At 51.5% G+C, this 68135-nt stretch overlaps 6 protein-coding genes across 6 annotated transcripts; 3 read left to right on the top strand and 3 right to left on the bottom strand.

Annotated features, from left to right (window-relative positions):
* Nucleotides 1-9722: 9722 nt before the first annotated feature.
* Nucleotides 9723-14473, bottom strand: LOC128900270 (adenosine receptor A3-like). Its single transcript, XM_054181190.1, has 2 exons — nt 11763-14473; nt 9723-11149 (listed from the first exon to the last, which is right to left on the bottom strand). Exons 1-2 carry the CDS (start codon nt 12095-12097, stop codon nt 10534-10536), a joined length of 951 nt encoding a protein of 316 aa, XP_054037165.1. The 5' UTR covers nt 12098-14473; the 3' UTR covers nt 9723-10533.
* On the top strand, nt 14463-17754 carry ADORA3 (adenosine A3 receptor). The gene is made up of 2 exons (XM_054181193.1): nt 14463-14812; nt 15810-17754. Exons 1-2 carry the CDS (start codon nt 14463-14465, stop codon nt 16411-16413), a joined length of 954 nt encoding a protein of 317 aa, XP_054037168.1. The 3' UTR covers nt 16414-17754.
* A 7389-nt stretch (nt 17755-25143) lies between these two features.
* On the bottom strand, nt 25144-28314 carry ATP5PB (ATP synthase peripheral stalk-membrane subunit b). The gene is made up of 7 exons (XM_054181191.1): nt 28177-28314; nt 28045-28087; nt 27469-27614; nt 26804-26967; nt 26270-26395; nt 25877-26056; nt 25144-25301 (listed from the first exon to the last, which is right to left on the bottom strand). Exons 1-7 carry the CDS (start codon nt 28202-28204, stop codon nt 25230-25232), a joined length of 759 nt encoding a protein of 252 aa, XP_054037166.1. The 5' UTR covers nt 28205-28314; the 3' UTR covers nt 25144-25229.
* Nucleotides 28315-28366: 52 nt separating this feature from the next.
* WDR77 (WD repeat domain 77) lies at nt 28367-33568 on the top strand. Its single transcript, XM_054181188.1, has 10 exons — nt 28367-28554; nt 28656-28841; nt 29019-29160; nt 29233-29282; nt 29940-30010; nt 30405-30459; nt 30727-30798; nt 30896-31004; nt 31460-31528; nt 31742-33568. Exons 1-10 carry the CDS (start codon nt 28413-28415, stop codon nt 31899-31901), a joined length of 1056 nt encoding a protein of 351 aa, XP_054037163.1. The 5' UTR covers nt 28367-28412; the 3' UTR covers nt 31902-33568.
* A 4688-nt stretch (nt 33569-38256) lies between these two features.
* C21H6orf132 (chromosome 21 C6orf132 homolog) lies at nt 38257-52047 on the bottom strand. The gene is made up of 5 exons (XM_054181350.1): nt 51868-52047; nt 47175-47290; nt 42134-42209; nt 38894-41789; nt 38257-38566 (listed from the first exon to the last, which is right to left on the bottom strand). Exons 1-5 carry the CDS (start codon nt 52013-52015, stop codon nt 38461-38463), a joined length of 3342 nt encoding a protein of 1113 aa, XP_054037325.1. The 5' UTR covers nt 52016-52047; the 3' UTR covers nt 38257-38460.
* An 8930-nt stretch (nt 52048-60977) lies between these two features.
* GUCA1A (guanylate cyclase activator 1A) lies at nt 60978-64916 on the top strand. Its single transcript, XM_054181603.1, has 4 exons — nt 60978-61175; nt 63606-63755; nt 64275-64365; nt 64756-64916. The coding sequence occupies exons 1-4, from the start codon at nt 60978-60980 to the stop codon at nt 64914-64916; spliced, it is 600 nt and encodes a 199-aa protein (XP_054037578.1).
* Nucleotides 64917-68135: the final 3219 nt, after the last annotated feature.

Below are 68135 nucleotides of genomic sequence, written 5' to 3'. Positions count from 1 at the left end.
GCCCCAAGCCCACCAAGCCAGCAAGGAGGAGGAGGAGGAGGAAGAAGATGAAGAGGAGCCTCCGGCTCGCCTGGCCGCTCGCCTGGCCATGGACGAGCCTGCGGCAGGTAGAGCAGCCTCAGAGAGCCAGCACATAGGGATGGAGCAGGTCCAGTGCTCCTTCCCGAGGGCAGCGTGGTGGGACGGTGATGCAGGGCTGCGGCCATGCTCCCTGTGCGCTGGTGGCTCCGTGCTCTGCCAGGCGGGCTGGGAGGGGTGTTTTTCTTGGGCCGTGAGCAAGCAAGCGGTGCCAGCAGAAACTTCATGACCCCGAAGCAAAGCGAGCGCCGCTCCCTCAGACTCGTCTCTCCCATGGCTCGCGGAGCGGTGGCTGCTCCATCACCATCCTCGCTGGCTCTGAGCTGAGCTCCCGTGCCATCCCGGCAGCAGGCACCCTCCAGCCCCCCATCCCGGGCAGGGCAGTGAGCTCCCCCCTTACAAAGTTGTGTCCGCAGCAGGTACAATTCCAGCAAAGGCCCCCAAATGACACCTCTGAGCCCCAGCTCCCCGGGACGGCAGAGCTGTCAGGCTACAGCTCAAGGTGGCCATAAATCACCCATTTGTCAGTGGCCTTGCTATTTTGAGAACCGATTATGATGTTTGCCTTGGGTTTCCAAGGGACCTGAAATGCTGCAATTTATCCTTGTGCGGCGTTATCTGCCGTGGACCCTTGGCCGCGGGCTCGTCAGCCGGCAGTAACGGAGCTGCTCTGAAGATCCTTCCTGCCTTAATGACAGCAGAGCACGGCATGAGGCCATGGTGATGCCAGGCAGGCAAGGGGGGACAGGATTTCCTCCACTAACTAAACTCCCACGAGATAAGGAAATCAAACACTCGCCGGTGTGCAGCAAATGGTTTCGTAGAGGGGCAGCGCTTGGCGATGGGTCTGCCTGCTCCAGGCACAGCTCTTCTCCCCGCTCAGCCCAGTGTGGAGTTTTGGGGACAAGGACCAGCTGGAGAGATGTGGCAGCCGTCCCTCCTGGAGGTGGCACGTGCTCGCAGCTGGGGCTGGGACAATGCAAACCCCACGCTGCCTGGACTCCATCCTGACACCTAATAACAGCAGGTTTATATATATGTAAATCTATCCGTCCGTCCGTCCGTCCGTCCATCCGTCCATCCATCCATCCATCCATCCATCCATCCATCCATCCATATCTGTGTGTCCAGCCCAGCTCTTGGCTCAGGCCCACCCCGTGCCCTGCTGGTGTGGTCCCGGGCTCCCCCCGCTCCATCCCCACACCGAAACCTCAAAGGAGCGCGATTTGCGTTTCCCGTCTGCCAAACACGCAAAGCCCAGCTCAGCAGCGTCACCCCCCAACCTCACGCGTTTGAAGCGGAGTGGAAAGAGCGAGGAGCTGAGGAGATGGAAGCACTAACACTTTACCTCACTGTGCTTCCAGACATGCATTTCCCATATTTCTTCTTCAGCGACAAATGTACTGGTTGTGCCATCCAATCTCCCATAAAGGCAGCCATCCCATCACCTCGCAGCTCCTTCTGCGGCTCTGAGGTGCTGTAAAGCTGCACAAAATAGGCACTAAATCTTATTCTCAGGCCAGTAACAAATGTTGCGTTATTATTTAGCCATCAAAACGCTCAGTTTAAATTCCCTTCCACTGAAGAGTAAGTGCATTGCGATTCCTCCACCACTAACCTGTCTTACAGGCAAACTCCAGATACATCCTTATGAGACTCCGAAACTGTGTATTGAAGCAGGTGTTTAAGAACAACTTATTTCCCTAAAAATCTGGGCAGTGATCTCGGCAATGAGTATCATTTTTCACTACACTGGGATCTGTGTGTGTTTTGCTGCAAGCAGACAGTAAAGAAAAAGAAATCACTTTTTGTTTGGTTTTTTTTTTTCCCCCTTAAGGAACCAAATAACATCTCTGAGTTAATTGTAGAACAAAAGAGGCCTCGATTTCTGCTGTACATCATGGAAAGGGATGGATCCAAATATATATAAATTAAAAATAAAATGGTATAAACAATGCTTCCTTCCTAAAGAGCCTCCCTGGTAAGCCTGGGCCCTGACAGCCTCCCGAGCCCGGCTGCCTCCAGCGCATCTTCCTGTTTGCGGAGGCTGGTCCGGCGCAGAGCCGAGCTCCCGGGGCGTCTCCAGGCACTTGGTACCCTCTCGGGACCGCTGCCCTGGAAATAAAGACCAGAAGTTTGTCCTTCCTTCCCAGCACCTTCGGTTTCTGTCCTGGGAAGCTGCTGCTGCGTGGCTGCGCGAGATGGGCACAGCAGCCTCGAGCCGTCTCTGCCCCGAGCGGCACCGATTGGATTTACGGCAAAACAGGGTGGAATTTCCCAACTGAGCCCAGGCTGAGGGAGCAGGGAGCAGGTGCTGCTGCTGCAGGAGCCTGCGTGGGAACAGCGTGGGGGCTCGGGGACATGGGGATGCCGGGGCAGCAGGACTGTGGCGCCTCTTGGTTTGGAGCCATGGGCTCCTTACACCTTCAGAAAGGGCCCGTGGGGCTTCGTTTGTTCATTTTCATGCGAATTACTGTTCCTTGGGGGAAAGCCTCTGCTTCCACCTCCGAGAGGATTACTGCAGCCACAGGACCAAATCCCTCTGTTCATTACACCCATGTAAATCTAGAGTAAATCCTTTTAAGCCATTGGGGCCACTCTGGGCTTACCCGGACATAAATGGCCGTACTATAAATAAGACCTTGGTTTGATTAGAGAACTAAAGGCATGAAAAAAGCACTTAAAAGATATCCAGGGGAAATACAAGCTCCCCCCCCAAGTAGTTATGCTGACGATGATGAATTAGTCCATGAATGGCAGTCAGAGAGTGAGTCATGTTTCATAAATCAATTACACAAAGATACTCCCCGTCCCGGAGTACTCGCTAACCCACGGCAGGAGATTTCCACAAAACACAGCAGGTGAGAAGCCAGAGCTGGGGGAAGGCAAAGGATGGAGCAAGGCACACCCAGAGCCTTCGCCCGTGTGGCAACCAAATTCCTGCTGGTCCTGACCCGGGAATCCCCGGTTCCGGAGGTGGGCGATGTCCGACCGGGCTCCCTGCAGCTGCGCAGCGGGGGGGGCTCGGGGAGCGGCCAGGGCAATGGAGGGATGGAGAAGCTGAGAAAGGGGTAATGGGGCTCGATTCAACACCCAGCCACCCATCAGTGGCCCCTGGGGACCCCAGCAGCACCCAGCCCCGCCTGCCGTGGGGCTCGGAGGAGGCAGAGGCGGCACCAGCCCCCCAGGAGCTCGTGCCCCTGCCCGGAGGGAGCCCGAGCGCTGCACGCGTCTTGCGCTGCTGCTCCTGCGCCGCCGGTCGCGTAGCCATGAGACCCCACTGCCTTATACACGTCTTTCCCTGGGCAGAAAACAGGCATTATCAGCTCTATTTCTAGTAATAACAGAAATAACATTCTGCATACGGTAAGCACCTTTCATCCCAAGAAATGAAGGTGCTTCACAAGCTGCCGCGCCATCGTTTCTCTCAGCAGCTGCCTGGGATGAAGGTGACTGTCCCCATGCGGCCCAGGGCAGCGCCGGGCAGGTGAGGGTGGAAGGGAGGGTGAACTCCGGTCAAGGGCACACAGAGTTTGGAGAGGCTGAAAATAATTGTCTAACTTGAAAGGTAGCCAGGGCAAAGGAACCAGCAGAGCTATTCAGAATGTGTTAATGGGCTTTTAAATGACAACAAATGGCCTCGCCTTCAGCTTGATGCTGGATGGAAGAGGCTGCATCTTCAATCATTTGTCTAAATTTTGGATTTTCACTCAGGGAAAGGAAAGGCAGGCGTGTGTTGTTTGAAAGTGAGCAGGTGCTTTGCACACCCTCTGCTTAAACACCATGGTTTCTGGAGGGCTTTTCAGAGTCTCCATGTGCACCTCGGTAATATCCATCTTATCCAGGACACTTGTAGGCTGAGATGCTGCTAAACTTTCAAAACAAAGAATAAATCAGAATAAATCAGTGATCCCATATTAAGCCCATACGTGTATTGTGACTGATGTTAGAGCCACGCATTTCGGGCATGGTCAGCACAGTGCTTCTTGGAGACAAACCCATACGGAGAAACTCCTAAGTGGTATTTCCACCCCGTGTCCTCCATCCCCTGGCCCGTCCCCCGGCAGCAGCCGTCGCCGTGGAGCTGCCTGTGCCCGGCAGCATGAACCCTCCAGCGGCAGAGCCACGGCACTTCCCTCCCTCTCCCTTTTCAGAGCCAGAGCCTGCTGTTAATCGCAGTCCACTGCAGTTAAATCATTTGCTGGTGGTCAAAAATAAGAGCTGGGAAGAGCGCTCAGGCCCTCGGCTCTGGCGTTTCACCCCGTTCCGCCTCCCCCCGCCTTGCCATACTTAGATGCAAAATTATCAGCAGAAGAGTTTATAAAATGTCAAAACAGTTTCTCTCACATCGGCTAGACAATTTGTGTAAATAGTGCCTCTTTAAAGAACCTCCTGCCAGCTCAAACCTCTCTTTCATCTCCCCGTGATTTATTTTATGCTATTTTTATGGGATTTTAAAACAATCCCTAGTAAAGAGCGAGGACGGGAAGTTGTGTGCAGTGCAGGAGAGCCCTGGGCGGTGGGTGCGTGGCAGGGACCCAGCACCGGCAGGGTCCCCTGTTTGCTGCCACCCACCAGGTGCCCAATAGCAGCCACGTGGAAGCGCTTTCAGAGAGAAATGGGGAGGTAATTTCCTCTTACATGGGAGGTGAACGCTCAAAACTGCCCTCGCTCGATGGGTGATGCCCCTGTATCGCTGTGCAACAAGTTGGAGAAGCACCTCTGGGAACAAAATACTCCAAAAAGCTGCGTTTCCCAAGTATTGCTAAGCCCTTGAAAGAGCAGAAGAAACCATCTCAGTCCTGTTTGTTCTGCAAAATAAACAGGCAAAGTAAACAGCACCGTGCCAGGTAGACCGTGTAAGGGTTCTGGCTGCTGCACGAATGGGGGTCAGCTGTTGGCAGTGGCCCCCAAATCCCTCTGGCCCATAAGGAATGGGTCAGCAGGAAAAAGACAGTACAGTTCATTCACGGCCCCAGGTACCTCGAGGGAAAGGAACAGCCTTGGGCAGGGAGAGCGCGGTAACGGGGGGGATCGCTGCGCCCATGGGCTGGGGAAGGTCACTGCCGTGCGGGTGAGCGCATTTGGCATCAAATGGGGTCCTGGCTGTGGCTGCGGCTTCACCCACTCCGTAGCTGCACCTGAAGAAAACCATAAAAAACTCCAATTATAATGCAATTCATTTTGAAATGCACAAAAATATCATTCGTCCAAGCCCCTGTCCCTGCATTCCTGCCCTGTTTGTACTTGGAGTTCCAGGGGGTGACACTCAGGAGCCGTTTCAAAGCCGCAGCAGCCCCGTCCCTGCTGTCTGGCGGGCAAACCCACCGAGCCGTACTGGTTTGACAGCCCGGGCTCCCTCCTACACAGGCGCTGCGCTCCCGAACGAGCCGAGCAAGAAGAGCAAAGAGATACACTCACTCCCAGGTTTCGGGAGGCTTAAAAATCCAAAGCCACATAATCCAGCTGAGCAAAACCGCACAGAGAGCGTAAGTATCGCCCCAGTTCTTGCTGTTGTCTGAGGACACGTTTCACTTCTGCAGCAGCATCTCCCCCGGCCCAGGCGCAGGGCAGCGAGTCCCCGGCCCCCCCGGACATGAAAGGGGCGAAACTCTGCCTGCAGCGGGGCGAAGGCTGGCAGCGGCTCGGGGAGGCACAAACCCACTTGGCAGGAAACATCTCGGGACATCCTCCCTGCTCACCCAGCCAGAGCCTGGGGCTGTGTTTCGGCCGGTCCTCGGCGTGCGCTCGTCCCTGCTGCGGAGCCCTGGGAGCCATGCCGGCTGCTCCACTCCCACTCGCAGTGTCCAACGGTGGGGAGGAGGGACGGGCTGTCCCTGCAGGAGGTGCCCAGGTCCCCACGCGTGCTTCTTGAGAAATGGGGCAAAGCCACAGATTGCTGTCTCCCAGGAATTAAAATAGCGAGAGAAGCCAGCGATGCAGGTTATCCCAGCATGGCCATGGTCCTTGCGGCACTGACACTCTTTATTACCACCCCAGTCTCTCCTGTTGTCAGAGCCGGGGCTCAGGCTGCCCGGAGGACCACGGTGACACATGCTGTGGGCTGTATGTGCCATGGGCTCCGTGTGCCAGCGCCGGCGGCACCAAGCGGCGATGCAGAGGGCCAGGGGTCAGCGGGGGCTGAGGCCAGAGGGCTCCCACGCTGCTGCGCAGCCAGGCACCGGCTGCTGCGGGCACTGCAGCATCTCACTGCATCGTCTGCCGGCTCCAGCCAGTGCTGTGCTCACTGAGTCCGGCGTTATACACACCCTCTAGCTCTGCTTTAAATAACACCCAGGACCAGCCGACACTGAGACTACGCTCTGCTGTTGCGCTGGAGAGCAGTCAGCAGCAGACACACATTTACAGCCTTTTCTGGCTGTTCAAAACACCGCGAGTGAGTCACCAGGAGAATTCCCCCATTTCCAGCACAGCGCAAGCTCAGGGAATGGGATGTGGAGGGGAAGAAGAGCTTTCCAGATCTGATTCTCCACTGACAATTTGCTTTTGACAGTGGTTGAAATCATCTTTGGAACAAAATCTGGGTTCTAAGGACAGTGAACTTCGTCTTTCAGCAAAGCCGTATGCGTACCAGGGAGAAGGAAACGCAAAGGACCCTGCTCCTGTCCTGCCCTTCCCAGCTCACAGAGCACTCTGTCAAGACCAGATTGACCCTCCTCTTTCCACAGACGGGAACTGAGGCACAGAGCAGTGACACGACATCGGTCACCGACGCCAGGCTCCAGACTCTCCTTCTGGCTTGTTCTTCACCAGACCACAATCACTCTCTGTTAAACCAGATGTGACCCTGCTTCACATTCACATCCTCTCTCTCTCTGCTTTCGCTTCCTTTCAAGGCAGGGAAGAGCCAGGACCGCACTCGCTGCTCACCACCTCTTGGTTTATGAGCTACAGCTTTTTTTTTTTCCTTTAAGGTAAACATTAAATGTTAAAGTCTCAGAACAAAGCCCTCCTCCACGCCTCCTGGCACGAGAGCAGCAGCTGCCGGAAGGTGAAGAGGACCGAGAGCGCGGTACGTTGGTGCCTCAAAGCGCGGGGGCCCGGCTGTGCGAGTGCCGGCTCCGAGGGGCAGCCGGGAGCCCCGGGGCAAGCGGGAGCGTGGGCAGGGCTGTGGCGAGGGGGCTGCCTTCTGCCTGCAAGTGTTTTACAGCCCCGCCAGGACGAAGGCGGCTGCCGCTGCTGTTGACTCACACGATAAGATCACTGTTGCAGGAATTGGGTTTTTTCTGCATCTGTGTGTCACTAAGAAATATGTTTTTTTTTCTAGAAAATCTGTTGTCCTCCCCTCCACTCCCAACGTGAGAAGGGAGTCTATGCTCAAAGCTGCAGCTGAGGTTGCAGATAGACCTTCCCTTCCTGATCCTTATCTCACCAGGATGTAGGAGGATCCTCGGGGAATAGCTGGAAGCCTTTCGCTGGAGCCATCCAAGAAGCAACAAGCTACAGCCTTTAAATGGCAAATCCATCAAGTGCTCAGGGACCAGGATCCAAAACACTGTTTAACCCCATCAGACTACGACATTCCTGGGCTCTGCCGCATGGGAGCCGCCCCGGGCTCCTCCTTGAGCCACCTTCTCCGCAGAGCTCCGCGGGCACCGCCGCGTCAGCTAAACAACATGATCTAAAAATACACCTTCCAATCCTAATCTAAACCAAAGCCTTAAATTGCTGGCTCACAAACTTATTCCAGTTGTGACCTGCTCACAGGCGGGTAGTTTTGTGTGGCAGCAAATCCACGGCTGGGGTTCTCCTGGGCTGCGGGAGCTCTGGGGTGGCCCCAGCTCCAAGCGCCCAGTCCCTCCTGCTGCCAGCTTTATTGGCCTGCACAAGGTGTCCTGCTTCAGATCGCAACTGTTTGTATGAAAAAATATTACTGTGCATGGCAGCAAAGGCATACAAATACTCCAACCGCACCAAGGCTACTATCAGAAGGAAGATATATTATGGCAGCACGTATCTATATGTGCACACACGCGCACACACGGAGTACGGCCATCAGCAGCGGCAAGCGGAGGGTTGTTAGCACCGATGCACGGAGCTCTGCTGAGCTCTGCCATATGTTTCCCTAAGCCTCCTGGCGGGAGCACAGCACATGCTTACGGGAGAGCAATTTAGGAGAAAAGTAGCGGAAGGAGCCCTTGGGTCGGGATGCGGGGCTGGATGCTGTAAGCAGTGAGAAGGGGAGGGCAGAGCTGGTTTCCACACCAAAACCCTCCCTGATCCCATGCTCCGTCCCCATTTGGCTCCTCTGTGCAGGGAGTGTTTAATCACTTTGCAAGCCATAAAAACCTCCAGCCCAGTGTTTCCTGATGCGGAGGCTGAAGGAGGGCGGTGGGAGAGGAGCAGAATGCCCACGGAAGGAGGATGCGGGGCTGCGAGGAGGGATGCAGCCCCCGCAACCCCGCCAGGGCAGCCCGGGCTGGGGGCGAAGCCGCGTTCGTGCGGGGCAGAGACAGCAGAAGGGCACAGGCTCGTCCTCTGCTGGGGACAGAGGAGTGGCAGCAGCCCGGCAACCCAGTTCTTTCATATTTGGGACAGGAAACAGATGCTGCCTGGCGGAGGAAACATCTGAGGAAAATAAGTGCACCTTGTGCCTCCCGGCAGGAACCTGGTGGGAACAGGGGGCGCGGGGCGGAAACGCCCCGATTTGGCCCCAGCCGGGGCAGGTGCAGCTCAGCCAGGCCCGACGGCATCACCCTCGGCTGTTCCAGTGGGGATGGGGGCCCAAAGGGCTTCTCTCCTTCAGCTCTTTTATTTCTCCTTAGAAGCACGGGGAGCAGAGGCAGCAAAAGCACGGGTTAGTTACGTACCTGTCGGGAATGCCATCGTCCCCTCCTCTCGCAGCAGCCTCTTGTGTGGTCTGGCCTGAGGGTCATGAAATGAGCTGATGAAGCATCTCTCATTTCACCTACAGCCCAGGAAACGTGTGCTCAGCGTACCGCGCAGCCTGGGGACGGGGCAAGACCCCTTCCCGCTGCTCAGCCGCAGGTTTCCAGTCCCAGGTCACCCACCTACGCAGGCACGTGGACACAGGTTTACTGAAGACGGGCGTTTTTCTGAACTCATCTCCAGTCCACAGCTGCTAAAAAAGGACAGGCAAAAAGAAACCCAACAGCCTGTGCCCTGGTAGGACCAGCAGTGTTGTGGGCATCTTTTAGGCAGAGGCGGTGTCCCCAAGGGAAAGCCTTCTAAGAAAAAGCTACGGGATGATATAACGCTATTAAGTTTTATGGGCTGGTGCAAACAGAACCTTGCGCAAAGGCTGCTCGTTTAATACGAGCAGAAATAGTTGGGCCAGCCCAAGAGAAAGGGCCGGGCCTTGGGAAATGGGTCCCCCGGAGGGTGAGGGAGACCCGCGTCGTGTGAGGAGCCGCGGCCGCGGGGAGCCGCTGCCACCTCCCGGCAGCGCCCCATGGAGCGCAACGGTGCTGCTGGTATGGTTTGAGGAACCCACAGTTTATTGTCCTTTAGACAATCATTCTCTCACCTGATGACCCCTCCGCGCCCGGGAGGGGGAATTGAGAAAAATGAGGAAAACTGAGGGTTGAAAGATAAACGGATTTAATACAGTAAGACTAAATAACTAACATTAATAATTCTGAAGAACCAACATTGATCCCGATACCAGTATAAAATATACTCAGCCCATTCCATCAGCAGAAGCCGTGCACTCCCGCAGGGACAGCCAGCGTGGGACCCCGCGAGTGCTGCGGCTGCGAGAGGAAGGGAAGGGCTCAGGGTCCGGCACCGGGGCGAGGAGTTCTCAGGATGGCAGCCATCAAGGGAGAGAGAGCACTACACAGCAAACTTTCTAATTTCTATGGAATGTGCCATTCATGGTATGAAATAATCCTGTTGGCAGCTTGGGTCAAGTGCTCGGGTCTCGCTCCTCCTCATCCCCGCACCTGGAGAGCTCGAAAACACTCAGATCTTGAAACCCGCACCCCAGAGCTGGCTATAAAGCAAATATTTTCACAAATTCAGACACTAGAGTCTCCTAAAAGTGCAGTTTTCCCAAGCGTTATTAGAAGAGCCCTTACTGAAAAGTAAAATTAGTAAAAGAGAAATTAATGCTGTGTCGCACAAACCAGCACAGCTTTTTATGAACAGAGCAAAACACCCATAACATGAGCAACGCTAATTGTCCCCCGCACCCAGCACTCCCCCGACGAGCTGCCACTCTGTTCCAAACCTCTCACACCTTTTGCTTCGGAAATGCAAAGTTTCTTTGTTCTGGCAGTCAGCTGGGAACCTGTGCTCGGCATTGCACTGCCCAGAGCTGTCACCTCTCTGAACACGGGCACACACACACAACTGTTGCTCCAGAATGCACGATCTGAGACATGTGTCCTGGTGTCTGTGCCGTTTTCACCCCGCTCCTGTTGCTTCCACGCTGTTTCAGTCGTCGTATCCAGCCCAGACAGGCTGAGGAGCTCAGACGGTGCTCGCTTCCAGCTCCGCTGCGTGCTCTGCCCTAGAAATAACTGACTCCGACTTCTGGAGCAGGATGTAAGTCCTCAGAATGAAAACGTAGGTTTCTTTGAACTTCTGTAGTTTGAAGGCATAGACGACGGGGTTCATGGCTGAGTTGGCATGAGACAGCAGGATGCCCAGGTACATGAGGGGCTGCGGGATGGCGCAGGAGGGGCAGAAGTACGAAATACAGTTCAGGATGCCCAGAGGCAGCCAAGACATCGCAAACAAGAAGAGGATGAGGGCCAGATATTTGGCCATTTTGTATTCCTTCCCACAAACTGTTCCTCCTCCCAGAGGCCTTGCTGAGCTGAGGCTTCGTTTGATCCACATGATGTAGAAAATCTCGGTGTAGAGGGCACACATGATGAGCAAGGGAAGGAGGATCCAGGTGAAGAAGCTGAAATACACCACGTAATCCATTCTCATCACAGCCAAATAGTGACACTCGATGTAGCTGGAGCTGCCCATGTGCTGGTGCCACCCCAGCATGGGGACCAGCCCCACCAGCACAGACACAAGCCAGCAGAGTCCCAGGATCACACAAATCCTTTTCTTTGTGACGGCTGCCCTGTACCTGGGTGGGCAGGAAGCACCAGCCACATTAGATGCAATTCTCCAGAAAAAAGAACTACAATATTCAGGAACTTGTGCTTCTAAGCACTCGTTTCTGGTTGCTCTAATTTGAGTTAAGCACAGTTCTCTGCGGTTGGTCCTTAGCAGCTTCTGATATTTAAGATGTATTTTGAAACTACAGGGCAACCTCCAAAAAGTCACCAGTCCCTTTTAAATGAGAACCCACAGATGCAGGTTCAGACCCTTTCCTCAGAAAATTTCCTCCCAAAATACTGGTTCATTTTGACTCGCATCAGTGGAGCAGTATGGTTGTCTCCCAGGGGAAAACCTAAAGACCGCCACCTTACCCAGACTTCAGGCACATACACGTTCAGGAGCAACCCTTCCCTGACTCTCTGCAGCTTACGATTCAGGCATGGCTGAAATTTCCAGGAGTGACCGGTCTGCTGGTGCTCCATTGCCTACAGTTTGGGAACATCTCCTGTATGAGTTTCTCTTAGAGAAACAACGATGCCCAGGAGGCCCTATGATGCTGCAAGTAAGGGAGAAGGAAAACACAAGGGAGGAGAGAAATGGGGAAAAGATGATAAAATGGGACCTTCGCCCAGTCTCACCTGATTAGCAGCTTCACGCGCAGGTGCCTGTCGACTGCGATGGCCAGGAGAGTGAGGATGGAGGCATGAGAAAAGATCATCATCAGGCAGCACATGAAGAGGCAGGAGTAGAAATGGATGGGGACCCCCAGGCTCACCAAGACAGCCAGTGGCGTGACAAGGATCCCCATGGCTAAGTCAGTGAGCGCCAGGGAAACGATGTACAAGAAGGTGGTCTTCTGAAGAGCTGGGCTCAGCTTCACTGCCCAGATCACCAAGGCATTGCCCATCACTGCAAGTATCCCAATAACCGAGTCCATCACGATATAGATCACATCCAAGCTGCCTACTGACATTCTGAGGCTGTTTACATCCAAAATTACAAAATGCTGCACTGAATTCTTTTTTTAACTGCAACAGCCAGGTCAGAAGCCAGCTCCTCCCCCACCTGCTTTAAATTAAGTCCCTCATTCAGAGTTTTGCACGCTTGCCAATCTGCATACACAACTCGCTCTTCAAAGGTGCGCAGAGCAAATTGTTCATGAAGATCCCCTTATCAGACCTTCTATAGCAAACCCTCTAACAGCTTTCTTCCTGTCTCCTTGAGGTTTCAGCACGTTGTTGTCTGCTTTTGTCCGAGAGTCAGTGTGACACAGTGGCAGCATCACACTGTGAACAAACCACAGGGGCTACCTGTTGCACACGATAATTTTGCTGGTCTGTTTTACTGCAAATGCACCATCTCCTCCCCAGCTGGGTGCTCTGCGCCGCCTAGCAGAGTGAATTAGCCAACGCACAGCTCTACGGCACTGCAGTTAGGCTGCTCCGTCTCGGAGCTTCTTTAAAGGCCGCTCAGTCTGCACTACACACAGGTGCAGCATCAGAGAAAACAGGGCCAAGGGACCCTGAATGATCTAGTCTGCTCCCCTGCCACAAAGAAGAGGTGGGGATGACAAATGTGAAGACATTCAGCTGGATTTGGGGTGAGCAAAAGGAGGGAGAAACACTTTCTTTTGACTCCGTTAGTCAAGCTGCTCCCCTAAGGTGCCAGGCAGCTGGAGCAGGAGCGTGGGCCCTGTTAAAGCCTCCATAACTCAGGTTCGCAGCAACTGTCTCCGCGGGAGATCTGGCTGCAGCCCTGGCAGCAGATGAGAGAAAAAGGAAGCTGGCAGCTACGGCCACACGAGGAGATGCACAGCGAGCGCAGGAAGCGGGGACCACTCTCACCCAAGCACGGCCGGCAGCCTGGAGGACACGGAGGTTTCCCGTGTCTGCTCAGAGCTGCAAAGTGCCGGCTGCCCGCTCCTTCCCAGGTACCGCCCAGGGAAGGAACTCTTTCCGCTTGCAAAAGCCCCGCATTCCTCCCAGCTGTGACCTTCACGTGCCTCTCCTGGGATTTATCTCCTGCACCCACAGACACCCTGTGTCAGATTTGATTAGAAAACCAGCACAGACAAGTTCAGCTGCAGGCTGGGACTGTCTATAGAGAGCTCACCGTTTTCCCAGCAGTAGTTCTACCAAAACGCCCTCCATCAGGGAGCGAGAAGCACTTACGCTGATATCAAGGAAGCGGATTTTGTCCTGCTCTTGTGACAGCAGACAGTAAAGAAGCCTCGTTTATTTCTGGCTCTGTCTGCTCCCAGGGCTGATTTCACTTCCTCAGTTTTGCCAGAAAGTTGCGTGGAAGAGGTGGAGGACTCAGTGTCCGGGAAACAGAATACTGCCCGTGTTTGCTTAAGGCTTCGTTATACTAGCATGGCACCATCCACCCAGTTGTTTAATTGCTATTTGCTCATTCCTGGAGAGCGTGCCCAAGGGCCAGGTTACCCTGCGACCCGCAGGCTGACACGAGGTCACAGGTTTGCATTTCTTCTCGGTTCCACCTGAGACGGGAGCCGCTCTTTCACTGCAGACACGTCAAGGAGCGAGGCACCACGCGCTGCCAGGCTCACCGCAGCAAACAGGTCACAGCTTTCACACCCTCTCCCCGCTACTTCACTTCCCACACCTTTCCTCGACTTCTCCGTCTTCCATAAACAAAGCATAGGAAAGTATGCCACCGTCTGAACATGACTTGGTCGGTTGTCATACTGATTTCTAGCAGAAACGAGGGCTCTCACTGAAAACGCCAACTGCGTAAAGAGCATTTTTCGGCCACCTCAGGGCCTTCACTGAAATCATATACACTGAATTAAATCAAGTATTGGAATTTAATGAAACACCCTTCTAATGTCCCCTGAATTGCCTCATTTCCTATAGTGACTGCAAAGCAATTATCTAGATTGATAAGTGACAGCTTTGCACAGTACAGTCCTCCCACTTCTAAAACTGTGGTTTGTAAGAGGAAGCAGTTAAAGTATTCATTTATAGGTTGTCAGTAAGCAGGCTTGTGGAAGCTTTTCCATTCTTTTCCTTCAAAATAGCTTTCCCAAGCGCTTTACTGATCCCAGGCTGCTGAAGGAACGCTGCGAGCTTCAGGAGATGCGTCCGGAGCGGGGAACGTTTCCTGGATACTAAGGTATTTGCAGCTCCGTTGAAAGGCAACAGCTGATCTGCTGCCCAAGCGCTGGGGACGTGAGACACTGGAAGAGGTCTGCACACCCAAGAGTCGCTGGAACCACTGAGTGCCACCCGCCGAGGACGAATCCCACACGAGGTCACAGGTGCCCATGCTCCCTCCTGCAGCTCAAGCCAGGGTGGGAGCATCTCCAGCGACCCGCCATGCCCAACGACAGCCTGGCGCTGAGCAGCCTGGATGGGATTTACATGGCTACCGAGTGCTTGGTTGCTTTGTTTGCCACTCTGGGTAACATCCTGGTCATCTGGGTGGTGAAGTTGAATTCGACGTTTCAGAACACGACCCTGTACTTCATCGTTTCCCTGGCGCTGGCTGATATCGCAGTGGGGATCCTCGTCATGCCCCTGGCCATCGTGGTGAGCCTGGGCATCAGCGTCCACTTCTACACCTGCCTATTTATGTGCTGCCTGATGGTGGTTTTCACCAACGCCTCCATCCTCTCCCTCCTGGCCATCGCGATCGACCGGTACCTGCGAGTGAAGGTGCCGACCAGGTGAGTGCTGGACCACAGGCCCCTCCGCTCGCCCCACTCCTGCCAGCTTTCCTATGCCCAACCTCTGCCCCACGAGTGCCACCTCCTCTCTCCTCTTTAACTCGGCCCTTCTCTAACAAATATTTGCTCCAAATGCATGCTTGGGCACCGAGACGATTCCTGTGCCTAAAAGCCCACCCGAGACGAGCTTTCTAGAGCAGAAGCCGCTCCCTGCAGCTCACAAGGCAGCACGGACGGACCCCGGCGTATTCGTGTGGGGCCCATAGCTCGGGGTCATTGCTGATCAGAATCTGGCCACAGGATGGGTCTGTGGTCAAACTGTTGAATTTTTCAGACGTTTTGTTGATTGTGCAGGATGCCGAGAGTACTATAGATTTCTTTGGGTTTCCGAGGCTAGTCTTTTGTATAGAATTCCTTTTAGCGTTCGTTGAAAATACAAAAGAAGCAACAAACTTATTAAGGGGAAACTTAAGAGGTCATTCGCTTTTTATATTTTAATGGAAAAGTACATAAGCTAGAAATCCAAACCTCAAGCATGAAAGAAGTCAGGTTTTTCATGGGGAAAGGACCTGTACAATTGAAGAACGAAAGAACAGTTTGGTCCTACAAATGGCATAGACCAAACGTAAAAGTCAGGTACGCCCGAGGAAGCTGAGAAATAAGATAGGACTGCGAATAGTAGAAAAGCAGTATCTAAGCAAGAGGGAGCACTAAGATCATAATGAAACAAGAAATGAAGTAGCTGAAAACATCCAATTATAAAGAGGGGAACTTAAACTTATTCCTTTGTGTGGGTGCCGCAAAGTAACTGTTACAAATTAAGAGTTAGGGCATATCTCAAAGTAAGATTTCGTTTCCCCCCCCCCAAAAAAAAACCAGTTAATGCTCTATTTTGTGACAACGAACCTGCAGTATTTGAACGCGCGAGTTCTTGAAACCATCCTTAACTATTTTAAAAACTTCTGTTCGACACGACCTGAGTTTTCTTCCCCAACAGGTATAAACTAATCACCAGAGAGAGAAGAGTTTGGTGGGTGCTGGGTTTGTGCTGGTCTGTGTCCCTGCTGGTAGGATTAGTCCCCATGTTTGGATGGAACAGGACAGAATCAAGAAGCTTTGGCTTTCTCAGCTGTCAATTTACCTCTGTGATGAGGATGGATTACATGGTTTATTTTGGCTTCTTCATATGGACCCTTGTTCCTCTGCTCGTCATGTGTGCTCTGTACGCTGAAATCTTTTACATCATCCGGACAAAGCTAAGTCAAGGTACAACCAATGTGAGAGGGGCAGGATCTTTTTATGGACAGGAGTTCAAGACAGCCAGATCTCTCGCACTTGTTCTCTTCCTGTTTGCAATATCCTGGTTGCCTCTGTGCATTATAAACTTCATTTCCTATTTTTACCCTGAGTGGCAGATCCCAAAGTCTTTGATGTACTTGGGAATCCTGTTATCCCATGCCAATTCTGCCATGAACCCCATTGTCTATGCTTGCAAGATAAAGAAGTTCAAAACCACGTACCTTTTAATTTTAAGGACCTATATCCTGTGCAAAAAACCAGACCCCATTCTTACAGAGCAAACAACAGACCAACAGTCATAAACGAAGAACGAACGCCGACCTGCCAGTACACACCAGATCACTGATAAACCACTTTGTTAAGAAACTCATGGGAAAAATGTGTTCTGTTTTATCTACTCCCGCTCTTGCACGAACTGTTTTATGATAAGGGCAAGCTCCTCTTATTCAATCTGATCTACATTTGACATTAAGCTCAAAAGGATCATTTATGATCTTCTGCATTATTGTACCCCAGAGAATTCTGCTTGGTGGTTGCTGTACCAAGCCCAGATCTTCCAGGCAAGCATCTTCATTTAACAGGACCGTCCAGTTATTTATTGGTCTGAGCGTTATTTGGCAGACCAGCGCCCCAAAGCACTGTTAACAAGGCAGACTTTTTGCTCGTAGCTCCCCAGCTCAGATCCATGGACAGCTGGTAAAAGCCACTGCTTGTTCATTTCTAGTTTTAGCTCAAGACTGATAATTATTTTTGTTACATTTTTGATTTCTCTTTTTGCCCTGGTATGGGCCCTTTGCTTACACACGGCTGGACTTGTCTTGAATTCTTTTTGTGTCCGGTGGCACCGGTCCAATAAAACAACAGCATCTCCTGCAACAGCTCCACCCGCAGACGACCTGCACTGTGAAATTACCCTCACCTGCTGCTGCTGGTCCCGCTGCTGCCCTGAGCATCTCAGCTGAAAGGCCAGAAGCTGCACTGACTTTGGGGTCGCTCCTCCTCTTCGGGCGATGTCCTGTCAGTGGGAGACTTTCATCGCTTTAAATCAAGGCAGTGCTCACCCCAGAAACCTGCAGAATTCACCTCAGACACAGAGCACCAGGCAAGAGCCGAACCGCTGAACTCACCGAAACTGTTCACTGACGAGATATGCTGGTTACAGGCGAGCAGGCCAGTCAAAAAATACCGACTGACAAAAAATAAACTAATAGACTTGAGTTCTTTCCTCCTTCCCCAGCTCCTTAACCAAGGATAGAATCGACTAGCTCTAAACCATCAAGGATGCATTTTCCTAATTTTTTTACTAAAGCCCATACATTTTGGGTATTCTTCCTGCAGAGCATATTCCCATGCTTAATTCCCCCTGCAATCACAAACTGTCTCCCTAACACCTGATTTAAATGTAATTTGCTGCAAGTCTCCTCTGTAAACGTGAAGACTTGTAGCAACCAGTCACAGATCTGAAGACTACTCTAAAGGTGTATGTAAATATATATGTCTTTGTATTAAATTGTTTCAAAATACAGAAGAGATACTTAAGATAAATTTCGTCCAGTATTTTTTTCGATAAGGAGCGGTTTGTTCTGAAAAACAGAATAAATGTGTTCTTTCTTGTTGATAATACAGCAGTTTGCAATCCAGGCACGTCCTCACTGACTGTTCTTACACCCGTTGTCTTCTCTGTCAATCTAGACTATAAATTTGAGTCTGGTCAACTTGTGCTACAGTCAGTGTTGTCACATTTTCATGAATAATAATAAATATTAGATAGATTTTATATTAATTCAGTGTGCTCTTCTCCCGTGACAATCAAAAAAGCAGCCTGCATGAAATCTACGCACTGTTTTAGTCTGTGTCCTGACAGAAAATGCAGTAAATATTACACCGTAGTTCACACAACCTGGTTTTAGGGAACATGGGTCAAGCTGAAAATGGTCACTAAAGGCCAGGCTCTTTTTTCGCCATCTTTAAATAATGAAAGCGATCTAGAAAAAGCAGAAAAGGGAATGCATCATTCCGTTATTTATCTCAGAAAGTGTTGGCATCTGCTCCTTTAGCTGAGATCAGACATCTCAATTTATTATCTGATGTAACCCTTGTCACAGGCCAAAGCTCTGCCCTGCTACACAGTTCAACTCTATTAATAACCAGGCCAACGAAGGAAGTCACTGCGTAAGTACATCAGAATTTTGCTGCATGATCTCTCGTTACCAGTTGATAGAACTGATTGCTTTCAGCAGAAAAACAGGTCCCACCTAAAGGGCAGAAGATTATTCATTAGAATGACGCACAGCAAACTTTGCCTATGTATTTTTGAGAAATACACACTGACTTCTGCCAGTGGTGGTGCCGGCTGGAAAATGTACACGCGGGTCTAGGTCCCCACTTCAGCACTTACTCTGGAAGTAGTTGTGGCGTTCAGCCCCCAACAGAGATCAAACACAGGCTGAACAACACTTAAACTAGATGTGAAGATGGGTGAAGGCACATACCCGCAGTCCGTGCGTATACAAGTATCACTCGGGGAGAGCAAAGGACCTAGCTCTCCCGCGAGAGCTGACTCATCGCTGGCTGAGGGAAATGCAGCCTGACAGTCACATCAACGTCATCCTGGACCTCTAATAATCCGCCCTTTTAACATTGCAACCAGATGTCAATCCCAAAAATGTCAGGGAATACCGTAGGCCACTACTGTCCATGCATCCTTCCAAGCACCATTTAACCCATGAGCTGTTCCCCGCCACCCTCCCAGGGCTGGACACTTCGTACTGGACTTTCCCATAGCCACGCGTTTTGCCTTGCAAATTCCTGCTGTGAACGTTTGTCTTTAAGGATACTGTAAGTACAAACACCTCTAGCAGAAACCTACTGAAAATGGGAGAGCCAGCACAGCAAAACAGCTGACACACACCACCTTCTCGGTTCTGATTAGCAGATGCAGTTGTCCCAAATTCCTCTAGCCGTCTGTAAAACAGAGTTGGCCGATGGCTACCATTAAAAGCTGTGTATGACTACAGAGAGCGCTTGGCGCGGGAAAGGGAGAGACAGACGGATGCTCTGGGATGAGCCTGGGACTCGTTAGCAGCCACGCAGCAAACAGAGGTTCTCTGTCACCCTCTGTCTCCAGGGGTTGTACCACACTCAGCTCTGTAGGCAGGGCCACAAAATTGCTGCGCTCTGGTTGGCAGCGTTTCACCAAGTACATGAAATGGTTGCACTAAGTCTCAGTACAATTCACGGTGAGGAAACACCAACATGAAAAACCCAACATCCTGGCTGGTCTCGGGGGTGGAGGGAAGCCTGTGGTGAGTCACCTTTTCTTGCACTTCTAAGACAGGATCCAACACAGGAAGGCAGCATTCTTGTTGGGGTGGTGACCTAATATTTGTGCAAGCCAGGTAAATTTTCAGACATTCTTATTTCCCGGTTGCTGTCGGGCAGCAGACTAATGTTAATTTTAAGCAAAAAAATAATTGTGAACCAACCGCAATCATCCCTCACAAACGTCTCAGCAGCTGCGCATTTTGAGGAGTAATACAGTATTTTTCTCTATTAAATAGTGCTTGAAGAAACTGCCACGACTGAGATGAGAGCAGATACAGCAAAACAAAGACCACAAGTTCTACTCCCAACCCTGTAAAACGGTCAGGAGCCTTACCCACAATGCCTCTCAAGCCAGATTTCAGAATGTCATGGTGTCTGTGCACCAGCTTTTCAGTGTTCTCCCGGACTTCCACCAGCTTCTGCAGGCAGGAAGGCAGGACAACCCAACGAGCTGGCAGAGGTGGAGCCGCTGCTCTGCTAACTGCTTGTTGCAAAGACATTGAAGGCACCACGGCTGAGCTGAGCTGGATCCAGCTGCCCATCGGCGGCCTGGTGCTGCCATCAGGCGGCACATCCAGCCTCACGCCTTCGAAGCCTCTCAGATGTCAGCTTGTGCCTTCAGCTGCAGCGCACAGGGGCTGCAGGACCCGAGGCACTGGTCCCGCCTAAGAGATTCCTCTGGAGAGGCGTTTCAAACAGCACGCACGCAGTCATCCGCATTTTCAGAAATGAGAAATACCTGCCAGAATCCGACACTCTCTGGTGACCAGAAACGAGGTGGCTTCTGAAGCCCCGAGGGCCGAGGTGGCAGGAAACTTCGCTCCAATTCAGCCTTGCAGGAGAAGTGTTGTAGGACAGACGGAGATCACTGTACTTCCTCGGACAACAAACCTCCCACCCGTGGGCACAGGAACATGCAAAGCAGCTTCTCTGTGGCTGTTAAGACTGAGTCACTAGCGGTAACTTTTCCCCAGTTTATGAAAAGGGAATGATTTTTAATTTTTCACAATGTATTTAGAACACTATGGGTAATAACGCATTAATGGGCATTTCCACAAATTTTGAGGGTCACACTGTAACTGTGCATTTCTTTTATGTCACCCAATCAGGAAGCAGACATTTCCATACAAATAATTCATGATAACAACTTCAATAAGCAGAAAATAACTAACCAGAGCACTTGGCAATCAAAAAAAAAAAACCAAGAAAAATGCTATAGTTAGTGACAGAAAAGGGAAACATAAGAGCACAGACATGAATAGACGCAGAGAAACATTTCCATTTTTCAGTTCTCTTTGGCAGTTCAAAGCAATAGCAAACACACAAATGGAAACTTTGCAAGTACGTTGTAAGGACTCACTAAGATTTCTACAGATGAGGAAATACAGCATAAAAGCACTTTGGAATAGGAGACATTAGTTTCCCCTTGTAACTAAAAACAAGCTGATGTTACATACGGCAGTGCTGGCATTTCTCAGAGCAGTATAGGCCTTGATACAATGTTCTAGTAGCATTTGATGTGCAGAAAGTGAAAGCATCTTCTTTCACTAGCAACTTCATCATCACACAGACACCGGTGTCCGACTGTGCTGGAAGACCACAGTGGTGTAGGCAACCTCATTCTGGGGATGTGAAAGAAGCCGCAAACATTAGAGCGAGTGCAAGCATCACATCTCAGCAGGAATTTCCTGCATTTAATTTGTCCTCAGCGCTACACACCGTAAGTGGTCACAGTCTGTCCCTGCACATGAGAAATCTAGTAAATGCTATGCCATCAGACCAGTTGTTAGCACAGCTCAGGACCCTGATTCTTCCAAAGAATCAATATCATGAGTGAAGATTGCAGAAATGCTTGCTGTTTAAAAAGATTTTCCCCTAACCTGCCTAAGTGGTGGTTTAGTTTAGCCCCAGAACCCTTGAAATATGTGGGGAGTGTGGCATTTAAGCCCTGTGATAACAGAGAAGGAATATCTTTCCTCTTACTGTCCAGGTACCTCCCCAGGTAACTACAAACAAAGGCTGAAGCCTTGGATGCACAAACAAAAACATTCTTCCTTAGTCAAAAGAACTGTCAACTAACACTTCAGTCTTGCAAGAGCAAACGTCTCCCCACCCTGTCCCGTCCCCCCCCCCCCCCCCCAAAAAAAAATTAATATTTACCATTCTATTAAGGATCTGAAGTCTCCACATAAAGTATTAGAAATAAGAGTTGTGACCTTTACCTGGACGTTCTTAGCAGATTCCTCAGTCACTGTCTGGGAGGGCGCTTGCTCTCGTATGTTCTGGGGGGATATCTTGCACCCTAGGAAGGGGAGGGACCGGTCTGAGGCGTCTGCCCGTGTCCGGAGACAGCAGCGCAAGAAAGGCAGGAGAGCGGGGTGACAGAGCAGCACCAGAGAGTGCGTGGCTTAGACCTAGCTTGTAAAATCTGTCGCAGACCTTCACTGCAGAGTGAGCCCTCTGGCAGCCCGAGCCCCCGCCTCCCTGCTGGAAGTGCCAGGGATGAAAGCAACTGATGAATTTGGTGAGAATTCTGTGTGGCCACTGTCAGGATGAAGAAAACCCACCAAAACAAACACAACCAACAAAACCGACAACTCATCAGTGCTAAAGTTAATTCCCCCATGAAAAGAGCTTCTGAGATGATTCATGAGGAGTTACTGCTGCAGTGACCTGTTTACCAATACATTAATCATTCAAGGGAGATGTAATTTGAGCCTCTTTCGAAGTAACTTCAGCAGAAGTTGCTTTGAAACCCCAGTGCTGTGAGATTGCAGCCCGAAGAGCATAGAAACTTAGCACCATCCATGTTAAGACGTGCAGTACAAGTAGTCAAGCAGAAGTGCCACCAGGTCTGGATCATCATCTGCCATTACTCCGGCTACTGCGTCACTTACTTTTTCTGATGAGGTAGATGATTGCAAAAACCAGGACAGTCGACAGGATGCCAGAGAGAAAGACCAGCGATATGTAGAGTATTTCATGGCTGTTGATACACAGAACACAGTGTCAGAATCCCCAGTTTTAACAGAGGTGTTGAAGAATCAGTAGTGCTCAAATTCACCAAACTTTATGAAATGTAATACATTATTTATCCCAAGACCCATGAGATTAAAAGTTGCGTATCTGCATTAAGCATCACTATGAATGAAGCAGCGCGCAGACTTGGAAATCCTAAGCAACCTTTTAAAACCCCAAGACATAAAACGCATCGCACATAACTCCTCCCTTACAGGAGGGAGGAATCTGCAGTCCCATGGAACTCTGTTTAAAGTCAGGAAATAAAAGTAGAGCATTTACTTATCAATCCAGCATTTGTCTTCTGAAGCTTCTAAGTCAGCCGCAGTGGTACGTACAGCGGTACGTAGAGTGGTGTGCACAGCGACAGTGGTGGAAGGGGGTTCTGTTGTAACTAGAAGGGAACAGAAAAAAAAAAAAGTATCAAAACCTGGTTTTAGAACTTGTTACTTTCTTCAGTAATATTACAAGCAACAAGAACTACATACAGCCATGTGTTTTCACAATTCAAACAATTATTATTTTAAGTACAACATTTCTCTGTCAGAGGGCTGAAAGTGGAAACACCAGACAGAAAAAAATTTATTCATAATATTACTGCCCCACAGCAGCCTTTGCCAGGCAGGCAGATCTTCCGCAAATCACCTCCTGCTAAGCCACCCCCACAGCAGCCCTTTTAAGTCAGGACAGTATGAACTCTGTCAAGAACACCACATCTAAGAAAATTCCTTAAAGAAGAAAATACCTGCATTTGCTTTTGAGGGACGACTTCCCATTCTCTGCAAACACTAATGAACAGTAAGAGAAGCTAAGAGGGGGAAAAAAAAAAATCTGTAATTATATACATACACACAGACTGAAGCAAACAAACCTCTTCTAATTCACAGACTTTCTTTAGTTTTTATCAATGTTTCAGACACCTTATACAAACCGGCACAAAGCCACAGCAGCGAAGCCGGCAATTACTCAGCACAAATCCTGCTTCCCAGTGCCTTGCTCCTGTGCACACGCGTGCACGTTCACTGCGCTCCGATGAACACACTGCCTTCTTTCACAAGGATGGAGTACATTTAATAACTAACAAAAAGCACCCACAGGATTATTTTTGCAGCAGCTAGAACCGAGTAAACTTCATGAACATTTTCATAACCAGAAGCAGCTTGATAAAATACTTTAATCTTTTCTTTCTCAGCTTACACTGACTTTTTCCACTAAAGCAGGGACAGTAACTGCTCAAATTTGGGGGTGGAATCTTAGATAGGGAAATAGCAGTGTACCACAAAATTTCTGGTATTTCTTACTAAACAGCTTGCAAACTGCACACTGTGAATAACATGAAAGTAAACATCCTGTTCTCTGTTGCCGACATCTTTTTCTACTGCATGTCCATTGCTGCCCACATTTCAGAGTCAAATGTTAAGACCTCCCAGTTTCCCGTTCCAAGAGCGCGCTGTGTTTGCAGTAATAAAAGCAACGCCGAAGCGATACAGCTCTGTCTTACCTGGCACCATAGAGCTGCTGCCCGCCGGCTGGGGAACTCCTGACGCGTCGGCACAGCAGCTCGACCGCTCGCTTTGTGCAAAGGATCTGTCAAACTAGCCAAAGCTCAAGTGTCATTCAGATGCGGGGTTACCCAAATGTGGAAGTTGAGCAACTTAGCTTTTTTTTTCTTTTTTTAAATTAAAAAAAAACAGGAAACTATGAAAGGCACCTGCATTCTCAGGAACCGTTAATCTAAAAAAAAGTCAGCCAGCTTCAGCCTAAGTTAGCTTACTTTATTTCGTACCTCTAAAGAACACTTTTTGCTTTTTTGTTGTATTGAAAATTCTAGAAAACTGTTATTTTACTAACTCCACTAAAAATAAGCATTTCCCAACTCTAGTGTCAATCCATATAAAGGAGGCATGTAAGCACACCCTAGTCTGCTTACTTATTTACTAAATAAATCACTTTCCAACACAGAAGGGATGAGACTACACACAGGTAAGTGCTTTGCTCAGCTGGGGCATTTAAGAAGTAACAACAACCTTCAGGGAAGTTTCCTATAAAAAGAAAATTAAAAGCCTTATCCTGTGTATTATCATAATACACATAAAACTATTTTCCTTGTTACACAAAAAAGAGCAAGGTTTTTTTTCCCCTATGAAAATCCAGAAAAAACCCACCCTCTAGAATAACCTTATCTTTGTTACCGTTTTAAACTTCATGCTGGTGAGTTCAGCTGCAGGCAAGTTTTCTGGTAGCTTTTGGCACGTTTCCTGCCAGCTACATCCTTTTCTCCACAGAACAGGAAGATACTTTCATCACCATTTGAAGTTTTGTTATGAAAATGTTATTTCTCAGTTCATTTTTAAAATGAAGGTATTCATTCTGAGTACCCCCATGGACTGGCTAGGTGAATGGGAGCGCTGGCACTCACTTTGATTTTAAAACATCTTTACAGTTACAGTAGGTATCTATAGGTCATTACCACACAGAATTCTAAAACAAAAAGTGATCACTGTATTAGCACCAAAATTTCTCACTGTGAAGTTCTGTATCTTATCTCTGGAAGTGTTCATGATCAAACAAAGAACCAAACAGAACCCCCACTATAAAGGAACAATAGCAGTTCGTGTGCGCGATCTAGCTACTTCAAACACAAGAAAGAAATTGCTGTTGCTACTGCTAGTGAAAGACAGCAGAGTGGCTGGTTTGTTTGTTTATTTAATGATACTTTAGAATCATACAGTTTTCAACAGTAAGTAATGAGACATGTCAGTGGAATTAGATGTGGTTACACTGCTGCCTGTGCACTCTTCGATAATGCCTTCAGGTCCAAAATGCACTTTGCAATACTTTCCTTCTGCTGCAAAAGAAAGGAAAAGAGCTTTCAGAAGAAAGACTTTATGTAAGACACTTAGACAAGAAAATATGCATTCTAATGCATTTTAGATACTCCTTTTCGGAGCCATAAAATGGGATAATTATAGCTCATGAAGTCAGAGATTCAAATCCGAACAATGACCTGCATTAAAGCATCTGCATGCAGTGCTAGGAATATGTTTTCTTTTTTTGTTCTCAGCTTCATTCCTTAAAAGAAAGACATCTAGAGCCCATCTGCAGATCTTAAGCTGCCATGGTCTTACACAGAGAATTTTACAAGCGAGTTCCCTGACCTGTTAGCTATGTATCTAATGACAAGCTTAGCTCTATGCTGCAACAACCAACACTGCATGTGATTCTAACTTAAATCACCAACAACACAAGCATCTGGTACCTCGTAACTGGGCTTATTAGCTCTTACTCACAGTAGGAATGCGTTGCAGCCACATCTGCAAGTCACCCAAAGATGCCCTAGCATCTTCTGGCTTAAGGCAGAATCACCTGACAGGAACTATTTGTACAGACTGAAGTGTAAAGCAGGTAAAAAAAAGCAAGTACCTGTTGAGGTGTGATGCTCTGAATAACATTTTTCTCCACCCACTGAATCATGTGATCTTGTTCTTTCTGACGCTTTAAATTCTGCATAGCCACTTGGTAGTCCAGCCTTTTCTTTACTTCATTGTACACCATCAGTAGTCTTTCTCGATAATTAGTTTCCAGCAACATTGCAATATTATTCTAGACACAGAAGATGAAATCAAAGGGTTAATGTTTGGCAAGAACACAAAACAGCAGCAGAACACATTCTATAGCAAAAGTCACTGGATCAGGCAGTGGAACTGGCCCTGTCTGCAACACACAGAGGGCAAATGGCTTGTTATTGCCTAAGCAGGACCCAGATAATGTAGTGGAGACTGCAGCGGAATGAACAGTAGAGCTGGAACCGCATACCCGCTTAGCGTCAAAGAGGTAACTGCGGCCTTCAACCCGCCATTGCTCCTTCTTCTCCTGTTCAATGGCAGTCTCAAGATCTTTAATAGCCTCATTTTTCACAGCTAAAGCTTTAGCAACTTTCTCCTGAAAGAAGAAACAAAAAAATATACTTCAGAATGTAAGACAAAAGGAAAACAAGTGATCTGTAATTAACTTCTGAAATTCTGCATTAAGATTTGAGAAATGTCTGCATAAACTGGTTTGTCACAGAGTTGAGGTTAAAGGATGACAAGACAGAAGAATTATGTTCACAATCAATCGTACTTTAAAAAAATCATTTGTGCTGGTATGAACTGTTTTATTTTGAAGACTTATGTTAACAATACCAACATAAGATCTAAAGCATACCTTATTTAAACAACATTCTGAAGATTAATAATGAGAGTCAGATTTTTATGACAACCTGGACATGATATTGTTTTAAATACTTAAGCAGATAACTTAGAATAGCTATTAACCACTACAAAGTTAGATTATGGTTTCTTTCGTTACCTCATTAAGTTTGTCAGCAAAAGCTGCTACATTGGATCCGAATTTTTTAACGCCATAAATGATGACTGATAATATGCAGGCAGCTGCAACTGTCTCATGGTTAATTACATAGATTTCCTTAGAGAGAAAGTAAAGCAGGAGTCCAGTTCCCAACATATAAGGCCCTAAAGAAACAATAAAGCAGCATTATTGTACAAAGCACGAAGAGGCTCACTAGAGTCAAACGCCTACGAGACTGCTAGTTTAAGGCATACAATAAGATCAGGAAGCGTTCTCTTTTACCAGGACAATAAGTAGAAACCCAATACCACCAAGGAGAAGGGTGCCACAAGGATCTCACCAGAAGCAGAAGCAACCTTCACTCTGCGTGGGACCTGCTGCTTCTGCTCATTCAGAAACAGACAAAAATCTCTGTTTAAAGGTCAGCAGGTAAATAAATCTTCCTGCAAGATCAAGCTCATGACATTCTTTAAGCCTTTATTTAAAGCACAGGTGCCCAGCTTTAGGGCCAGTAATTGCTGCACTGGCTCATTCTTCATAACCTCCTTCTGCATGCGCAAAAAGGATTTTCTCAAATATTTTACTTTTTCAGCAACTAGAAGTGGTGGACAAACTAAAGAAGCATAACTAAACACACTTTAAAAAAAAAAAAAGTATATATTAACCTGTAACTCCTGTTTTAGGATAGAGAAACTGGAAAAACTCCTCAGGAATCAAACCGTAACGTACTTCTCCTCCTTTCTCAGGCAGAGGTGGCAAAGGAGCCAAACACTGCTGAGTTGTATGCAGAGGTCTTGTGGCATGCAATACACTATAAATAATGAGAGTTTCCATTAAGCTTATTTAAAAAAAAAAAAACAAAGCCAAAACCAAACCCAAACAAACCCACTCTTAGATAAGACTCAAACATATTTCCAATTAAATAGGTATGCATTCGTTAGACACGCCTCCTTTGAGGTAATGGGCGGGACTAGATAACCTCCAGAGCCTCCTTCCCACCGCAGCTACTCTATAAGCCCCCGACGTTAATTAGAAAAATAAAGACAAACCCCCAGTACAACGTTATTTACGAACAACGACCCGTGGGTTTCTCAGGCGTTGCCTCCTCAGGCAGCCCGTCACTGCGGGGGGGCGGCAGCCGGCCGGGCCGCCCGGCACACCCGAGGCGCCGCTAGGCCTCAGCCGGAGGCCCAAGCCCCCAGCGTTCCTCGCCCAGTCCCCCGGGCCCCCCCGGTACTCACCCCACGGCGGCGGGAGGCGGCAGGCCCCTCAGCGCGGCCGGGGCTGAGGGAACAAGAAGGGCAGAGAGTGTCAGGACAGCGCTCAGACATAACACCCCCCACCCCAGGGAGACAGCGCTCCCCCCGTCTCACCAGCGCGGAGGAGCAGGCGGGAGAGCATGGCGGGCGGGACACCACAGGCACCGACACGACCCCCTTCGTCCCGGTGACCGCCGGCCGCCTCCACAACAAGATGGCGGCGCGTAGGCTCTCGCGAGACCCGCGGGGAGGGGCGGGGCGGGGCGGGTGTTCTCGCGAGAGGTGGCGGCGGCGCGCGCGGCGCGGGAGCACGTGGGGGCGCCACCGGCCCCGCTCCCGCCGCCGCCGCCATGGAGGAGCCGCCGCCCGAGCAGCCCCCGCCGCCCCCAGCGGGCGGGGAGGCCGCGGATGCAGCCGGCCCCGAGTGGAACATCCCGCCCAACGCTCCTGCCTGCATGGAGCGGCACCTGGAGGGCGCGCACTACCGCGCAGGTAGCGGGGCCGCGGGCGGGCCGGGGGAGCGGGGTGAGGAGGCCAGGCTGAGCCGCCCGGCCCCTCTGCTCACTGGGCCTCTCCCCTCGCCTCTCCCGCAGACGGGGTCCTGCTGCTGGGTGCCTCGGGGCTGAGCGGCCGCTGCTGGACCGGCTCCCTCTGGGTCTTCGCCGACCCCCGCCGCGCCCCCAGCGAGGGCTTCTGCACCGCCGGCGTCCAGACAGAGGCGGGCGTCGCCGACCTGCGCTGGGTAGCTGACAGGGGCATCCTGGTGGCTTCCGACTCCGGTAAGCAACGGGGGTTGCCCTACTGGGGCCGCCCATGGGGTGGGTGCCCACCCATCCCCATCGCTGAGGTGGGCGATCCCCACTGAAGCGGGTACCCCCCCATCGCCGAGGTGGGTCCCACCCCCCCCCGAGGTGGGTCTCCTGATGCCGTGAGTGCCCCCCATCCCCCCTCTCCAGGCGCCGTGGAGCTGTGGGAGCTGGACGAGAACGAAACCCTCATCGTCAACAAGTTCTGTAAATACGAGCACGATGACATCGCGACGACGGTGGCCGTCCTGGCCAGCAGCACCCAGGCCGTCAGCGGTGGCAGGGACTTCTGGTGAGTGTCCCCAGCCCGGCTGCCGTGCGGCAGGGCCGGTGCCGGGCGCTGACTGCTCGCTCTTGTCCGCAGCGTGAAGGTGTGGGACCTCCCCCAGCAAGCGGTGCTGCACTCCTACAGAGGTGAGTGCCCGCCATCGCCCCGCTCCTCCTGCCCCCTTGCCGGTTGCTGCAGGCTGGGCTCAGTCCTGCAGCATCGCTGGTTATCTGTCTGCCAAACCACACTTGGGGCAGTGATCTAACGTTTGCCAGTCTGTGAAGTTTCCGGCACAGCCTTATTTCTTAGGCTGTTGTTCATTTCTCCCCACAAAATGAATGGTGAAAGGCTCAGTTTGCCTTGCATCTCTAAGTGTATTTTAGAGTATTTCTTTTGTATTGAAATCTTTCTTCTACATGCACGTGATTGATGATCTCCTAACCCATGTTTTGAACAACAGTTCATTGGAGATGCCGATATCTGGAGATCTGGTATTGTGATCTCTAGCTGTGGCAGAGGCCATATTTTGTTTGATCCTGTCCTCCCTGGCCCCTTTGTAACCAACTCTTATCTGGTGAGGCTTCCTCAAGCTTACGCACATCACAGGGACTTGACTGCAGTGGCTCTGGTTGGATTTGGCAGCTCATCAGCTTGGTAGGAAGCAGTTGGCTATTGCTGAGCAGGAGTTAACGCTGTATCTGGGCATAAACTATCATACTGCTGGACCTTCAGAGGTCCTTGGATGCACTTGAGAAAGTTGGGTACAATCTTTGAGGCTCTTTATCCTTTTGTGCTTTTGGTAGCTCACTCCGGTTCAGTGACATGTGTGGCTTCCTGTCCTGGTAAGGACACTGTGTTCCTGTCCTGTGCTGAGGTAAAGCTTGCTTTCTGTCTAAATCTACAAATGAGATTTAACTGTAATTATTTACAGTTAATTGCACTGTCTGAGAAACCACCTATTGTGTTACAAGCTGCATACCTGTGTTATTTAAAGGTTACAGTCTGATAAGTTGCTTAGCAAGATGATTTCTACCGGTTTATATTAAAATGCGGGAGTCGCCAGCTCTGTCCTGGGGATGACTGAAGGAGCTAACTTGCAATTAATGGAGGTGGAGGAGGTGTGGGTTTTTAACACATTTTAACACAAAGGAAGAGGTGGTGTGGGTTTAAACGTGGGTCAGTAGTAGTTCTGCAGCAAATCTGAGTTTATGCCAACCCCCTTCCACAAAGAAATTGTAAAAACCTTCTCATTCACTTTGGATTTATAGGACAACAGAACTTTACTCTGGGACACCAGATGCCCCAAACCAGCTACTCGAATTGGTATGTTTCTGTATGCAGTCACTGCGTGTGTATGAATTTTTGTGGAAGACGTGAATTATTTTATGCCTGACTTCGCTGTGTCTAACTTCAAGTCTAGCGATTTGACCATTTGGGCAGAAAAGCCTATTAAAACCTAAGTCTAATACTATTGCGGAAGTGTACTAAGCTTTTAAATACTTGTCTTAGTGCAATAGCAGTGCTAACTGAGATAGTGTAGGAATAGCTTTGTACTGACTCTTTTCACACTCATCCCAATTTTACTCACAGTTTGCAGTGCCTGTAATCACCTCCCTACCTCAGTCATGTGGCATCCACAGAAAAGTGACATCTTTGCTTTGGGTAAGAAGTGATCTCATTTGACTTTCACCACAGAAATCAAGGTCTGCCTTTTCATGTGACAATTTTGCTAATAACCTCAATTCTCCCTCTCTTAAAGGTGATGAAAATGGAACAGTTGCACTAGTAGACACAAAGAATCCTGATTCTGCCCTCAGCTCCACTGTGCATGCCCGAAGTATCACGGGGTTTGCATTTTCTGCACATAGGTACAGTCTGATATACTGGCATAGAATGTGTGACTACATACACCTGAAAGCCTTATTTGTTTGTAGAGTAAAACCTATGAGAGTACTAGTTTTGGTCTCTTTATCAAGAAGAATAGAGTAAAACCAAACAAAATCTCAGTTTTGACCAGTGTGTGAATATACATGAGAACACTTTTGCAGTATTCACAATTATTGACCCACTCATTGTGGGGATTTTTGTAAGTACGGTAACCTCTGAGGAAGGATTACTTGCTTTCCAATGCTAGTAGAATATTCCTGCTTAGTGTGCTGGCAACCTGCCGAATACTGATGAAGACATTTTCGTAAGACTTGGTGTCTGTTAATTCACTGTACCTGGGTCAGGCTCACTACGAAGAATGCTTTTCGCAAGTTTATCCCTAAGAAGCGTTCTTGTATTTGATTGTTCTAACTGTGGTCTCATCTCTCTCCTCTAGTTCACCCTTACTGGCTTCAATCAGTGAAGACTGTTCAGTAGCTGTTCTTGACTCAGACCTCTCAGAGGTGTAAGTACTAGACAGAATGTATTTACTACTGTAGCTGTTTTGTCATGTTGACTTTTCATTAAGTTAATTATTTATCCATATGCTTAGCAGAAGATGAAAATACTCCTTAAACAGGGGAGCATCATCCCAACAAACTAGCAGTTAGGAATTGCACAAGCCCATAAACGTCTAGTGACACTGCGTTATGGCTAATGGAGCGTTCATGTTTTCCAGGTTCAGAAACCGTTCTCACCGAGACTTCGTAAAAGGCTTGTCGTGGTCTCCTTCGGACAATGCCTTGCTCACTACAGTTGGATGGGATCATCAGGTTTTACATCACACTGTCCCCATACCAAGTGGTGACGCTTCTGGAGTCAACTGTGTAAAAGAATAGCTTTTTTTAAACTCAGTGTCCAAATTCCTTCCTGGCATTACTTTGATTCTGCTGAAGTCAAAGGCGTGTGTGAACTGGAGCGGGTATGGTCTGGTGGCTGCCTTGAAGCTTGTGACTAAGAAGGTTCCTGTAGTAATTTTAAGTTAGGCATAAGTTAGTTACAAACCAAGCTTTACCCTCTCCTCAGGAGCTAGCTTCACCTGTGATAAGACTTCAGTATTTTACTCAGAAAAAAAATTGACTTCAGGCACAGAGGAGACTTGGAGAGACAGGGAATTAGGTATAACTTAAAAAAAAAAATCCATTAAATTCCTCCCTCAGTTCTCCAAACCATCCATGGAATTAATAGAAACATTTTGGGGGGGAGGTTAAAAACACCTCTTGTTAGTTGGATGCGAGAGCCTCACCCTTGAGCAAAGTTCTTTGCTATGTAAATCAATTCTTCCGACTACTGGGAAGCCGGTCAGCACGGAAAGGCGAGAAGGGGTCCCGCTGCTGTGCGTAACGCAGCACGTGGTTCAGAGGGTCGGGCTCCACTGCCCGCCCGCGGGGATGCTATGGCAAGCACTGTACCTGCACTTCTGCTCCCTTGGTGGGTAGTGGAATGCCAGTGCTTGGTGTGAGCAGTCCTGTGTGCTGTAGGATAAGGATCCCAGCTGTAGCCCAGTCATTAACACGTGCTGAAATACTGGGACGCGCGATGCTCAACCCTGGCTCGCAGCTGAGGCCAGCTCAAAGGGGCGATTACTGTCGCATGCAGAAAGCCAAGAGAAGGTAGCAGTTGCTGCGCTATTTGACACCGTGTTTCATCTCCTCTGTGCCGAAGACAGCTTATTCAAAGATAATACCTGTGAACACAAGTTTATGCAAGGGAAAAACTGGACTAAGGACTTTAGTTTTCATTTGCTTGCTCCTATAAACAGACTCTGCTTAGTGATAAATGAGACTCCTTACGCACTTGTGATGAGTGACTTCTTGTGCCGGAGACTGAGGGGACCAAGCATCCCATAATCCCCAAAACAGACTCCACATCATTCTTAGAGGTGTTCTTTGCAGTATACCACACACTTTTCAAACTAAACTGTTTCCCTGGAACGCATTTAACTGAAAAAATTGCTGTGCATGCATTCCCACTGCTCTCGATGCGGCCTGGTCTGGCCTAGTATTTCCTAGACAGAATAAAGCAGGCCCTGACTAACAAAACAAAAAAATACTATTGAAATGAGTGCTACTCCTGTTTCTTTAGCACCGTAGCAACACTAAAGTGTACACCACTTCCAGCGGGCTTATCCCTGCATAAACAGGTTTTAGTTGATGCAAATTATGCAGAGCCCACCATTAATTTTTAGGCAGACTAAGCTTTCCCAGGCTCTCTACTTTTCTCATTAAACCTCATTTCCTGCTTTTTAAATTCCTGTGTCATACAGGCGTTTACAGAGCAAATCTGATCTAGAGCAGCGTATGACAAGGAAAAGGTAAACGATTATAAAAACTGACAAGTTTCCTCAAAAGTACCCCTTGAACAACCAAATACATTACCTGTTGCGGGCCTCTGATGGTATACTGAAAACTGAAACAGGTTTTATGCTGCTTGTGAAAAAGTTGTCTTGGAAAAAAGCGGACGACGGTTTTTAAATAAAAGTTTTCATTTGTACCTGGGTATAAAACTTTGACTGGGCCACTTCTGTAGCAGTGAAGAGCCAGCTGGGATCACTCACGGAGTTAAAGTGGAGTGGCGACTGCAGCCCCTGAAATTAAAACCGTTCTTAAATAAACATGCACCGAGTTGCTGTTTAATGGTAGGGTGCTCTGATTCTTCAGCACTAATGCAGGGCAGGCTGTGAGTCCTGTTTGTTTACAGGAGGCTTTTAGTTCCAAATCTTGAAGTAGGGTTTCCATTGTGCAAAGCTAAAAAGGAAAGTTTCAAATGTCGAGTATTAAACCACATTAAGTTCCTCACGTTGCCACCCCGTGAGCAGAACACAGTAGTGTGGCAAAAAGCATGATAGTGGAAGGTGAAGCCTATATGGACAACAGGTCATTACTGATATATTAATCCTGGTTTTACAATTGCTTAAAGACTTTTGGTGAGGCAGCGCAAAAAAAAAAATAAATAAACGCTTCAGCATCTGTCGAATCTTCGGGCGAAGGTTTCTGTTGTGCCGCAGGAGGGCAGCAGCTGCCAGCCTGACAAGCGGCACAGCAGCTTCCCCCAGCCCAAAAGATTCTCCCACTTTTGGGAGTATCTGGGCAGCTTTTAGCGCTTACACTTGGGGTTTTTTTCACCATCACAAGAGAAGCACAGAAGAGCGACAGTTTATCTAGGAGTCACTCGCGTTGCGTTAGCTTGGCTCCTCAGTGATCGTGCCATTGCTAGCAAGGCTAGACATATAGAGATTATATATATAAATTATATAGAGAAATTTATATAGAGAGATACTAAATAGCCGCGCCAACATGCTGCCAGCACAGCAATACTGCATCAATGCTTGTTGACTTCATTGCTAACTGCAAAGGAATTGGCGAATTCTCTGGGTTTTGCCATGTGCTCACACTGTCTGGATTACTTTACATGCCGTTCGGGTTTGGGGACACTTCCATACGCTGTGTCTGGAGTAAAAGCTTCAAGGTACCCATTGCACGCTTCCCTCACGAACAGCCCGGTCCTGTAACCGGAGCTGGATTAAAGAGGTGAGAATGCAAATAAATATAATTTTGAGGAGTGGAGAGAATAAGCCACTGTGAAGACAAGCCTGCCTTTTATGCTGCTGCTTGCGTTGCTCACGCTGCGTTTTCAATTGGAAGTACAACATTCTAGTTCGGACTTGCAAATAGGTATGCAAGTTTCATTACTCATGAAAAGCTGAAAACCAAGAACTATTTATAGAAGCAGCACAGGCCGAACTGCACAAGCCGAGCCAGGTGGGTGCCAGGGCTGTTCCGGGAGCGCTGGGGCAGCTGCGGCCAGTTGCCCCTTCATTCCTTGATCAGCCTTCTGAAAAACACTTAAATTGCCACAGGGTTTATATCAGCAACTGCTGAGTAGAAACTGGACCAAGCCCTAGGTAAGCCGAAATTCAGAGTGTTGCTGAGGCCAGTTTGAGCTGTTTTCCTGTCCTTTTAATCTTACATGCAGAGATCTTCATCTCACAGTAGACAGACCACTTAAACAATACTAAATAAAGTCAGGCCACACATGTAATAAAACAATACATCCAGACATATTTAATGCAAGAAGACTGGTGTTCAATGGCAGTCATAAATAAGAGACACTGTTCAACACTTTACAAGTAAAGCTATCAGTTACACTACGTTAGCAGGTGCTTTTGAGGAAGAGGCAGCTGCAGGGGATCATTTAAGCTGTACCGAGACTTGAATGACCAAACTACACCAGAGAGGGTTGGACCGAGAGCGATTCCATTGTTGGGATCCAGGATGGCTTTCAGCGCTGAGACCGGGCAATAGGGCAGGTTGCTCTGCCCCGTGACTGCCCCTCAGTTTCCTCCTCTGTTGCTAAATTTATAAAGTGGAAGAGAGCTGGGAAAAGGAGCAGAAAGAGGAACTGGAGCCCGGTTTATCTGTGTGCTGCCCTGACACTGACCTGATGGAGGAAGAGGGAGCAGTTCCCCATCTCGGCAGCCCAGCGGTCCTCCCTCTTCACCACGGATTTCACCCACCCCAAGCGCTTTGGCCGCCAACAGCTCTGACAGTGGGTTCTTTGTAACACAAACAGTTCCCAATGGCCCCAGCATAAATGGCTAGTTGTTACCGAAATACTAGAATTTTGCTTAATGCATTCAAAAGCAGGGATAGCCCAAAGAACAGAATAGTTCCACTGCTTAAAACATTCATGCTAACCAGTTTTACAACTGCGAGCAGAGTCTTACCTGATTTAGTTACAGCTTAGCCCACTGTGCATTCCCAGAATGGGTGTTCTTTGAATGAATAATGGCTCTATTTCATAAAACTGACTTACATTATCATGTTTCTAATATTTAACATAAACAAATACACGTCTGCTAGAAACAAGACGCTCCACACTAACACCACATTACAACTACATATGAATTGCGTGTCTGGGTGAAATAACAAATGTGAAATTCAAGCAAGTACCACTACTGGAGTTTCACATTTTGCTCTTCAAAAAAAAAACCCCACAAACCACAAAACCAAAACCAAGCAAACTTGTGTTGGGGATATGCTCAAATTTAGGAGAACTCTTCAGAGCAGTCCCCCTATTTCTGGGCAAAATCAGTCTTGAAGGCTGAAGTCTCCCAACAAGCCTTTAAATTTAAAGCTGCTTTTGAGAATTAATTTGCAGTTATAACTTACTATTTTGAAGGAAAAAAAAAAATATCATGAGGAAAAATCAATTAGGTTGCAACATTATCAGACAGGCGGCTTTGTTTTGTTTCAAGTTAAACTGGTGAAACTTCATCCAATACTAAAAGAGGACCCTGAAGCCACTCAAACAGTGTCACGGTTTTACTTCCATGGCTAAATACGAATCCTCCAAATGCTCCTCACAAGGAGAAACTTCCACATTTTAAGGGGCTGGAACGGGGGGCGGGGGGGTATTCTACATGACACTGGCACACTTAAATACCTGGATAGCTACTCCATAGTCACTTTTCTCTATCAACTTTTTTTAAAAGTCAACAACCAGGTATTTAAAACGTGTTATTTCAATACTGGCAGGGGTGAGCATGAATGGAAATCTTCCAAGTCTCTGCGACTTACTGGCATAAAAATGCCCTTTGAATTAGCTATTAGACCGATTAGGGTATTTGCCTTTTCCTTTTATTCACAACAAAGTAAAGTTCAGAGTACTTTGAAGCTGCTGCAATGTTTGAAACAGCTGTTAAATTATTAGGTAAAGTTGGAAATAACATAAAATGCAGAATGACAAAGACATGACATTAATATCAAGATAACTCTTTTGAAAATTCCACCATGAAGGAAAATTTATCACTGAATTTTGAGTTGAATTGTAGAGCAAAATCTGCTAACACGCACCCATACACACACGCGTGCAATGCGGCATAAGTTGGAGTGGAACTAACGATATTGTATAGTACGGAAAATAGAAAGTGCTTTCCATAGAAGTAGACTAACGTCTCAAAGTGCTTGTAGTTTGTCAGTAATTAGAAAACATTCTCTACAAGTTTTTACACTTATCTTACAGTGATTTTCAGCAAGTTCACCCATGAGGAAGATTATATAGCTGTAGTTTCTGGAAGCTGGCTATTCCAAACTTTGCTCAGCTATGGTGAGACTGTACTGCTCGCTCTGTAGTATAGAATAACCTCGTATCTCCCACCCCACCATGCAGCCATCACTCACTCCTCGGGGGCGCTGGCAGGAGGCAGAGAAGGGCTTGCACCCATGCCCAGCACCGGGCAAGCGCCTGTGGAAACAGCAGGAGCCAGGTCCCTTCGCCATGTCAGACGCTCCACGCGCCAAGAGCACCAAATACTCTACAATCACACCAAAATTAACTTCTCAGTCCCCCAAATCAGACAAACTAAAGCCAAGTCTCAGTTTAACAGTATATAAGGACTACGTGGCTTAGCTTTTGGAGGTGGGGTTGATGCGGGTACGAAGTGGCAAGAGACCCCTCGAGGAAAGCACCATGTTGTGGTGGGTCGCTGACACCCACCAGCTGACACAGGAAGAGAAGGACTGCTCGGTCTTAAGGCTCCAAAGTGCTTTACAGCCTACAGCCATCCATCCAGGCCTCACAGCCTTCTTCCATGAGGAACAACAATTATCAACAGAAACATTTACAGTGACTAAAAGGGGCAGAAAAGCAAGTGCCCGCTCTCCCGGAGCTCCCCGCGGTCGCTCCCTGGAGAAGTGGCGGAGCTGCCCCCAGCTCCGCAGGACCAGCACGGAGAGCCGGCAGCTGTTTTTAAGGCATTGGAGTAATTGATTTGCTCAAGGCTCTTGAAGGAGGTGGGGACAGTAGAGGTTAGGATCTAGACATCCTAAACTCTATTTCTATTCCATTGGCCTCACATTCTTATTTTAATTCCCCTACATTTAGCTATACACTGGCTTGCTTCCATTATGCACATCTCCCAGTTGGTTTCTCCCTACTCCCAAGAATGCTGGATTTAAACCAATTAAAATAAAAAAAAAAAAACCAAACCCAAACTGAAAACAATCTCTCCAGTGGTGATGCTCTTTAAAGAGAACTAAGGCTAAGGATGCCTTCTTTTTTTTTTTTTTTTTTTTTTTTTTTTAAACACTTAGAAGAACTATCAGGCTGCAATTTTGAAAATAATACAGAGGGTGAAATAGGAGAAGGGAAACCGCGTTTGCTCACGTAACAAGACAGCAGCCGGTCCTCTGTGGTAACTACTCTCCATGACAGTCTCTTGAGAAGAGTCCAAGTCCCAGGTTCACTCCCCACCTTCTCCATCAGTAGTTTCAAGCAGTGCATTTGCTGGCTGGGTTGGGACCATCCCTGGTGCTCACGGAGAAGGAGACAACCCACCAGGCACCTTCTCTCCCTCTCCCAGCCGGACGAAGGTGGTGGAGCATCCTGCAGACAAGCCTATCGGTGGCCACTCTGGTAGGCATAGGAGATGGGCTGCCGTGCCCCAGGCCTGACCGTGAAGGTGTTGGTGGGTCCGCCGTACTGTGGGCTGCCATGGGCAGGTCTGGAGGGAAAACAGAGGGAAAGTCACTGAAAGCTGAGAAAACAGGTTTTATTCATGATTGCAATGTCATCTTTTTTGTCTCCTATTGGAGCAGGCCAACTCTCACAACACTTCGTGCTTCCATTCAGGAACACGGCAAGGAGCAGGCGATAGGTTATGGCCGGGACTGGGGAGGAACCACGGGACAGCCACAGCCCCGGACCCCGGCGATGGGATTTCTCTCAGGGTCTGCGCTGCTCTGGGGCCAGCCCAGGGCCCAGCCCTCCTCTCCTTCAAATCAAAGGGACACAGAGGACAGGGAAGGGGTCAGCTCAGGGGAACACATACCTGCTGGCTGCCACTGCACCGGCGGGCGAGAAATCCCCGTTCTGCCCCTTGTACTTGGCGTCAGCCGCAGTGCTGCCGTACGACACGACCTTCCCAGCGGCATCCATGGATGTCCGCCTGCCCTGTGTGCTCGTGGGGCCATTCCTCTGGGCAGACCCCAGGCGGCGGACCCCCTCCCCGGCCGGGGAGCTGTATCCCCCGGCGCTGTAGGAGAGGGTGCCTGTGGCCCGGGGGGCTGCGGCTGCCCGGGGGTAGGAGCTGTCGGGCTCAGAGACGTACAGGCGCTTCTTGATCAGTGGCCGGGGGTTCGGGCAGCGGCCAAAGTAACCGGCAGAGCTGCTGTAGTCTGGGTACTGGGGCGTGAAGTCGCCATTCCTCCTGCTCTTCTCTGAGGGCAGCGGGGCCGGCGGCTCACGGCTGCCCCCGTAGCCACGGCCATAGCCAGGCCACCTGAAGTACCGTGGCGCCTCCGAGCCCCGGCTGCAGTCGGGGAAGCTGGGGCACTTGCGGTTCTCCTCCCGACTCATGAGGGGCCCCTCGGCCTCGTCCGTCTCGTTGCTAAATTCAGGGGGCGGGGGGATGATCCCAAAGTCCAGCGCCGTCTCCCCATTCTCCTCCTCCTCCCTGGGCACACCATGGCGGGCTGAGCCAGGCTGGTTCGGCCGCCCGGACTCGAGGAGGCCCCGCAGCAGGCTGGAGGCAGTGGCCCGCTGGTGGCCAGGGAGGCTCAGGGGCTGCACCTCAGCTACCGCTCGCACGTCCCGGCCCTGTTCCGAGGAGCTGGAGAAGGATGGAGGCTTGCTCCATTCTGACCCTGCTGTACCCGCCATGGGCGGCCGAGGCACCACGGTGAAGGAGTAGGGCTTCGACTCATGACGGTAGAAGCTGGTGGAGGTGGTGTCCGACGAGGCACTGCTGAGTTTCACGGGCGGCTTCATCCGCAGCGCAGCTCCCACCTCGCCACCCTGCCGGCCCCGCTGGGCACGCTGCCGGGCAGCCAGGAGCAGGGCCATGGGGGAGCCTCGCTCCACCCGCTCGCCCGTCACCGGGTGGATCAGCACCTCCTCTTGCCCTGCTGCCGAGGCAGCCGGCGGGCTCCTGGCTGTGCTGGTGGGACAAGGTGGTTCAGCTGAGCCCGAGGCACAAGGTGTTTCGGCTGAGCTGGCCCCAGCCCGGTGCACTTTGTACTGGAAGATGGCTGCGCTGGGCTGCGGTGCTGGGCTCTGCGCAGGAGAAGTGGGGGGCGAGGGAGAGGTGGGAGCAGGGGGCTCCTCTGCCGGTCCCTGAGGTGGCTCTGGGGGGCTCGCGCTGCTGTCAAGGGACCCGGGAGCAGGGATCAAGTTCTCCGTGGCCTTGCTAGCGGCTGGAGCAGGATGGTCCTTGTGCCCTGTCTCATCCTTCTCCTCTGCAGCTGCTGGTGCTGGGAGTGGGCTTGGGGCTGGTTTTGGCAGCACCGAGTCAACTGGGTCAGGGGGGCTCTTCCTCAGGTCAGGGGGGCTCTTCCTCAGACGCGGGGTGCTGCCGCCATCCTCGGTGCCCTGCTTCTGGCTGCCGAGCCCCAGGGCAGGTTTCCCATCTTTCTTCAGGGCCAGCACAGCCTCCAGCTCGTTCCTGATTTTCATCACGCTGCAGGTCTGCGTGGCAGGGTTGCTCTCCAGAGCAGGGAGCGCTGTGCTGGGAGAGCCCCCCTTGGCACTGGAGGGGCTGCTGGGCACTTCTGTCTTCTCGCTCGGCCCTCCTGTGGGTACCTGTGTGTCCTTCCCAGCAGGTCCAGCGAGTTTGGGCCCATTGAGACTAGGCTCATGGTTGCCAGGGCGGTCGGTACTGCCGTCCATAGGCTGGGGAGCCGCCGGCTTCTCTGTCGGCCTCTCCTCCCTCCGTGGGGAGCGCAGGAGGGCTGAAAGCTCGTGCCGCAGCCTGCTCAGGTTGCTGGCATCCCTCCAGTCGTCCTCGCAGGTGGGGTAGTCTGGAGGGGGGAGGTCCAGGTCATTCGCAGAGATAGATTCGGATTTTGGAGGAGAATCTCTCTCGGCTGTTTTTGGCTGAGGAACTTTCTCCATCTCAGAGCCTGGCAGCGGGGACCGGTGACCAGCAGGATTCGTCCCTTGGCTGAGCCCTGGACTGGGCTTGGGGCTCAGTGGCAGGGGTGTCGGCACTGCCGGCTTCGCGACGGCCTGTCTGAGCGGGGAATTTCTCTGCTCAGCTTCTCCTCCGGCGTGAGCCTTGGCTGCGGGTCTTATGGTGAAGCAGGGCGGGAGGGGAGGCCGGGCGTGAGGCTGCTTCTGGAAGGGCTCCTGCCGGGCAGGCTGGCTCTCCTGAACAGGGATGGAGGAGGACCGGGCTGGGGCTGGGGGGGGCACCTTGAAGGACCTGGGGAAGGTGAGGTGGGGCTCGGGACAGTGCTTGGGCTGCAGACTCTCCTTTGGGCCAGGGGCAGCCGGCACCCCAGCCTCAGTGGGGCAGAGCGGCCCCTCGGCATCCGCCTGCCGCGTGTTCAGCACCGTCTCAGACTTCCACTTGGAAATGCTGGTGGTGAAGGATGCTGGGGCCTGGCTGAGCTGCGGGGCACCCGGTGGGGCTGGTGGGATGAAATCTGGAGGAGCCGGTGTGCTGGGGGAGGACAGGGCAGAAGCTGGAGGTGGTGGAGGTGCCATGGCAGGAGGTGGTGGCACCATCTCAGGTGGTGGTGGTGGTGGAGGCAGCATATCGGGTGGTGGAGGGACCGGCGAGGCTGGAGGCGGTGGTGCAGGTGCTGGTGCCGTTGGAGGGGGCGGTGGGGGTACCGATGGTGGCGGAGGGATGTCTTCATCCAGATCATCCCCCTCGAGAGCCTGTGGGCGCAGGTCCCCCACCGAGCTGTACATTCGGTAGTTCCCATTGATCTGGGAGCCAGAGCCTGCAAGGAAGAGTGAGAGCACAATGGTGTGAGCACCTTCTCCGTCAGCACTGCGACGGCCAGCGCCGCCCCTGGCCAGCTATCCTCCTAGGAAGCCAGTTCCTTTTGCTCAGCAGCTGTCTAAAGCTTGCTGAACTGTAACAGACACTATGCCTCACCCCGTAGAAATGAATTCATTTTCAATGACTTCAAAAAATAATTAATAGTAGACTCTATTTTAGCATGAAAATCTCACGATCAGCCCGTCTGCTCCAGAGCTCGGTATACGCATGCTTCCTCCCCCGAGGGCACGGTACTGCTGAGCACTCAGCACCGTCCCGGACTCGGCAGAGAGGATTCCTTACCAAGAGCTGCTTTTTCCTCAAAGTCTTCTGGCACCGATGGCGTTGGCACAGCCACCCCGTGGGATTCTTGGGCATTCTGCAATAGTTGAGAAAACGGAGCTGTTAGTTTTACGCCCAGGGTATCAGAGCAAAGTGCTGACAGGCAGGCCCTAGCCTGTATAGCTGGTAATTTGTCTACACAAACAGGAGCCTGATGGGATCCACGGCTGTTTCCAAGACACAGAGGTCCCTGCAGTAGCTGCTGTTGACAGGGCTTAAGGGGACGAGTCTTCACTTCTGATCAAGGTTGCCCAAGCCACGGACACAATTCCCCTGTGCTAGTGAGGGGCAGAGGGGCTGGAGAGGAGCACGGCTTTGTCGCGCCCACGCTCAGGGCTCCCCAGCCCAAGGTCAGCACCACGAGTTTCTCACCATTCACCTACCAAGCAAATTTAATAGCTCCCACAGGTTTTGTGGGTATTGCTCTCCAGCAAGCACCGCCAGCCCACGCTGCAGTCATGTACACACCCCACCGAAATCGCAGACAGACTTCCAGCTTTTTGGGAAACTGGCACCAGCGTATCTGAACACTCTGGGGAAAACTGCTACTTGCGTGGTTTGTGTTTCACTCCCAATTACTCCCTTTGCATTCACGCTGAAAACTCAGCAGTGCATTTAGGTGGTACAGGACCATGCAATTTAGCAGCCTACACATTTGCGAGGATGCTTACGGCTGGGGCACTTGGGATAATTACAGCCACCCATGGTGAGATATTCGTGGCATGCTGACTCACCTGCAGCGCTGACCAGGGCTGCCTCCAGCACCTGCCAGGAGCAGAAAGCCTCTCCTTCCCTCCAGTGACTCACTGCTGAGATTGCTCTGCAGAGGGACTGGAATTGCTCATGAAACGTACACTAACGCACCCACGTCCGAAACACAAACTGATGCTGAATCAGGCTGTCGGCACAGACGTAAGCAACCGAGGCAGTGGACCGGGCGCTCACATACCAGCGTTGGGAGAGACCCATAGCAAGGAAATAACGCTCCACGAGCGGCAGGAGCCCGCAGACCCCGTGGGCAGTGGCCAGGGACATACCGCCCCGTTCCCAGGCTCCAGGGTCCACCCCGTTGCACTCCTGCTCACCCCAGCAGCTGTTTGCATTAGCTGTTAACAGCCCCTTGTGCAAAGCAAATGCTACTCTACCATCAGCCTGCACCGCTCAGTGCCATGCTTTTCTGCATACAAAAGCCTCGATAATGGCTGAGGCCCTGCCCTTTGCCTTTCACTGGCATTATCACGATTTTTACAAGAGATTGCTGTAGGATTCCAAAGTCTCCTTGATCAAAGGTCAAGCTGGGTTTATCCAGCCAGCCCCATCCAGGGCTCAGACAGCACATTAACACCCCACGAACCACGCTGGGTGCAGGAGTTCAGCAACGCAGGAGCTGCTGGGGCTGAGCCGACAGCAGCAGCCTGGGCTCCATCAGAAGAGCCCTGGAATCCCCCAGCTTTTGACAAAATCACAAGAAAATGCACGTGCTTCGCTTGCAAAGTCCACCAGCCTGCAGATGACCAAAGATCCTCTATAACCACAAGGGAACGAGCCAGTTGCTGGTGAGCCAGGAGAGAGTGAGTGGGAATTCATGTCCCTGGGATTGCACAACTGATCAGAGAACTTGGTGCTGAGGGAGAAGCCAAGGTCCGCTAAGGCTTTAGGACAGATCTGTTAGTGGCAGAACCTCAGACTAGGTGAGCCTTATAGCCTCGTCTAGGACCTCTTTCCTGGTCCCAAAGATACTGTACAATGCAAAGGACAGTTCCTTAACTTCATCTGAAAGCCAGAGGGAAGACAAAGACTAACACAGGTACTTCAAGAGCCGATAATGAAATTGTCCAGAGCAGTGAGATACCAAAAAGCCACAAAGAAAAAAAAAAAACCCGGCAGTTCCCATTTGCTATGGAAATTCATTGCTGCCAGTCTCCAGAGCACACCGAGGATACCTGCTCATTTACAGGGAAACAAAGATGTCTGGGCATTGAGTTAAAAGCAACATATGCATCACATGTTTGGATAGGAGTAGAAAGGGAACGGCAGTCGGAAGAGATCTATGCAAAACTGTAGGAAACAGAGTCCACATTTCATAAACGAGCAGTAATTTTGGACATGTCATTTCAAAAGGTCCTAAAAACTGGACAAGCCTGTTTCTCACCAAAAATTTCTGTTGCAGTTGCTAATGCTCAGCACCTCTCTCAAAAACCACCCATCCTCACATCATGAGCTGGCTTCCAAGATGGAAAGCATCTCCAGTACGCTGCCAGTCTCCGGAGATGACTAGAAAGATTGTTTCCCTCTGCTGTGTTTGCCGGGGTGGGACCAGCCCAGCAAACCTCCAGCTGATTCACAGCAGGCTGCTGCGCTCGGGGTGGTGCGCCAGGAACCGGCATTTCCAGTTTGTGGTACCTGCATCAGATTTATGTGTGCCGAGGATCCCGCTGAGGGGAGCTTTCACTGTAACCACCAGGAATCACTTTTCAGCACTGGAACAGAGTTAGATATCCCCTGTCCCCAGGGAAGGGGAGCCTGCCTGTCCTGGTCTCTCGGGAGCCCAAGCTTCCCACCCATTAAGTCATAGAATCATCAAATCCCAGGCTGGAAGGGACCTCAAGGATCATCCGGTCCAGCCTTTCTTGGGAAAAGCACGGTCTAGACAAGATGGCCCAGCACCCTGTCCAACTGACTCTTAACAGTGCCCAATGTTGGGGAATCCACCGCTCCCCTGGGGAGATTGTTCCAGTGGCCATTTGTTCTCATTGTAGAAAATTTTCCTCTTGTGTCCAATTGGAATCTCCCCTGGAGTAATTTGTACCCATTACCCCTCATCTTTTCCATGCGGCTCCTGGTAAAAAAGGGAGTCTCCATCTTCTTTGTAGCCACCCTTCAAATACCGGAACGTGGTGACAAGGTCTCCCCTGAGCCTTCTTTTCTCAGGGCTGAACAAACCCAATTCTCTCTGCCTTTCCTCATATGCAGGAAAATGAGCCAGGCTTGAGGCTGCCCCTTACAAAAAACACATCCACTTAGCACCTTGGAATCTCAGAGAGGCCACGGATTTCTCCGAATTTGAAGCACTACCCTCAGCCTCCTCGTTTTGAAAAAGAGCCAGCGAAGTTTGGTGGTTAACTACAGGAATTTATTCCCCCAGGATGCCAAAGCTCCGCCTGGACTTGGGAAGTTGGGCGGGCAGGGGGAGGTGGTGGTACCTGGGAACCCAAGGGGCAGGGGGAGGTGGCGGTACCCAAGGGGCAGGGGGCAAAGCCCCCTCTCCTGCAATGCCTTGGGGTGGCCGAGGACCAGGCGGTTTGGGGGGCAGGATGTGCTCCATGCGGGGAGAGCTGGAGGGCAGGGTGTGTGCATCCTCCTGACTCACAGCCACGCAGGCAGCAGCTCCTCAGCCTGCCCCCACGCCCGGGAGCGGGTGGGTGGAAGGAAAGGGTTAAGGCAGGAGCTGCAGAACAGCCCAGTGCAAATATGCATGTGGCAGCAGAAGCGTCTGTGCCAAATCAAATCATAATCAAGCCTCATAAAAATAATGCAAATACACAACACAGACTGGTCCTTAAAAAATGTTGCTTATTCCTACTTATTCCTCCAGCTAGACCTGTTACTATTGGTAAGAGCAGCACAGTGAGAGGGACCCTCACAAGGGCAACTGAGGGGAAAAAGCCCCAGGGCCAGCCATGCTTCTGCGGGCAGCAGGAAAGCCCCATGGCTGGGGTGACAGCCCTTAGTATTTATCCCAGGGACATTTGCAACGTGTATTCCTCTACCACATACACTTCCACGAGTAAAACAAAAAAATACGCTCAAAAAATATGCAAAAGGCAAGTTTTAAAACCTGATAATATGGGGTGCCAGCTGTGGTTGTGCACCCAAGCCTGTGCTACCAGAGAGCAGTTTCTCAGGCACCAGTCCTACGGTTACTCAACTGGGAGCCCAGGTGAGATTTTTCACCCGCTGTCGTCATTTGAAAGGCATCACAGAGGGCACAACTCCTTTGTAGAACCCACGAAACCCCATAACTTCCTAATGATGCTCTCCAAAAGATATATAAACTCCCTCTCCCACCCAGTTGTCCTCCAAATGACACCTGCACAACACCATTGACTCCTAATTGCACCCAGGTGACAGCAGACCAGCCCATTTTCTGCTGTAGGCGATGGCCGCTCTAAAGGATAAGGATGTATGAGGAAAAACATCCCCCGCTCTCAGAGAGGATTTTCTTGTCAAGACCAAAGGATTTTAAGTGTTTTACTGTCTTCACTGACTTTCAGCGACCTGCGTGCATCACTTCAGACTTAGCTATTGCCATCCACAGAGTATCTCTGAGCAATCATGCGCCCCACTCTACTCTTTAGGGGATAAGACCTTTGCAAAGGTGTGCTACATGGAGGAGAGAAGCTTGCTCAGCACACACGGCAGCGGAGCAATGAGCACACGTGGCTTCTGGAGTCCCAGCTGGGTTAAAGCCACCTCTGGGTCCAGTGGAGCTGGCACTTGCTGCTTCAGTCCCTGCATCCAGCTGGAGCACAGGCAGCTCCGCGGGGAACGGTTTCCCTCATACAGAGGTTGGAAAAATCAGGCTCCGCACAGACACCTGCTGCATCGCCGCCTCCTCCCCCTGCTGTACACGGGGCACAGCTTTGCTATTGCTCTCCAGCAACACGCCTGATCCAGGGAGAGATACTGCTAGTGGCGGCTAGATAAAATGCAGTGCAAGCCAGATCTACCATCTACACTCTCAGCAAATTTTTTTTAATTGAAAATACAAGCCTGATGATGCTTATGTCTCCCGCCTGAGTATCTTGCCTATGTCCAACACAAGCCTTGAACTCAGATCACCTCCTAATCCCTCGTATCCAGCATCATTACAGAGTGGTTTTACTTTTCATTTAATTTCTTCCCTGAGGTAGAGGATGAGAGCAGCAGCCAGCCCAGCTGGTTTTGGGCACCAGTTACACACGCTGCCGTAACGAATCCCAGCGGCGAGCCGGATACTCACAAGGGGTAAGAAAGTCAGCAGCGGCCGGACTCTTGGACGAGGTTTAAGCGTTGCTGTGCCAGAGTCAGTCATTGTCCCAAAGCGATTGTCGCCATAGTACACTTCAATCACATCACCTGAGGGGAAGAGAAGACTGTTAGCAGCAGCACCGCGTTTGAGGCAACAGGAAAAACAACACTGGACACCATCTAATTTTAAAAAGCGCTGTGAAGAATTTGCTGTATCAGCTCTCAGGGACGGGCAAAACCCACCACATTCTGAGGAGCATTGGGGTGTTTTGGAGCCGAGTTGAAGATGGGAGGAGAAAGGTCCCAGGTGAGCGGGTCCCCCGGGCAGCTGCTGGCAGATGCCCGCAAGGTGCAGAGACCCTTCCCGGAGCTCCAGAGGCTGGAGTTGAGAGAGCACAGATGTCAAGTCTATTCCAAAAGGCTTATTTCTAATTGTAGCTAACTTAAATTTACCTCAGGAGGGTCAAAAGTTAGCACAAGCACTCAGTTCACTCCCCACTCAGATTAAGTTTAGGGAAGGAAAATGCTTCAGGATTTCTCTTTACAGTGCCACGAGGCCCCAGCCTGCGGGAGAGCAGGAGGTGGGTCCAGGGCAGGTGCCGCAGAGGTGACACGAACCAGCTCGTACGTGTGGGGCAGGACCTGACCTCGGCACCTGGAATCGAGCAGGGCAGCAGCAGCGGGGTCTGACCACCAGCCACAGCAACCGGAGGGAGAGCTTCTGCCCTCCCTCGCCTGCTGACCGCTCTGCGGGCAGGGCAGTTGCCATCAAAGCCCAGAGCTAGTTACAGGTTCTTCATTCAGCCCTATCAGGACAACAGGTCCCTGTCACTTACACAGCGGAGAGGGACAGTGGAGGCGTCCCGGACCCCAAGCAGCCCGCTGGCTTGTGCCGAGCAGGACCTGGGTGCGCAGCGGGGAACGCCTCGCCGCTCAGACACCCTGATGGAACCAGGACACGTGGGGGCTTCCCAAGGAGGAGTTTCCCCTCCACATTCCACTGCCAGCGGCCGAGGGCAGTGTGAGGAGGTGACACAGCTGTGGACGGACACGACCAGCACCCACAGCACCCTTCTGCACGCTGCGGGGGTGACTTGTCTCTGACCCCTGCTGCAGGGGGAGAAGTCGTGGCACTGGGGGAGAAGTCGTGCTTGCCACTACACTTTCACACTTCAGAGAAAGGCTCTGAAGTAGTATTTCTTCCTACAAAATACTGCTATGAATGGAGACACTACGGCAGAAAGCAGTCACCGGGCCCCGGTGTTACAAGCAGCAGAAACCGTCAGGTATTCCTGGTTCCCAGCCCTGTGCTTCTACCTTGAACCACACCTTTTGGGCCGGTTTATTTCTGACAGTGAATAAAGCTCATAAAATTAGTTTAATTACGTTCTTTGTGTCTGATTAACAGCATGAATTAACAAGCAGAAGCACTGAAGCACGTAAACCCCACCTTGGCTGGAAGGAGATACACAAATAATTCGTAGCCAAGGAAACCAACATTAAAGAAAAAATGAGGGTTTGAGGAAGCGGGGGGGGCGGGAATTGCTGGAAAACAGCTGTGATCAGAGAGAAAACTCTGCAGGAGTGTTCCCACCTAAGAGAATTCAATAGTGGTTCCACTGAAGAAGCAAACAACCTCTCCCTCCATCCCAAAACACAAACACCAAGAAGTAAACAGCTTGCTTTTTTTCTTCCTCTAAAAAGTTTGGAAGCAGTCCTCAAACCCGACCCCACGCTAAAGCGTGAAGCACAGACACAGTTTCTGTCGAGTGTCCTACAGCAACACAAGGCGCAGCGCAGAGGTGAGGGTTGTGTAAGCTCCGCGCGCAGGCAGAGGGGCTGGACTGTGTTTCTAAACCTCCGAAACCCACAGGCAGCACTCGCTGGAGCGGGACTGCCCGCCCGAGGAGTCCCCAAGACTCTGCAGACAACTGGCCGCTGTCACAGCCCCAGCCAGTGATCCCACTCCCTCCTGCGCGTCCCTGCTCCCACACGGTCCCCCCTGAGAGGGACAGCCTCTGCTCCCCAAACACCGGCGTCCCCAACCCATCATGGGTTGCCGTGGCACGTAGCTGTGGTTGGCACTAAGTCTCTGCCCTCCTGGGACAGGCAGAGATCAGGCAAGAAGCTCCCTTAGAAAGAGAGTTCAGTGGGAAGGGAGGAAAAAGGAAAAAAAAAAAAAAAAAAAAGAACACACGTGTGTGTGCGTGCATACTCCCACAGAAGAAAAACACTTGCATGAACACCTGGAATGAAGAACCTGACCATGCCAGGGGCTGGGCAGGAGCTTCCTCAGCTTCTGCTGAAGTCAGAGGTTTGGAGGCCGATAAATTCCACACAGCCTTGAAACATGCCACTGAGTCCAGCAAGCACGCAAGCTCTCCCTTTCTCCCACCACCTACACCACGAGTTGCCCTGGAATACACCCAGGAGTATCCATCATCCTATCGCTGTCCTTACAGTCAGACATAACTTATCCTAAACTTCTCCCACTACAAGGGATTCTTTAAAAAAGGGGCATTTTCTTTAGCTTTCGAAATACTAATCAGCCTGCACTTCAGTTAGCGTGGTCCTACCAGCGGTTTAAGACCTCCCTGCCTGTGAGGGGCCCAGGCGCAGAGGAGGAGCTGCTGGAGTCCCAAGAGCAGCTGAGATGCCAGCTAATTATTATTATTTTTGCATAACCCCTTGGGTGACACCATATTAAGCAAGTAAGCAGCGAGAATTAAGGCCAATGCAACATCAGAGTTTGGATTCAGACAGCTTTGTGGAACAGTGATAGAGTAGTTCAGAGACTTGAGATGAGAGTTTTATATTAAACCAGACACTAGGTAAACTCAGTGAGAAACTGTATTAAAGATCACAAGGTCTTTGATCCTAGATTACTAAGCATCACTAACCTGAATGCATTTAATTAAAGTAAAATGAAGTGCTTGTAGTTGTGTTTTCTTTGCTAGATAAACTGGACTTGCCTGCTAGGAGCCTGTCACCAGTAAAACCTGTGCCCTGCCAGCTTCATTTCCTGGAAGAAGGGATGGGGAAACACGCCTTCGGAGGCTGTCGGAAGTGGCTGGCCCCAACTACGCTTTGGCCACTTTTTGACATTCAACCTGTTCTGGAGACGTTTGTGTACTCTCAGTCATGGGAAATAAAATAAACAACCTACAACACATGCAATGGAACTTCTTCCTACTTCAGGGTTGCATCACCTGGAGTAGGCGTAGCAGGTTTGACGCTGGGGTATCCACAGCTCACAGCGAGGAGGCGGCATCAGTCACTATATTCAGGAATCTCTGAGTCAGTGACATGCAAACCTACACCCATTCCACATTGCTTAACTTGTGTTTACTTTGTATGAAAAACTAAGGTGGGGATTAGCAGAAGCAGTGGACTCCTTTTGGCAGACATGATGGCATGAAGCTATGCAGCAAATATTCAAGAGACAGGGCCAGGGACGGGGCTTCTCTGGGTAAGACCGTGGCACTGGGGAAGTCAGGATACGACAGAATCTGCCCCTTGGACTCTCAGCTGTGACCATGCCATTCCTTGCGACAAACCCACACCTCACATGCGTTACTCCAAACATGGTCTCTCAGCTTCTGTGTGTCACACTCCCCTACACAAGTCGCACTAACAATATAAATGCCAAGAGGATGCTACGGAGCGATTCAACAGCTCTTCTTTATGCTCAGATTTCAAGGACTCCTGGCTTTTACTTTGCAAGCTGATCCGCACAGCCGTTCCCCACACCTGAAAGGAATGCCTTTGTACTGCAATTGCAGCCACGGAAATCAGGCTTGTAATAAGAAGACACGGTGACTTTTTTTTTTTTAAATCCAAACCACATCAGAGGGAAGCTTAAATCCTCCTCAGATTTACGACAGTTAGAAATCAGCAATTTTCCTTTTGTGTTTAAGAGATGCATGAAACTCCATCGCATTTTCATTTTATCTTAGTTTCACCAGCTTGGCCTGCGGGGTGTAACCACCTTGCAATAGCATTAATGGACAGACACTGCTTCACATTGCACAGCTCAGCAAGCAGCGCTTCCATTTTTAAGCTTGAAGTGTCTGTTGGAATCTTACAGCCACCAAACTTTATCCGCAAACTGATATCTTTTATCTACCTGGCTCCATTACTATTAACTTGGCTCCCTCCTACATGAGCCTCCAGGGCACAGTATTGCAATTAAACCCACAAAGAAATACAAATAAATCCTGAGGAATATGCAACCCTCAACTCCCCCCTCGCACACAGTCCAAGAAACAGGTTTACAAGTAAATACCTAAAACCTGGGAAGGAGCAGATCAAACATGGCGTGGGAAAGTGCTCCTGGAAGCAATAAAACAGATTCACAACTCTTTATCAGCCGGCTTTGGTCAAGTTTAACTTCCCAGAGCGGATTACGGCCCCGTGAGAGCACCGAGCCGGCCCCAGCCCGCGGGTGCCGAGCCTCCGCACCCTCCCCGGCGCCCGGAGCGCTCGCCAGCCCGCACAGCACAGGCTGAAACTCGCCCTTCGGTGGCCCAGCCCTGCCAAACGCCTCCCGCAGTTGCCCAACCGGGCGGCGAACGAGCCACCGCCGCTCCCCGGCCCCATCCGACCCCTTCGCCCGCCGGCACCGGCCCCTTCCCGGAGCCCCGTCACCCGCGGGCTCCCGCCGGGGGAGGAGAGGGGACACTGACCGGTGCCTCCCGCGCTGTCCGAGGTCACCTCCTGCGTGAAGATCCAGGGCGGGTTGGTGGCGAAGAGGGAAGCGGCGGCGGGGCTGGCGTGGCGCTTGCCGAAGAGGCGGCTGAAGGTGCCCTGCACCGAGTGCTGGTGCTTCTTCATCCTGGCGGAGCTGCCGCTGCCCGCCGCGCTCCCAGCCGGGCATCCCCGCCGCGGCGGGCCGGGGCCGCTGCCGGGGCGGCTGCGGGGCGGGGGCGGGCCGGGCCGGTCCCACCTTCCGCCCCTCCTTCCTCCCAGGTGCCTCCCGCCGCCCGGGGCCGCGCGGCCGCTCCCGCCCTGCCCGGCGGAGGCAGCCCCTGCGGGCTTTATGGGCCGGGCCGGCCCCGGGGGGTCCCTGGAGGGCCCAGCCCGAGGGGCTTCTGCAGCCGCGGGGGTCCCCGGGCCGCTGGTGGCCGGCCCCTTCCTGCCGGTGGGGAGCGGGGGGAAGACGAGACGGGGTGAGATAAAGCTGGAGGGTCCGCGGGGTCCGCAGTGTCAGTGAGCCCCTGCACCCTCGAACTGGGACTGGCGAAAGGGGTCGGCCGACGCAGGCAGCTTTCCAGTCGGTTGCCACACAAACGCGCCTTACAGGCTGGCGAGACAAGGTGGTCAGTAATGTCATCAGGGTCCACGAGAAACTGGTGGATGATTACAAATATCATGACGCTCACTGGATGATACAAGCTACGGGCTGTGACTGGGTGGACGGGTCACCTTACTAACCTGGAAACATATCCAACATATGTGCTCAATAAATAACTGAACATCTGATTCCTCTTAAAAACCCCAGCACAACACAAACTATCAATCTTTTCAAGTTGGTCGTATATGAGCATTTAAGTTTGAGAGTTTTGATCTTTCCCACACCCTGTTTATTCACCTGCTGCTGTCGTCCTGACCCGAGGGCTGGGCTCCCCTGCCCACGACTTTCTGCTTGCGCAGTGCCTGAAGTCCCTGTCTGAGATCTGCAGGTGTCCTTGCAATACAAGGAAATGTCGGCCAGAGTCAGGGAAAGCCGGACTGTGATCCCGTCCCTCCAGTGGGTGCCAGGAAGCAAATTAGCACTGAGTTTTTAGGAAGCATCTCACTAAGCATTAAACCCCCACCCTCCATGTGTACGAGCCCCTCTGCAGATCCCTACTGGCTTCGCTGGGACTACGCACCCCCAGAAACATCTCCCTGCCCAATGCCACCTGCATGTTACTAGGCTTTGGGGTTTTTTTGATGCAAAAGCTTAAAGACAGTGGGACTTGACCCCAAATCATTTCTTGTTTGAGATACAAAAGCAAGTGTTTAGCATTGCCAACAGTCCTCTGTGTCATACAAGTAAAAAGTGGGAGTTAATGGGTAACATCAGTTATTAATAAATGCTGGGATTTCTGGAGAACTTTAAACCCAAAATAGCTGTGGAAACATTAACTCTGAAACACAGCTTCAGGGTAAGGTCATCCTGTTTTACATCTACTCCTATTTCCACCACATTTTGCGAGTCAAAATTACATAGATTTAATTTCTCAGTGATAAATATCACTTATTTAAATATCACTCTGAAATTATGCTTTTCACAGCTTCTTCTTGCCACAAAGTACAAATTAGGGCAACACATTCAATCACCCGTGAACACTGAAAAATGAGCACTGTTATGATATTTCAAAAGGAAAATCTAATCACAGCACAAGTTGTCAGGCAGCACTTAAATAAAGAGAATTAACGTGAACGGCAAATGCGGGGATAGAAAAGGGGAGTTAAAATGTGGTACCAGGTGGATTCAATGCTGTGGCTGTAATGTAGGGGTTATAATTATTTAGGAGAGTTTTCAGAGCCTTTAGCCTGCTGCAGACCTGCAGCTCCGGCCGGCCGGTGGGAGCCGCTCCCGAGATCCGCTGGAGGAGCAGCGGGTGATGCCCAAGGGACGGCTCCGTGCACGAGGCCTGCAATTAGTGGGACTCGCGCCCTTTCTGACAGTTATCTTAACTGCTGTTTGCGTGAGACAGGGGAAGGAAACAACCCTGCGAACCTCTGCACGAGGGTGACTCCTGCGCACCTGGAGCTCACTGCACTGGGAACACGCTGTAGGGCCCCGCAGCCGTGTTTTAGCCGAAATCGCAGCAAAGGGGTGCTCCTGCCTGCAGGTAAGAGCGTAACAGGATGGAAACTGAAACAACATTCCTCCTGAGAGAGCGGTGCTGGAGCCAGCTCTTTGCGGGAACCCACATACCTGAGCCACGGACATTTAAAGAAAATTCCCTGGCACCTCTCAAAAGCAGAAATCAGATGAAATAAAGGACCCACTTGCTACTTGAAAGACAAAGGACGCAATATCTTTGCAAGACAGGCAAGGCATACAAGCTTGCTGATACAGTCTTTGGCTGAACAAATTGAATGGCATATACAGAGAGACAGAGTCAAGGAAAAGGGGAAGGAGAAGTGGAACTATTTTAAGAAGAGAAGCCAATAAAATCCCGTGGAATGAGAAAGCCTGGGCTGGCGCACGAAGGCATCCCACAAAATGTCGTTAAAACAAAGAGACTTCAAAGGGGCCGCAGGGATGCTCTGCGGGAAGGGGAGAGTGTGATTCAGCTCCCGGACGCTGCTGCTGCGGTGTTCCTCTGCCCCGGGGCAGGGGTCCGCAGCAGCCCCGGGGGCGGTGAGCTGTACCCGTGCCACCCCACCAGCGGTGGTTTTGCCTCACCCTGGGTGGTCAGCGTAGTAAAACATATTCCTCACAACATGAAGGGATGCGTGTTTTGAGGTGAATTTATTATCCCAGTGAACACAAGCTGCTAGATGAGTCTGCCAGAGCTCATGTGCATACTCCCGTGTATTTGTTCCAGCTGGAAAATATTTGCACCTCCCAGTAAAGCATGGACCTCCCCCGAGAAGACCAGAAAAAGCTCAGGACTAGCAAGAAGAACGTGCGGGGTGTGCTGCTCGGCAGGCTGGCGTCCGCAAAGTGTGAACCCAAAAGATGCAAAAAAGGTGCCCGGTTTGGGGGCAGGGCTGTATTTTTAAGGGAGGAGAAGTGCCGCTCGCCGGGATCTCCTGAGCGCTAGAGGCCACCCAGCTGAAGGGACAGGTGGGCCGGGCTGGGCACAGAGCACGGGAAAGCACTTGGAAGATCGCCAGCGGATTTTATGGCGTAGAAATAGCCATGTGAGCCCTGCTCTGATGTAACACACCGCAGTGTGAGGCTGCCTTTGATCCCCGCGCGGGTAAACAGCCTGGAACAATCTGCCTCTGCTCCGGCGTGAGGAGCTGCTCCCTGCAGATGCGGATCCTTCCCTGCTCCAGCCAGACCTGAACCAGGGAGGGGGCGACAGGAGGAGAAACCCAGTGTATGGCTGCAGAACGGCAAACTACACCCGTGGAAAGAGAAACAGCTTGTGTCTATAGGGGAGAGTGGGTCCGCGCTGCCATGGCCACGTTTTGGTGGGGGTGGCAGGGCCAGCAGAGCATCCCAGGCTGCCCCGGCTGGATGGGCAGCAGCGATGGTTCCCGTCGGGGTGCGACCCTTCTCCAGTCCCGTCAGACCAGGAGAAACAGCACCCTCCTAATCTCCACGGCTGAGCCCCTGCCCTCCTCCACACCCTCTGCCCGAGGGACACCCCTGTGACTGCCCCCACCCGGTGACATCCCAGTGGTCACAATGGCCCCCAGTGGCCCCAATGGCCCTGACGACCAGTGCTGCCCACCCTGGCAGCGCTGCCTCCAGCCTCCGCCCCAGACGGCCCCACACGCCGGGGTCCCTGCCAGGAAGATGACATCGCAGGTGGGAGCTCATGGTTTGGCAGGAGAGACCCCATCTCGCCGCCTCCCCTTCCTGCGGGCAGGGGGCTGGAAGACCCTTGGCCTGAGGGTGGCCAGGACAAAAGGGTCCTGGTGGTGTCCGTGTGATGCATCGTCCCTCCCCTGCTGCACAGATCCCGGCTGCACTGCCATCAGCCGGCTTCGCCCCTGCGGTCGCCAAGGGCTCAGAGCAGACAGCACACGATAGTCCTGGCACAGATGAGCGAGGAGCTGCCGGCGTGGGGACTCCCTGGTGCAGGGCAAGGGGGGCGGCCGGGGGGGCAGTGCCGGCAACCGCCCGGGGGACCCCTTCGCCTGGGGTGGGCGGCTGAACCCTTCCTGCTGTTCTGGTTGGTGCAGTCAGTCATCCCTCTGTGACCCCACCTGTGGGGATCTTCTTTGAGAGACAAGAGACAATTTGGGAGGGATTAGGGATCTATAAACGTATGAGTGGATGCCGCAGCATTACAAGGGACTTAATTCAGGCAGTGCCGTGAATAGCGCCGTGGACAGTGAGCTGGTGCTTCCCCTCAAAGACAGCGATCACATAAGCAGGTGCACGAGGGTGCGAGGGATGTTTCTGCCAAGCTTTGGTTGCCCCAGAAGATGAGCAGGAGCCCCCAGGGCAGACGAACCCCCCTGCAGGAGCAAAGCCTAAAGCTCAGCGCTCCCTGGGAGGGTGTCCTGCCTGTCACTCCGTCACTGGAAGTGACTGTCAGCCTCCCATGGCCGAGCGCATGCAAGGCTTGTGCATCTCGAAAGCATCTACATGACTTAGCAGCTGGGTTTTCACAGTAACTACGGCCTCGCCTCCACACCCCAAACGCGCTGCTTTAACAGCGTTCATGCCTCCCTGCTGGGTGGGGGCAGCTGCAGCAGCGCAGTCGTGTGCGTACTTGTCTCTTATCTTCCACAGCGAGAAAGGCCATGAGCTATAATCGTGCACCTATGTGAGTATAATCATCCCTGAACAAGTGTGTCCAGAGCAGGGGTACACAAACCACGCTGAAGTGACTGTCGTTGTACAAAATCTGCTCTTCAGGAGTCAAAATCCCATTATTTTATCCCCTGTGGAAAAAAATGGACTGACATCTCGGTGCGGCAGCGACTGCTGAAATAACCCTTGTCCTGAGCTCCAGCAGCGGAGCCTTTCAGGCATCTGGCAGGCGGCTGTACCGGGGAAACCTGTGACAAAAAGAGGTGGTGAATCTGTGAGGATCTGGTAATTTTCCTCAAAAGTTTTAAGGAGATTTCTAAACAATTGTGGGTGTCCCCCTCCTAATAGGTTTAGGAGCCAGCGTTCAGAGCCAGTTGCCGGGAACAGAAATACAGCACCAAGTAAGCCAGGGCATCATGGAAACTGGGAAACCTCTTTACGAGGTTAAAAATAAAGCCAGACAGCAAAGCGTTTAGGACGCCCAGGAGTAAAGCAGATAATTGCTGGGAGAAGAGCCAGTTTCCATTGGAGGTGTCATCAATGAAAACAAGATAACTGAGTCATGGTTAAATAACATTGGCAGAAACACTTTCCCAGTCAAGCACAGCCTTGGAGCAGCCATGGGTGACAAGTCCACCCCGTGTGTGTCCTGGGGCACAGGTCCCCACCGCCTCCTCTGCAAAGGGTCTCTGCAAATGCACGGGCAGAACGGGCTGGTTTTGTGGCCCTTGGTGCCCCGCGACATGCATACGGGCGATGGCACCACCTTTGCTCCAAGACTTCAGAAACGCGACCCAACTGATGACAAGGAAGAGCCTGACTCACAGGAGTCAACAACCCTGTTTTTCCCTTTGTGTTTCTGGGGTGAAGAACCCCCTGAGAGCTGTGGCAAGAGCCATGAGCAGGGCCACGGGAGGCGTGGGGTGGAGCCGGGTTCCTGCGGAGGGACCCGGAGCCGGCTGAGCTGATGCCCCAGGCTGTGTTTGCAAAGGACGCTGTTGTGTTTCTGCCATCACTGATATGCCCCATTGCCTCTTGTGGGGCAGACCGGGCTGAACCATTTTCCTGGCTGTTTGCCGTGGCTGTGGTTTGGTGAAGACTTTACAAGGCGCTTGTGCTGCTGTCACTTACAGCTACTGTAGTTGAGATCCTGATCTGAGAGTGGGGCTCCCTGTGCCAAACACAGAAGGAAAAGGTGGTATCCCCCAAAAGTGATGCAAGGGTGAGCCAGATCAGGCTGACGGTGGGAACATCAGAAACTGGGTTGCACCTTATATTCACTCTGCACTGTTACAAATAACCAGCTGAACCAGCAGGTCAAGAGAGAATCAAGTCCTTTGAGTCTCGTCGTGTGCATCCCCTCAGTATACTTTGTTTTATTTTCACCAGGTTGCTTCCATATTTCCAGTACCTCATTTGATTTTAAACTCACTTTCTCTTTAAGTAACACCACCCTAGGTTTTTAGCTAAAGAAATGTAAATACCTGACTTCTCAGCGCTTATGGTGCGTATTGACTGCCCTTACAGTGAGTGTAAGCGGGCTGGCACTCCCCAAGCTCTCCTGGTTTGTTTAACTTGCTGCTTTCTGGTTGCCAGTACACAACTCTTGCGTCAGGGCACTAAGCACAAATGAAGATGGCAAAGTGTGGGGGAAATCACAAGGCCTTTGTCTGGCTTTTTTGCTCCACAGGTGACTAAAACACCAGAAGACCCTGGCAAAGACCAGAAGACACCAGAGGGAACGGAGGAGACCAAGGCGATGCAGGAGGTCTCTCACACGCTGCCCGTCCCAACGAGCCAGCAGACTCCAGCATGTCACCAGCCACTGGCCACTCACTTCGTTCCTTTTGTTGCCCATTTTGGCGGCCGTCAGCCTGACTCCTTCAGATTTGTCTTCTACCAACTAACTTGCTCCAACTCGTACAGCCCCTTCTACACTGCGCAGAAGCCAACCTGCGGGTACCGCTACCGCCGTGACACCGATCACACCAGGAAGGTGATGGATGTATCAAGTGCGAACATTGTGAAATGGAGTCCCACCATGGGCAGAAGGCCGTAGTGGAGAGCAATAAAGCCCAAGCAATGAAACCAGTGACCGGTGTGACTTCAGCTTCCTGTTGAGTGCCTGAGTTATGACCAGCAGTGAACGCGTGAGCTGAGGAACGGGTGTTGAGGCTGTGCCACTGCTCCCCAGAAAAACACACAGTGTGGATTCTGCTCTAAAAACCCGGTCTGACTTGTCCTGTCATTTATTGCCACCTGCTTACAGGGTGTCAACAGTGCACGGCGTGGCAGGAATGGCCACCAGCCAGGCTCCTCTGCACCAGCCTGGCCTGGGCACAAGCTGTAAAACACAGGAAGGTTTCACCGGGTTCCTCAGCTGAGCCTAAACTCTGGTCCTTCTTTGAAAGGGCACCTTCTTTCACTAGGCTTTCCTAGACACAGGCGAAGTATTGCTCTTAGTGAATGGCAGAGCAGTTTCACTCGTGGTGCTCAGAGATGAGACGGTAACCAGAGGTGAAGTGCAGCCGGCGCGTCCTGCAGCTCCTCTCCAGAAGGCAGCGGGAAGCGGTTCAGCTTTTGCGTTGCCTCTTCTGGGGAACTGCATGCCCCGTTAGCAAATACTTTGTGAGCACGTATCCACATTTAATACGCCACCTTTCTGCTATTAATGAATGTCTCCGTATTGTAGCCCCTCTCTGCGCCTCAGGGCGGGCTGACCCAGCCCCGTCCCCTTTGGCGGGGGGTCAGAGCCCAGGGTCCCCACTGAAGCTCTCCTTGCTGGGCGCAGTGGGGACCTGTGCCCCCTGCTGCTGCTGAGGGCATGATTAGCACATCCAATTAGCGTTCTTCAATCTAATTCCTTTTTCCTACCTGTTTTACGCTTGTGTTATGTCACCTGCTTTAGCAGAGTTATTCCTGATTTACTTCAGTGCAGAAGCAATACCAAGCTCCGCAACATATAACAGTTGGGGTCTTTGTCTTAAAGTCATCAGATCACAGAATCACAGAATCACAGAATCTTCATGGTTGGAAAGGACCCTTAAGATCATTGAGTCCAACCAAACCTCCTACAATCTCTGCCACTAGAGCGTGCCCTGAAGTGCCACATCTACACGTTTCTTAAACACCTCTAGGGATGGTGACTCAACCCCCTCCCTGGGCAGGCTGTTCCAGTGCCTAAATAAAAATATAAGTGTATAGGATATACACCAGATATATATATAGCAGCCAGATATAAAAATATAAGTGTATAGGACCAGACTCGCTGCTGGCAGAGATCCAGTAGTCACACCGATTTCATTACTAGTGGAGGATCTGGCCCGTGCTGCTTTCTGAGGAGACACTTTTTTATCTCCCAGTCCTTCCCGGAATGCTGTGCATCAGGGTACAACCAACATGGGTTTTGGTCGTATTTACACGGAGAATTTTTCATGGTAATTCATCATAAATGAAAATCAAAGGCGCATTCAACTCCACTGGCGCCAGCCGAGCGGCCAGGACACGCTCCGGGATGTGCGGGGCGATTCCGTGGGAGGAACGCTCAGTGGCAGGAGCAGAGAGACTGAAGAGGGGACCCAGCAGCTGGTGGAGATGGAGCTTCCCCAGGAGAGGATCATCGTAGCATCTGGTGTCTGCATTTCAAGCACTTAAAGCTTTACCATTCAAAGCAATTATGTTTCTATGTTTGTCTCCGCACACCCAATTTACCCTCATACAGCATCTCTTACGGGAGCTGAATTGGTTCTTCCTTCTCCCTGAATTTCAGGCTCAAATTGACGGCCCTGTCTGGAAATCCTCCAGCCAGAATTAGACTAAGGGAGACCAAAAAGACAGTAACAGCACAGAGACTTCTGAGTGGTTCTCTCTGTCATCTTACCCTGATTTTGGTGCAAAAGTTGTTGCCCATGTGACCCACACAAAATCATAAATGAAGTGGATTAGGAGATTACATCATCACGGAGAACATTCCACTCTTGTAATCTCCTGCTGGGCCTGTAATCTGTGAGACTTTCCCATTTTACCTCCTTTCTATTTTAACCCTGAACCCTTAATGCCTGGCAGGAGCCCACCACCCCCCCTGAGCCTCCCCGGGGAGGGATTTGCTGGGTACTTAAACGTCAGCCTTTTGTCCAAAGAGGGTTTTGTGCTTTTGAATTTTCCTGGGGAGAGGTGTCTTCTGTGTCCATCACCACCAATGCTGAATCGGGACAACTCATGCACAAGGCAGTTGATGCTGTGATCCCTGCACTGCTGGCGACATTTGGACTTTAAAGGCAAGAAGCAGAATTTAAAAGAAAGCCCACAAATTTCAGAAAACATCAATTTTTGGCTGCGAAGTGACCAGTGCTTGGTGCGGAGATGGGGAACATGGACGGGAAAGCCGTGGAGGAGATGAGCACCACCGAGTGCCACCAGTGGTATAAGAAGTTCATGACGGAGTGTCCTTCTGGCCAGCTCACCCTCTATGAGTTCAAACAGTTTTTTGGCTTGAAAAACCTGAGTCCGGACGCGAACAAATACGTTGAGCAAATGTTTGAGACGTTTGACTTCAATAAGGTAAATATTGTCCTTCCCGCTGGCCTGCGCCGGCTCAGCTGGGCTGTGCTGGGCTGTGCTGGGCTGTGCTGTGCTGTGCTGGGCTGTGCTGTGCTGTGCTGTGCTGTGCTGGGCTGTGCTGTGCTGGGCTGTGCTGTGCTGGGCTGTGCTGGGCTGGGCTGTGCTGTGCTGTGCTGTGCTGTGCTGGGCTGTGCTGGGCTGTGCTGGGCTGTGCTGTGCTGGGCTGGGCTGTGCTGGGCTGTGCTGTGCTGGGCTGTGCTGTGCTGTGCTGTGCTGGGCTGGGCTGTGCTGGGCTGTGCTGGGCTGTGCTGTGCTGGGCTGTGCTGGGCTGTGCTGTGCTGTGCTGGGCTGTGCTGTGCTGTGCTGTGCTGTGCTGTGCTGTGCTGTGCTGGGCTGTGCTGGGCTGGGCTGTGCTGGGCTGTGCTGGGCTGTGCTGGGCTGTGCTGTGCTGGGCTGTGCTGTGCTGTGCTGGGCTGTGCTGTGCTGGGCTGTGCTGGGCTGTGCTGGGCTGGGCTGTGCTGGGCTGGGCTGGGCTGTGCTGGGCTGTGCTGTGCTGGGCTGTGCTGGGCTGTGCTGTGCTGGGCTGTATTGCGCTGCGCTGCGCTGGGCTGGGCTCCGCCTGCGGTCGCCTGGGTTGTGTTTGGGTGTGCGCGATGGAGGTGTGTAGCTAAGTATGTACGGCTTTATTCTCAGCAGCCTCAAAAATCGTAAAATCAGGTATGCAAGGTGAATAATGTCAACAAAAACTCCTCACTTGCTGACTGTTCTGGGAGAAAATAGACTTCTCCCAGAACTTATATTTCCCCTTTAAGTTATTAAAATAGTGGGGTTTTATCTGCCAGTCTGTGACCCCTTTGAAACGAAGTGCCCTTTAATCCTTAAATATCAAATGTTGTGACAGTGGGGACCAAGCGAGCAGTGTGAGAACAAGTGCTGCACGCAGGCAGAAACAGCGCGTTCCCGAGCCGTGCAGCGTGCCGGGAGCTGTGGTTTGCAGAACAGATTGGGTTTGTTTTTCTATTGTTTTAAATTATAAATGGATTACAGTTTCATTGATTTTATGACATACGATAAGGAGCCGGGGCCCTCTGTTCCCCGCGGACAGGCAGTCCCAGCGTGGGGCAGTGCCGGGGCTCCGGCAGCCGTCGGCAGCGCCAGGGCAGCAGACGGACGCTGTGTCTCCAGGGGAAGCACCACCCACCTTTACCTGCAAATCATTTGAAATTGCGCCCCGCGCGAGATGAGGAATATATTTTATGGCAACCCAAAGGGTTTATTGGACTTAATCCCACTGAAAATAATACAGTTCAAGCCCTAAATCCTTTAGGTATTTTGTTCGTGCCTTGGCCTTTACCTTGCTCACTGTCTGTGTTTGAATGCGTGCCTAAAAAGGGAATTGATGCTCAGGAATCCTGCTGAGAACGGGGCTCAGTAGCTATTTATACCTAATCTGGCCCGTGCAGCAGCGGGATAAAGGAGATGATCTCTTCTTGGACCTGCCCCGTGCCACGGTGGCTTTGTTCATTGACAAAACTCTGGCTTATTCCCTTCCAAAGATTTTCCATGGTTTTTAGCATGTATCATTTTCCTCCAAAGCGCTTTGTATCTCAGCGGTACGTGCCGTCGGGACGCCCTGTGGCAGGCACTATGGGGTGTAGCAAGTTTCCTGGGAGCGGGGAACGTCCCGGGCAGTGTCTGGAGGCTGGTGGGACGGGAGCTCAGCCCAGCGCAGCTTTGCACTGGTACCGTAACCCCGGCTGGAAGCCGTCTGCGGGCCCAGCTGAACGTCTCTAATGCCGTGGCGTGAGCTGGTGGTGGGCAAACACCTCGGAGGAAAGTGAAAGATAAAACTGTTTGTGCTTTTGACGTGACCAAATGTGAAGCAGATACAGAAATGGCGCAGGGACTGGGCAGCGCCTCCCCCTCCCGAGATGTCAGCAACACGCCGGGGTCATTCCTGATCTTGTTCCGCTCCTACAGGTTTGCACGCGAGGCCCCTCGCAGCAGCGAGGAGCTGTGGGTGTGTGCAGACAGGACAACCTTAGGTAATCCCCCAGGGCTCATCTCCGTAAGCCTGCTCCTCTTTGACCTCTGAATTGCCACCGCTTTGCATAAAGAGGTTCCTTTAGCACACGCTGGCTTTCGAGGTTTCATTAGGCCCCAAGCCAGGTGCACGCACCGCGTTCGTTCGTTATCAACACATAACGACTCTGCATAGATCAGCGCGGAGCCCTCCCCGTAGGGTGCTTCACCTTTAACGGTGGGGGTGCAGGGACCCGCACCCCTCCTGCGCTCCCCAAGCCCCTGCTCTCAGGGTGATGGCCACATGCTGAGTCTTCCTGTAGAGACTTCCAAAAGTGACCAGGAAAATCACTTACTGCCTGACCCGTTGCTTTTAATCTCATCTAGTCTCTAACCTTCTGCTTGTAGGATGGCTACATGGATTTCATGGAGTACGTGGCAGCTCTGAGTCTGGTCCTGAAAGGGAAGGTGGATCAGAAGCTGCGATGGTATTTCAAGCTCTACGATGTGGACGGGAACGGCTGCATTGACCGGGGAGAATTGCTAAACATCATCAAAGTGAGTGGGCTCAGCTTTTTCCGTTTCCTTCACAGACTGTGGTCATCAAATGCAGGTAGACAGAAAGGTTCTAACAGGAATATTCCAACCCAAAAGACAACTCCCTGGTAAATTAGCAGGCACCGGCCAAACCTGCTGCCCGTCCCCTGCCAGTCCTCCCTCCAGGCTGCCCTCCCCGGCCGGACCCGGCTCCAGCATCCCCCGGCACCTGCAGCCCCTTCTCCTCTCGCTGCAGTTCTTTAACCACCTGCACCGAAACCCGGGTTGAGATAAGCACTTGAATTTAATCTAAGGATTTTCAGAAGTGAGCGGTTCCTGGTTTATCCCAGTGTGCCCGCTTAATCTCTTAATGCACTGATTGCCTTTTTAAGTGATTTTAATCCCCAGTTTTTTAGAAAGGACTTATTCCGTTTAGAACCTAACTGACTGGAAAAAGGTTTGGCCTCTCATGTCTGGTCACTCGGCCACTTGTACCGGTGGATCCATAACTCGGTCCTCTGTGTCCTTCTTTTCCTCCAGGCTATTCGAGCCATCAACCGGTGCAACGAAACGATGACGGCCGAGGAATTCACAAACATGGTGTTTGACAAAATTGATATCAACGGAGATGGTGAGGAAGTTTCTTATGCAATGCCAAACTCTGCTCCCACTGCCCCGACCCGCAGTTCACTCTGCCACAGCAGTTCCAGGTGCTGGATGTCCCATGGAGAGAGCTGGCAGAAAGCTACTCTCCGGGAAGGTTTAGCTCCCCGTCCGCTCCGCGGGCTGCAGCCGGCCCAAGGGGACACTGCAAACTGTCCCTCGTCACACTGGCAGAGTGGGGGTCTGCGTGGGGATTAGCTGTGATGGGGTCTGGGGTGTTCAATACACAGACCCCAGACCCCAGGAAGGGCCCGGTTTTACGGTCCGTGAGCTCCTGGGGGGCTGCTCCAAGGCTGCCGGCGGAGGGAGGAGAAAGGCTGCAGGGTTTAACGGACCTTTTCTGAATGTGCTCTCGCAGGCGAGCTCTCCCTGGAGGAGTTCATGGAGGGTGTGCAAAAGGATGAGGTGCTGCTGGAGATCCTCACCCGCAGCCTGGACCTGACACACATCGTCCGGTTGATCCAGAATGATGGAAAGAACCCGCACGAGCCGGAGCAGGAGGCGGAGGCTGCCCACTAGGCTCCCGGAACGCCTTCCCTTCACCTCCACTTTTCCCCTCCTCGCATTATTAAAACAAATCGGGTTGTGGTTGTGGGAGCTGGTGAGCCGTCCCAGTCCCAGTGCCAGTGCGACAAGCGATAGACTGTCCCGCTAGCGCAGGGATCAGCATCTGCTCCGAAGGCGCTGCTCCCCCGGAAGGGGGTTCATGGGAGCCTGGGGGCCCCCGGGCACTGCCCTGGCCGCAGCCACCCCCGACGGCGACGGGAAAGGCTGCTGCGAAGAGGGGGTGCTGCAAGGGCGGCCCCTCATGCTGGAAGCACAGAGCCACCCCGCGAGGCTGCCACCGGGGCCACCAGGGCCACCAGGGCCACCGCTGTGCGGGGGCCTCTGGACATTGCTGCTGAGGGGAGAGGGGGGAGAGACTCGCCCCCTTGAGAAGGGCAGCAGCACCATGCCACGCGGCTTGAGAATGCACCAAAAGAGCCTCAAAATTCACCCCGAGGCCGTGGCCGATGCCTGCAGCCGCTGTGGGGGACGAACCCCGGGGCTGCGCGACACTTGGCCCCGGTGAGAGGGGTCGCCCAAGGACACGCGTAGGAAACCTAGAAAGGAGATCTGAACCTTCTATTTCTGTATATATTTCCAGAGCATGAGATCAACAGTTTTGGTCACTTGCTCTTTGATTTGTTATTATTATGTTAGCAATCATTAATGATAATGTAAGATAAAAACACCTATGACCTAGAAAAAGGAGAGTGGTGGAGTGATGAATGCAGCGGCATTTCTTTGTTTAAAAGCATTAAAACAGAATGGTGCCTTTTTTTTAACAACTATCTGAGTTTAAGGGCATGTTTCTCTTTGAAATATCTGGAAGGGCTGCAATGGCAGTAACCTGAGAGGTAAAACTGGAAAATTTTTGAATGTTTGTAGGAATATTCCTCCATGTCTTATCACCTGTACAACAAACTCGAACTCTGCTGCAAGTTACACTCTGTGGCACCCTCAAACATCGGGTGTTATTTTAACTACAATGGCAGCGAATTGTCGGCGTGCAGTTCGGAGGGGAGTGCTGCTGGAGACGCAGCGTCTGCGCCACGAGCATCCGCAGGTACCCGAGTACTCCCGAGCAGGCAATGGGTACCGTCAGCTTCACAGAACAGAGGGCTCAAGCACCGTCCCCCATGGAATAAAACCCAGTCACGCTTTCTTATAGCATGCCGGGCACAGCAACCTCGTCTGCCGGTGCTAACGACCAGTGCCATGAGCAGGGGGTGCACCCAGGACCCAGCACACGCACAAGGGCGGCTGCGAGAGCGTTGGCCTTGCCCCCGCACCGCCCGACGGCCCTGCGCCCGGGCTGCTCCCACAGAGGGGTTTCCTCATCTGATGGGAGCAAGTTTCAGGCGTGATGAGGCAATACAGGACACCAGGAGGCACCTCTTGCCTAGCTGAAAGACTTGTTACCTAACACTGGATGCCTGCAATTCATAAACAACTTTCTGACTGTTTTTCCTGTGCATCTTTTCAATTTGACAGTGTTTTACCTGGAAGCTTTTGTACTTCCAATCTTATAGTGAACTAATAAAGATATTTTACAAGATTATTTCAGGTTGTGCTTTTTCTCTCTTTCAGTCAATCATTCTGTTTCCAGCAGGACAGATTAACTGTCTCATGTAAGTACAGAAACCTTTGTTTTGGCTTCATTAAAATAGATCTTTGAAAGACCAGCATGAGCATGGGGAGAGGTCCGTTTTCTTCAGCATCAGCATAGAAAAGGGGCTGCTCCTGGGTTCTCGCATCCCACGGGTGCTGCCTGCTCTTCCGAACCTCGTCTGCATTGAGCCAGCATAGCTTGCTTCAATAAAACCTCACCCCCTGGGGAGTCCTACAACTCTTTCTTCCAGAGCTCTGCTTTACCCACCCGCATTTCTAGGCACCTCCTGCTTTGCTCCTTCGTCTCTTCAACAGCAGTGAGGAGGGAGCGAGTTCAGCATGGGCTTTTGTGCACCCTCCCTCCACAGAGACACATTCCGTCCCGCCCGTGACACATTCAGCCTCTCTCCTCTGCGTGCCCAAGAAGCCACAAGAAGCAGCCCTGACAAGCCCAATTTCTATTTATAAAGACAAAGTCATGCTAAAAGGGCTGTCTCAGAATTGCCGGCTGGCCAAAGGCACCTTTCAAACCTCAGCGTCTCTCTCCAAAGGATGTTTTTTCAGCCTCTAAGAGAGCAAATTAAAAATAATTAGAAACTAATATTGTGACTCTCTTTGCCCTAACTCATGCATAATTAATTTATTTCAAAATAGTGGTGGCTGTTCAGGTGCCAGCCACGGACACGTTGCTGACTCTTGTGACACTCTCACCGGTGAGCGAGAGGCAGCGCAGCCTCACAGCATGAGTGGGAGAGGCTTTTTAGGGAGCTGCCATCTGTGGGGTGACGGGCCTGCGAGGCTGGTCTGGGGTCAGGTCCTCCCTTTGCAGTGACCCGGGACAAGTTCCTGGAGCCAGGTTTGTAAAGAAGAGTTGTGGCACCACTAAAAACACCCAGCGAGTGACTTTCGGCAGCACCACGCCCTTTCTCTCAGTAAAAGCCACCGTAAAAGCTGCAGTGGGATGCAAAGCTGCCCTTGAGGGCTGCAGAAATGGTAGATCCATGGAGCGTTCGAGGTTGGGAGGATCCTGGGTGGGCTCCGTGCGTCCTGCCGTGATGCCTGGAAGCGGGGCGGCTCCGGGCCTTTCCCAGCTGGAAAGGCGGGCGGGGAAATCCCCCTTGGGGGATGCCGAGCAGCGCTTCACCCTGCCGCACGGCCCCGGAGCGGGGGAGCCCAGCCCGGGGCTCTGCCCTCTGCTCCCAGGGCGCCCCCCGACGGCCCCTCGCTCGCCCCGGGCAGCCGGGGCCGCCCCGGCCCGCTCCCGCTCCCCGTGCCCGCAGCGCCCTCTGCCTGCCAGCGCCGGGCGGGCAGCGGCCGGGCCCGCGGGGGGAGCCGCGCTCGGGAACCCCGGGGACGGAGCCGATGGGCTGCGAGACAGCCGCCTCCAACGGGAGAGGGGACGAGCTGAGGAACGGCCCGGGGCAAATCGCAAAGATGTCTCCTTTGGCGTCCCCGTGCGAGGAGCAAGAGTTACAGAAATGAAACAAAACGGGGTCCCAGCAGCTGCCTCTGAAGGTCCCGTATCCCCAGGGCATGGGCTGCCCTACATTAGTTACCTTAAATACAAGCTCTTTAAGGGTAATA

This window comes from Rissa tridactyla, chromosome 21 (assembly GCF_028500815.1).
Source record: "Rissa tridactyla isolate bRisTri1 chromosome 21, bRisTri1.patW.cur.20221130, whole genome shotgun sequence".
NCBI lineage: Eukaryota > Metazoa > Chordata > Aves > Charadriiformes > Laridae > Rissa > Rissa tridactyla.
Note: the sequence above shows the minus strand (reverse complement) of the source record. Positions and strands in the feature narration are given on the sequence as shown.

Bases quoted from the DNA above. Each gene is read 5' to 3' on its own strand.
- LOC128900270 (XM_054181190.1), bottom strand. From the start codon at position 12,097: ATGTCAGTAGGCAGCTTGGATGTGATCTATATCGTGATGGACTCGGTT. The intron at 11,150-11,762 runs GTGAGACTGGGC...CTGCCCACCCAG, and splicing joins CGCGTGAAGCTGCTAATCAG to GTACAGGGCAGCCGTCACAA.
- ADORA3 (XM_054181193.1), top strand. From the start codon at position 14,463: ATGCCCAACGACAGCCTGGCGCTGAGCAGCCTGGATGGGATTTACATG. The intron at 14,813-15,809 runs GTGAGTGCTGGA...CTTCCCCAACAG, and splicing joins CGAGTGAAGGTGCCGACCAG to GTATAAACTAATCACCAGAG.
- ATP5PB (XM_054181191.1), bottom strand. From the start codon at position 28,204: ATGCTCTCCCGCCTGCTCCTCCGCGCTG. The intron at 26,968-27,468 runs GTTAATATATAC...TTGTTTCTTTAG, and splicing joins TCCTAAAACAGGAGTTACAG to GGCCTTATATGTTGGGAACT. The intron at 26,396-26,803 runs GTAACGAAAGAA...TTCTTCTTTCAG, and splicing joins TTGCTGACAAACTTAATGAG to GAGAAAGTTGCTAAAGCTTT.
- WDR77 (XM_054181188.1), top strand. From the start codon at position 28,413: ATGGAGGAGCCGCCGCCCGAGCAGCCCCCGCCGCCCCCAGCGGGCGGG. The intron at 30,460-30,726 runs GTATGTTTCTGT...TTTTACTCACAG, and splicing joins CAAACCAGCTACTCGAATTG to TTTGCAGTGCCTGTAATCAC. The intron at 30,799-30,895 runs GTAAGAAGTGAT...CCTCTCTTAAAG, and splicing joins AAGTGACATCTTTGCTTTGG to GTGATGAAAATGGAACAGTT.
- C21H6orf132 (XM_054181350.1), bottom strand. From the start codon at position 52,015: ATGAAGAAGCACCAGCACTCGGTGCAGGGCACCTTCAGCCGCCTCTTC. The intron at 47,291-51,867 runs GTCAGTGTCCCC...TCTTCCCCTCAG, and splicing joins GGACAGCGCGGGAGGCACCG to GTGATGTGATTGAAGTGTAC. The intron at 38,567-38,893 runs GTATGTGTTCCC...TTTTCCCTCCAG, and splicing joins GGTGCAGTGGCAGCCAGCAG to ACCTGCCCATGGCAGCCCAC.
- GUCA1A (XM_054181603.1), top strand. From the start codon at position 60,978: ATGGGGAACATGGACGGGAAAGCCGTGGAGGAGATGAGCACCACCGAG. The intron at 61,176-63,605 runs GTAAATATTGTC...TTCTGCTTGTAG, and splicing joins AGACGTTTGACTTCAATAAG to GATGGCTACATGGATTTCAT. The intron at 64,366-64,755 runs GTGAGGAAGTTT...GTGCTCTCGCAG, and splicing joins AATTGATATCAACGGAGATG to GCGAGCTCTCCCTGGAGGAG.